Source organism: Salvelinus fontinalis, chromosome 20 (assembly GCF_029448725.1).
Source record: "Salvelinus fontinalis isolate EN_2023a chromosome 20, ASM2944872v1, whole genome shotgun sequence".
NCBI classification, from domain to species: domain Eukaryota; kingdom Metazoa; phylum Chordata; class Actinopteri; order Salmoniformes; family Salmonidae; genus Salvelinus; species Salvelinus fontinalis.
Window position 1 is genome coordinate 18,276,598 of NC_074684.1, and position 72,089 is coordinate 18,348,686.

Here is a 72,089-nt window from a genome sequence, read left to right on the forward strand (position 1 = left end):
TTTGTTCAAGTGCTGTTGTCGTAGCAAGTGGAGAAGTACCAGAAACCTCTCAACAGTAGGTCTGCTTATGAGGGGGAAATCTGGTTAACTATCTGCTATTAACAGTCTGGTTCAATGGGAATGGTCTAGTAACAGCTCTGGTTCAATGGGAATGGTCTAGTAAAAGCTCTGGACAATGAAGTCAAGAGAGAGCCTGTTAAAACTTCCACATATTCAGTACAAAAACAGAGTTTTTCATGACATACTTTGTTTAATGAGGGTGTCACTTATATTTGATGTTCTGTACACCAATGTGATTTTACAGCTTTTTGTTGCAATCATCTCATTTATTCTGTAAAATAATTGAACAGTTAGAAGTGGTCTTTAAATTTCACAAATACATTGAATATCTCCTTTTGTGAAAGTAGTCGCAGTCTCCAATGAGGATTTTATATTCTTCACAATCCATTGCATTCAAGTGCAGGAATATGAAATGTGACATATCAATGTTTGGAGCTAAATCTTTTTCTTTATACTTTTGTAATCCGTAATACTTAAATAAACTCATCACACACTCTTCTTCAAACACAAGCCACTGACGAATGCTTCCATTCTTGAATCTTGACAAAGTACAAGATTAAACTGCATAACTTAAAGTATCTATCTGAACAAAATATAATATCTGTCAGACTGCGTTAGCTACATTCCTCTGACACGTTTTTCAAGCTCCTGTCAGTTCTCGCCTGGGTCTGTAGGCTATTTAAGGGAATTGACTGTAATAAACTTGTTTAAAAAATAGATGTCTTCAAAACACAATCAAAGCGTATGCTACCATCTATGTTTTTTCACTTTTCTATTATTTCTAGCTTAATAATACCACTATTTAAATGGATCATACAGCACAACTGGTCGCTGTAGTAGTGTCTCACGCTTCTCCTGCCATTTGCATGAGGCAATAATAACCAATTACATTCATTTTAGTCCCACGTGTACACACAGACACTTAATTCATGGACAGTATCTATGGCAACTGGCCCAGAATGATTCACTGAACAATACACTGACATTAAACAACAAAAACAACAACCAATAAATAGTAGTACAAAAGTCACAGAAGGCTATAAATGTGTGTGCCTGTGATGTGAGTAGTCTTTATATATGATAGACATATCTGAAGAACGATACAAAGGTATCCATGCAGAATATTACTGTATATAAAACAAGGGCATCTCCATATGCCATAAGTTTTAAAGGCCCAGTGCAGTCAAAAATTTGATTTGTCTGTGTTTTATATATATTTCCACACTATGAGGTTGGAATAATACTGTGAATTCGTAAGAATTATGATGATGCTCTTTCAATGTAAGAGCTGTTTGAAATGGCTGCCTGAAATTTCAGCCTGTTTTGGTGGGATGAAGGTTTGGCCTTCCATGGTGGCATCACCATGCGTTAAAATAGTTAATAGACCAATAAGAAAGAGAGTTCCAAACCTCTCTGCCAATAACAGCTAATTTTCAGTTTTCCTCTCCCTACTCAAACCACTCCCAGACAGTCCTAGCGAAATTCTTGCTTGAGTAATTGCCCTTCGCTAAGAAGCCCTTTTTGTTTCTTTTTGACCATTTTAATGGAAAACTATTACAGTCAGGTACTTAATTGTTTTATTTTTTGTTTTTATCCCATTTTCTCCCCAATTTTCGTGGTAACCAATCGCTAGTAATTACTACCTTGTCTCATCGCTACAACTCCCGTACGGGCTCGGGAGAGACGAAGGTCGAAAGCCATGCGTCCTCCGAAGCATAACCCAACCAGCCGTACTGCTTCTTAACACAGCGCGCCTCCAACCCGGAAGCCAGCCGCACCAATGTGTCGGAGGAAACACCGTGTACCTGGCCCCCCCTTGGTTGGCACGCACTGCGCCTGGCCCGCCACAGGAGTCGCTGGAGCGCGATGAGACAAGGATATCCCTACCGGCCAAACCCTCCCTACCCCGGACGACGCTATGCCAATTGTGTGTCGCCCCACGGACCTCCCGGTCGCGGCCGGCTGCGACAGAGCCTGGGCGCGAACCCAGAGACTCTGGTGGCGCAGTTAGCACTGCGATGCAGTGCCCTAGACCACTGCGCCACCCGGGAGGCCCAGGTACTTAATTGTTACAAAGAAATGATTGATATTGAGATAAAAACGGCTGCATTGGACCTTTAAAAACATACTATTACAATCCTGGCGGGCTTGACAGGCACTGGTACCATCTTCAGTCTACTGAAGTCTACTAGTCATAATAAGAGTGTGGTTCAACAGCTGATAATATACACAGAGGAATAAACTGCACATTTCATTTTTTTCATAAAAACCTCTGAACACTGAATTAGTGCCCCAGACAGGATGGATAGTCCTTAGCACACAGTATAGTATTGTACATACAGTTGGCACATATTCATAATTCATTCTGTTATTTTCTTCACAGAACACTTTGGGCACATGTAGAAAACACCTCGCCATCAATGTTGACGTGCTCCTCATTCTACCACTGAGCTGTGAAGTGGAGCTGCAGCAGCATACGGTACAGTAGGTAGGGTGGGGTTAAGCCTGTGAATATCATCCTGCCTTGGCTCTCCCCCAAGGGGGATGTTGTGTTAGGAGACAACTGTACATCAAGGCTTCACGTTGAGCTGGGCTGGGCCAGCCTTAAACCTGCTGGGGAACCCTCTGATCCCTATAGCCTGGAGGAGAGAGAGGGCGCAGTGAGGTTACACATCACCTGAATAAACTGAGTGCAACAGCCTGGGGTATAAGTGACCCCTGAATAACCTGAGTAAACTGAGTAGGGCATAATGTTTCCAAGTGAAACTTTAAGATATAAGAGAATTACATTTTAATATATACTATTGGAAAATTATTTAGAAAACTCTTCCCAGACATGCAATGCTGAGGCAGAGTCCTGATCTCAGTTGCAGATCCAGAACAGCTCAGAAGCATAGTGTCTTCGCTGATCTGTGACGATACAAGCTGCAAAGCATGCTCGGACTGGGACAGGGCTGAGGACATTCAGGGGACCATTATAATGAGCACGACGGAGGACATCAAACCCAAACAGTGTGAGATACAGCCAGAGGGGAGGTGGTGGAGGCACAGGCACATAGACGGAGATGGAGAGTTGATGGAATAGGAAAAAGCAATGGTGGCAGCGAGTGAGATGAGGCAGCTGTGTAGTACTACGCATGCAGTACCTACCATCAGAAACTTTCATCCATTTAGGAGGAGTAACAGAGAAAAGAAACATGAGAACAATTAATATTTCGACCGTGAGAAGCTGCATGTTACACAGTGGAACAGCATGTTCTAGAAAATGTCCAGAGAAAGATTACTGTAGCAACAAACACTGTTGAAAACAACCCTCTTCGATATGAAAATAAGAGAAGTTAGTTAGAAGACAGGATCCAGAGCTCAGTGGTTCAATTCAATAACAGGATTAATAATAACAACATGAAGACGCTCAACAGTGTTCTGGGAGCAGCTTTTTCCTCTCACGCTCACAGCAATTAATACCACATTGCTATCCTGACAAAGGCCTGCTCTCTGCAAACAATAGCAATTGTCACGATTCAAAGGAATCCATCCCCTTATGTGGCACGGAGAGAGAGAACTCTAATAATGAAATCCAAGGCAATCTGAGAAGCATCAGTGGAACCAATGGGGAGAACTCTGTAGCTATAGAGCATGGTTAATTTGAATGAAACTGCCTCAAGTGATAACATAAAGCAGACACAAGATAGTACAAGCGGAAGAACGGGATCTATATGCCAAGTATCTCATGCACAATGTGAGCCAATATATCTATTCTGGTAATTTCCTCTTAAAGAGATGGAGATATTTTGAAATTCACATTCATAAAAGTGCTTTTAGCAACGCAATTCAATCTGCAGTGAGCGTTGAAGAGAGAGAGAGATAATTACAGCACCCATCAAACCACATGTAAAAACCTGTCTATCTGTTGGGGCTGTGGCTGCAAAGTGTATAGGGAGGATATCATACACAACCCTCTATGAACAGGACCAGGAGCTTTTCCTGGACAGGTCATGTGGTCAAGAAAAACTCCTAACCCTGCCCATGAACATAGATATGATATTATTTACTTTGACTTGGACAATAAGAGTGCTGCTGCTTCCACATAAATACATCAAATCAATTGACGCAACACACAAACAACATCATCATCATACACACCCTCCCCACACACACAAAAATGCATTAGTTCATGTCAGGCAAGTTTTTAAATTAGACAAAGGAATGTTTGTATCTGTTCTGCCTGCATCTAGGCACCGTATAACGCCTCCCTGCTGACATCAGCTGGAACTCTGTGTTTAGTACATGTGTGTTCAGTTCATGTGTGGGGTCCCCATATGACCTTCTGGACCTTTTCTAACCTGTCTTATGATGGTCTCCTGGAAAATGTCCCGTGTAGACCTTTGATACACAATAATAAACTTAATCCACTAGACTTTCTGAAGTTACCTCAATCACGTCGAAATGCATAATACAGAGTGACACATACTTGCCAGGATGACCATGTCCATGCCCCAGAAAATACTCATGATCCAGCCCACCATGACGATGGCTGTGAGGATCTGGATGAAGGCTGCTGCGATGTTCAGCCAGAACACACAGCACATGTGGCGGTCAGGCAGGTCTGTCCGCGCTCCGCACAGCACCGTGAAGGCAGACACGAACGTACCTGCAGAAAGAAGACGCAGAGGCACGAATGCACGCACGCAAACATACACACATATTAGGACTTGGGACAAAGAAAATTCACAAAGACAGGAGATCAAAGAGAAAAGGCAGTTTAAAATACAGTATGAATTCTTACGCAGCAGAGTAACACTACGTAAACTGACTTATGGCCCAACACATTGTTCAGTCAATTAGGCTAAGATTGAATAATAAGCTTGAAGAATATACGGCTGAGACTGCTGCAACTCCTTGTGCCTTTGGGGATCTGAACCAAACCCTCTCTATCGTCCACTCATACAGGTCCTGACCCCCCCCCCCCCCACACACACACACAGCCCTGGATCTAAAGCTAAATTACATATTATTTACAGTTCTAGGCCAGAGGGTTGGGTTGGAGCTGTCTCATGTGACTAGGATAGTGTTTTATTAGCATCAACATATTTTATGGTTGATTTGAATAGGGACCACAGTGTGTGTGTGTGTGCGTGTTTATACTTCTTGTTTGTGCGTGTGTGTGTGGTGTGTGTGTGTGTGTGTGTGTGTGTGTGTGTGTGTGTGTGTGTGTGTGTGTGTGTGTGTGTGTCTGTGTGTGTGTGTGTGTGTGTGTGTGTGTGTGTGTGTGTGTGTGTGTGTGTGTGTGTGTGTGTGTGTGTGTGTGTGTGTGTGTGTGTGTGTGTGTGTGTATAGCTAATGCTAATTTACAACACCCGTCCCTAAATTAGCCTTTAGGAAGGAGAGGAAAAGGAATTCCAAAGATAATGCCCGCTTAACTAGCTTGATTCTGCAGTAGTCACAGTCTACCTTTTTTGGGGGAAATCAAACAGATAATCCCCCCAAAAAATGGATGGATGCAAGGGACATATATTCTCTGTCATTGCTGGGTCATTTGCCAGGAGGAGAACCACAATTAAGAGGAAAATATCAGTGCTTCCACAATATGAACTATTCTCAATCGTCAAATAAATCAGGGCTACTTCCCCTAAATAGGAACTAAAGTAAGTGGACGGATAAATAACCTTCCCCTTTTCCACTATGTTTCATTTTAATCTGGTTTATCAATGAGACATGCCATTAATCATACTCGAGAATCCAACGAGACACATAGAGTACTTAGTGCCAGAGATCTGCCTCGCTTTCCTTTACAACGGGCCAATCAGGCTAAGAATAGCCTTTCTTCCAAACACAGATAAACATCATTTACAGGGAAAGAGCCCAAAAATCTATTGGCAGCAGCAGGGAACTAGCAGTCCTTGTGTTCACTGGTCCTGTGCCAAGTTTGGCTTGTTCAGATGGTGAGCCCATTTAATAATATGATCAGAATGGTAGGTTTACATGGGGGGTCATAGAGAATCAATTCTACACCAAATGTTAGAAGGACCATCATCTTAATCTTTGTAATATGCCAAGTCAACAAACAGATTACCGACCATCTCGAATCCCACCATACCTCCTCCGCTATGCAATCTGGTTTCAGAGCTGGTCATGGGTGCACCTCAGCCACGCTCAAGGTCATAAACGATATCTTAACCGCTATCGATAGGAAACAGTACTGTGCAGCCATATTCATTGACCTGGCCAAGGCTTTTGACTCTGTCAATCACCACATCCTCATCGGCAGACTCGACAGCCTTGGTTTCTCTAATGATTGCCTCGCCTGGTTCACCAACTACTTCTCTGATCGAGTTCAGTGTGTCAAATCGGAGGGTCTGTTGTCCGGACCTCTGGCAGTCTCTATGGGGGTGCCACAGGGTTCAATTCTTGGACCGACTCTCTTCTCTGTATACATCAATGATGTCGCTCTTGCTGCTGGTGAGTCTCTGATCCACCTCTACGCAGACGACACTATTCTGTATACTTCTGGCCCTTCTCTTGACACTGTGTTAACAACCCTCCAGGCGAGCTTCAATGCCATACAACTCTCCTTCCGTGGCCTCCAATTGCTCTTAAATACAAGTAAAACTAAATGCATGCTCTTCAACCTATCGCTGCCTGCACCTGCCCGCCTGTCCAGCATCACTACTCTGGACGGCTCTGACTTAGAATATGTGGACAACTACAAATACCTAGGTGTCTGGTTAGACTGTAAACTCTCCTTCCAGACTCACATCAAGCATCTCCAATCCAAAGTTAAATCTAGAATCGGCTTCCTATTCCGCAACAAAGCATCCTTCGCTCATGCTGCCAAACATACCCTTGTAAAACTGACCATCCTACCAATCCTCGACTTCGGTGATGTCATTTACAAAATAGCCTCCAAAACCCTACTCAATAAATTGGATGCAGTCTATCACAGTGCCATCCGTTTTGTCACCAAAGCCCCATATACTACCCACCACTGCGACCTGTACGCTCTCGTTGGCTGGCCCTCGCTTCACACTCGTCGCCAAACCCACTGGCTCCAGGTCATCTACAAGACCCTGCTAGGTAAAGTCCCCCCTTATCTCAGCTCGCTGGTCACCATAGCAACGCCCACCCGTAGCACGCGCTCCAGCAGGTATATCTCTCTGGTCACCCCCAAAACCAATTCTTCCTTTGGCCGCCTCTCCTTCCAGTTCTCTGCTGCCAATGACTGGAACGAACTACAAAAATCTCTGAAACTGGAAACACTTATCTCCCTCACTAGCTTTAAGCACCAGCTGTCAGAGCAGCTCATAGATTACTGCACCTGTACATAGCCCATCTATAATTTAGCCCAAACAACTACCTCTTTACCTACTGTATTTATTTATTTTGCTCCTTTGCACCCCATTATTTCTATCTCTACTTTGCACCTTCTTCCACTGCAAACCAACCATTCCAGTGTTATTTTTTTTACTTGCTATATTGTATTTACTTCGCCACCATGGCCTTTTTATATATTTATTTATTTATTTATATATATATTTTGTTTGCCTTCACCTCCCTTATCTCACCTCACTTGCTCATATTGTATATAGACTTATTTTCACTGTATTATTGACTGTATGTTTGTTTTACTCCATGTGTAACTATGTGTTGTATGTGTCGAACTGCTTTGCTTTATCTTGGCCAGGTCGCAATTGTAAATGAGAACGTGTTCTCAATTTGCCTACCTGGTTAAATAAAGGTGAAATAAAAAAAAATAAAAAAAATCAATTCTACACCAAATGTTAGAAGGACCATCATCTTAATCTTTGTAATATGCTCTTTAATTGATTGATATTAGGATGTCATCCAAATCATTTAGAGGGTTATGTATGTGAGATTGAACATGGCAGGTCAGTTGATTTCGGACCGACTTAGCATGCTGCTTAATTGCTGTCCTTTTCAAATCAAGACTATATCCTGCTGTAAATTAATCAGTTACAAACCGATCTAGAGATAGTCAGATGAGTGTGATTAAAATCTAAATTATGCCATGGTTCTGGAGAGTAAAAAATATAAATTCATGAGAGATAACAGAAAACAGTCTCCTCCCAGTAATTCTAAATACAACCAGAGCACACACAGGAATGTGAGGGCATCAACTTGACTGCTGACATGCAAAACATTTTAGGACTGTATACAACAGAGGGCTAATGAAAAAAATACAAAAAATATATTTTTTTGGGGGGGGGGGGATTTTTGTTCAAACACTCCAACTGCAGCTATCAAGTACCACCCACAAATGTTATGACTATTGGTACTCACTGCAAAATGCCTAAAACCATTAGTACAGCATCTGGTCACAGATATAAGAGCTTTCTGAAATGTAATTTATAACAACATATATCATTAGAGCTGTCATTAACACAATAAATTAGAAATGCGGGGATTCTTGAAAACCGGGACAATCCTTATCCGGCAGGGAAAACACATTTTTTATTGAAAAAAAAATATTTTGTTGCATTATTTGGGCTTACATTTAGGGGGATTTTATAAGGGGAAATTTGATTTTGGAATTTTATAAATATTTTCAATATTATTAATTAATGTCAGCTCTATGCTCTGAAATGCCCTTGTCCAGAGCAAAGGATCCCAATGTCGAACTCTCCTAAAACAGGCAATAATTAATATTAACTGAAAAAGGGCCTTATGAAGTTTCTTACAATAGTGCTCTCTGAATTTAAATAATATTTCTCTCAAAACTGTGATTCCTAAAGAATATGTTCAGAGATTTGGTCAACTCCGTCAGATTTGTCTAAAATCCTAAATGAATCAGGAATGAGCAGGGTCAACTACAGTGCCTTCGTAAAGTATCAGGAATGAGCAGGGTCAACTACAGTGTCTTTGTAAAGTATCAGGAATGAGCAGGGTCAGCTACAGTGTCTTTGTAAAGTATCAGGAATGAGCAGGGTCAGCTACAGTGTCTTCGTAAAGTATCAGGAATGAGCAGGGTCAGCTACAGTGTCTTCGTAAAGTATCATGAATGAGCAGGGTCAGCTACAGTGTCTTTGTAAAGTATCAGGAATGAGCAGGGTCAGCTACAGTGTCTTCGTAAAGTATCATGAATGAGCAGGGTCAGCTACAGTGTCTTTGTAAAGTATCAGGAATGAGCAGGGTCAGCTACAGTGCCTTCGTAAAGTATCATGAATGAGCAGGGTCAGCTACAGTGTCTTTGTAAAGTATCAGGAATGAGCAGGGTCAGCTACAGTGCCTTCGTAAAGTATCAGGAATGAGCAGGGTCAGCTACAGTGTCTTTGTAAAGTATCAGGAATGAGCAGGGTCAGCTACAGTGCCTTCGTAAAGTATCAGGAATGAGCAGGGTCAGCTACAGTGTCTTCGTAAAGTATCAGGAATGAGCAGGGTCAGCTTCAGTGTCTTCGTAAAGTATCATGAATGAGCAGGGTCAGCTACAGTGTCTTCGTAAAGTATCATGAATGAGCAGGGTCAGTTACAGTGTCTTCGTAAAGTATCAGGAATGAGCAGGGTCAGCTTCAGTGCCTTCGTAAAGTATCAGGAATGAGCAGGGTGAACTACAGTGCCTTCGTAAAGTATCAGGAATGAGCAGGGTCAGCTACAGTAAAGTATTCAGACCCCTTTATTTTTTCTACATTTTGTTACATTACAGCCTTATTCTAAACTGGATGAAATTGTTTGTTTTCCTCATCAATCTACACACAATACCCCGTAATGACAAAGCAAACAAAAACAGGTTTTTAGACATTTTGGCAAATTTTTAAAACTAGAAAATGTAAATATCACATTTACATAAGTATTCAGACCCTTTACTCAGTACTTTGTTGAAGCACCTTTGGCAGAGTTTACAGCCTTGAGTCTTCTTGGGTATGATGCTACAAGCTTGGAACACCTGTATTTGGGGAGTTTCTCTCATTCTTCTCTGCAGATCCTCTCAAGCGCTGTCAGATTGGATGGGGAGCGTCCATACACAGCTAATTTCAGGTCTCTCCAGAGATGTTTGATCGAGTTCAAGTCCGGGCTCTGGCTGGGCCACTCAAGGACATTCAGAGACTTGTCGCGAAGCCACTCCTGCATTGTCTTGGCTGTGTGCTTAGAGTTGTTGTCGTGTTGGAAGGTGAACATTCGCCTCAGTCTGAGGTCCTGAGTGCACTGGAGCAGGTTTTCATAAAGGATCTCTCTGTACTTTGCATCGTTCATATTTCCCTTCATCCTGACTGGTCTCCCAGTCCCTGCCGGTGAAAAACATCCCCACAGCATGATGCTGCCACCACCATGCTTCACCGTAGGGATGGTGCCAGGTTTCCTGCAGTCATGACGCTTGGCATTCAGGCCAAAGAGTTCAAACTTGGTTTCATCAGACCAGAGAATCTTGTTTCTCATGGTCTGAGAGTCTTTAGGTGCCTTTTGGCAAACCTCAAGTGGGCTGACATGTGCCTTTTACTGAGGAGTGGCTTCCATCTGGCCACCCTAACATAAAGGTCTGATTGGAGGAGTGCTGCAGAGATGGTTGTCCTTCTGGAATCTTCTCCCATCTTCACAGAGGAACTCTGGAGCTCTGTCAGAGTGACCATCGGCTTCTTGGTCACCTCTCTGCCCAAGGCCCTTCTCCCCCGATTGCTCCGTTTGGCCAAGTGGCCAGCTCTAGGAAGAGTCTTGGTGGTTCCAAACTTCTTGCAATTAAGAATGATGGAGGTTACTGTGCTCTTGGGGACCTCCAATGCTGCAGAAATGTTTTGCTACCCTTCCCCACATCTGTGCCTCGACACAATCCTGTCTCGGAGCTCTTTGGACAATTCCTTCGACCTCATGGTTTGGTTTTTGCTCTGACATGCACTGTCAACTGTGGGACCTTATATAGACAAGTGTGTGCCTATCCAAATCATATCCAATCAATTGAATTTACCACAGGTGGATTCCAATCAAGTTGTAGAAACATCAAGGATGATCAATGGAAACAGGATGCATCTGAGCAGAATTTCGAGTCTCATAGCAAAGGGTCTGAATACTTATGTAAATAAGGTATTTGAGTCTTTTATATTTAATACATTTGCAAAAAAATTGTCATTATGGGATGTTGTGTGTAGATCGATGAGGATTGTATTTTTTATTTAATCCATTTTAGAATAAGGCTGTAATGTAACAAAATGTGGAAAAAGTCAAGGGTCTAAATACTTTCCTGAATGCACTGTATACCATAAGGACCCCTTATTCATGTCCTCATTACATGTAGTACAACAAGACCGCTCATGGTCTGTAAAGTTCTCTACTTTGATATATTTAAACAAACAATGTTGAAATCACCAATGTCACAACCATAAACGGTCAACTCCAGCTCCCTGATAGATTAAGATAGCATGTGAATTTTGGTTCAAATATGTTTATTTTAATTAGGTTTTAAAGTCATAAAGCAACAGAGGAAAAACGAAATTGCTACTTTGTATACCACTTCAATGAAGATGAAAAATACAATTCCGTAAGATATTTGCCTATAGTCAACTCCATCAGAGTGCTGAAAGATCTGATAGAATGGTTGTTTTTGGGGGGGATATTCAAATGAACCATTTTCTATATTTTACAAATGCTTGCATTAAACTTTTGTTTTCAGAGGCAAAAATATGTCTATTTTGAGTATCTGTTGTCAACTCCGTCACTGATGGCTAACGCCCTTAAGATCCCCCTTTTTTGAAAATATTCCCCTCAAAAAATAAAAAAAATAACATATGCTTAAACTATTTCAGTATTTGCTGTGCTAGATAATGTTTGCTTTTTAAATGTTTTTTTCATGCTCTGAATCTAGAAAAACTAAAATGCTAAGAAAATTTGCCCTGGAGCATTACATAGCACTATAAAATAAAAACATGTTTCGAGACTTGTATTACATATTTTAATAATCTAATGTTATGATTAAACAATCAATACATTTAAAACACTTGTTGAACAATACATTTAAAAATGAAATGCCTTTTATGGTGTCTGACAGAGTTGACATAAATCCAGTTAGTTGCATAATTAGGTTGTTCCTTCGCATTGGTGTGATAGCTGATACAGTACTTTGGTCTATCAAAATATATATTTAAAATGTTATGAATACAAATATTTTGGGGAAAAAATATGAGATCGTCCCATCTTTCAAGAATCCTAAAATGACAAGAAATGCGAACGAAAGTTAAATCTCTTGGTGGAATTTTCATCATAATGATGTCTCTCTGTTTCCGTCTCTCTCTTCTCTTATCCTCTCCCTCCTCCCCTCTATATCTGTGACACTAAGCTGTTAACAGACTGAGAGCATTGTCCACAGTCTGTCTCCAAGGACTTAATAACGCCTTCACACCCAGGCCAATCCTCATTAGCAACATTTCAACCCCCATCAAACCTTCCATCCATCCATCCATCCCTCCCTCCTCCCGCCCACCCGTGCACAGAGTCTGTGTGTGGAGTGAGAGCAAGGAGTATGGTGAGTGTCATCATCGTTATGCATTACGCCACTGATGACTGTAATTTTCTGAAGCATTTGCACTTAGTGCCAACTGAAAATGTGGAAGGTTAATTATCCCCTTTAGTCCTTGTTTTTTTTTGAGAGAGAGAACTTTCACTGCGAGTGGCCTTGGAAAGGACCACTTGGGACAGAATTAAAGGGGAACTCATCTCTCTCTCCCTGCCTGTTTGGGTTTGTTCATGTGTGTGTTTTGTCTCCCCTCCAGTATTGGGAATGCTTCTACTTTCCAGAGAGAAAGAGAGAGAGAAAGAAAGAAAGAGAGAGAGAGAGAGAGAGAGAGAGAGAGAGAGAGAGAGAGAGAGAGAGAGAGAGAGAGAGAGAGAGAGAGAGAGAGAGAGAGTTACTTTGATCTACAGTAAGAGGGGTTTTATTATTTGCAGTCTCCCTATTTAACAACTCAAACTCAGTGTCAACAGTACTGAGCACCAATGGGCCTCGTATGTTGTTCCACACTTCAGTCTAGGTGCTAATGTGTTCGATAACCTAAAAAGCTCGTTCTTCATGATTTGAATGGTACTTTTGCCTGGGCTACTCAAAGCTTAGTTTTTCACATTTATGATTGACCATTGTACATGATGTATTTTTAGAATGATTAAAAAAGGTCAGTTTCCCGCAATATTTAGATGCACTGTCTTTGTAAAGTAAACATACAAAGGCTTGGGCAAAAAATGCATGAGTAAACTGGACCCTTAAGCATTCACAGGCTTGTGCTAACCCATACAGACAGAGACCATTGGATATGCCAGGATGGAATTAGAAAATGACCTCTGCTAAGCATACTTTGGGGGGGTTCTTATTTTTTATTTTTTTAGAAAGACATCTTTATTGCAATAATACCAACAATTCACAACTCAAGATTTCATTTTTCACTCCCCTGCCTCACAACAACCGCACCCTTCCCATCCCTTCTCCACCTCCACTCACTTTAGACCTACATATGCCAGGCAGGTGAGGGTGTTTGTCAACATTACTAGCACACACCCCATCAATCATCCACCCAGGAACCTGCACCCACTCTTACTGGGCCTCCCTGCCTGCCTGGGCTCAACCTCCTCCCAGGTCTGCTCTCTCTCTCTCATTGAGGCAGCATACCACAACATCCATGCCCTAGCAAGCTGGAGAGAGACATAAACATCATTTTGTTATGGTTATATCTTTATGTCCCTTCCTAACATATTGGGACAGCCAACAGAGTATAAAAATACTGGACATTTGGGCTTGCATCAAAGCATGACCCACATACAGTACTCTGTGCCTTGCTGTGTGTTTTTGGTCCCCAGATGCTAACAAACTGTCTGTGACAGCTTGATAACAGTGGGTGTGTGTGTGTGTGTGTGTGTGTGTGTGTGTGTGTGTGTGTGTGTGTGTGTGTGTGTGTGTGTGTGTGTGTGTGTGTGTGTGTGTGTGTGTGTGTGTGTGTGTGTGTGTGTGTGTGTGTGTGTGTGTGTGTGTGTGTGTGTGTGTGTGTGTGTGTGTGTGTGTGTGTGTGCCTGGGAGACATGGTATTAGCCTTGATGTTACATGGCAGATGTGTAGTCTGCTCTGATGGTGCATTTTTCAAAGTCTTCCTGGCGCACCGACCCGAAATGGACAATTCTATGATCATAAATGACCTCAATTTATGATAATAAGCAGGGGCTCAAGCTCCAGGACAAGCGTAGAAGGCACTCTGGGCCTGAGACATCGCCACCAGACACTAACAGGCTGCAGGTGCAACAATTTATGACCTGTCTAATTGTATTAGTTTGAATGGCCAAAATCTAGAACAGAAAGAGATCCAGTATGAATTGAAATATACTAGATTGATTGACTGTGTTATAAAAGAGAGTATCTCATATCAACCCCTATTGATCTGTTGTAATTGTGGTGGGTTGTAGAACATTTCTACATCTAAAGGAGTCAGAAAAACTTGGCAACAGACGCCATTCTCCCACTGGTATTAGACCCCACTTTATCAAGGGCATGACAATGTTAGCTTACAATACAGTCAATTCTAAGGGAGAGACTGGAACAGGATTCTCCTGATAGGGGTCAGCCAAAGATACCAGTGATAAGTCTCCAACAGGTCAACCAACAGTCTTATTTCTAGAGAGGTGGAGCAGAGAAGGACAACATGAGCATTGGTCCAAAGCCTGTAGTTAATCTGAGTAAATGGACTAACAGAGCTCCTCATGGAGTTTTTCATTTAATGCACTCCCACTGTCAAAGATCAATTTGTCAACTCAACCAAGATCACAAATAGCGTAACCTAGTGTCTGCTTGTCTGCATCTGAATAAACCCACAATTGAATCTATTTTCTAACCCAAGACACAAAGCCATGATGGGAGTTCAGTCAACACAATTAGAAACTGGGGGAGCACATCAACATGTCCGCTTGCAGCCGAAGCTCGTGCATCATATGATCTGTACTCTTATGAATCATTTTGTGATGTGTACCCAGACCTCATTTTCCTCTGTTTTCAGTAATGGAAATGTGAATGTGTCCGGATGGAGCTGATTAAGTTGCTTCTAGGAAGGAAGGCTCATGTGTATTTCTTAGAGAAGGCTTGTCATTAATCATTCAGCATGCAGCTGGTACCGTACATACTCTGACACCTCACTTTAACCACTCACCACGGACGGCAAATGTTTTATGGCCCAGTGTATTTACATTTCTAATGGCCACCTGGTTGTTGTACAGTATTAAAGCAGGATGGATGAAGAGAGGGAAGGAGTGTGCCTGACATTATCTTACTCATCTAAATCGTGAAACATAAATATACCCTCTGTGATTCTGTTGGGATGAGGATATGTAAGCCAGGTGTGGTGCCGGACTAAGGACCAAGCGTCTTCATCTCTATGGCATCTCTCTCTCTATCTCACGCTCTCTCTTTCACACTCTCTCTCTCTCGCATTCTCTCTCTCTCTCTCCCTTTCTCTCTCTCTCTCTCATTCTCTCTCTCTCTCTGTCTCACGCTCTCTCTCTTTCACTCTCTCTCTCTCACTCTCTCTCTCACTCTCTCTCTCTCTCTCTCTCTCTCTCTCTCTCTCTCTCTCTCTCACACTCTCTCTCTCTCTCACTTTTATCTCTCTCTCTGTTTCTCACAGTCTTAATAAAGCTAGTTCACTTTTCCATGTGTTGGATGCACCACTATTGTACTGTAAGATACTACATATGCCCTACTGTGTTCAACTCATGTCATGACTCATGTTCTAGAGATGTCAAGGTTACGTTAAGTCTTAGTGCAGCATCTTATTCATCACTGGCGGGGGAGAAGCTTAGACATGCATTTGATGCTTGTGCATGTAGGGGCTCAATCTAAGCATGTCAGTCATGGCTTGTACTCCAAGTTTACTAAAGCCCAGTACTATGTCATTATTCATTTTCAATCACTTCATCTTGGGTTTAAAAATGTGAGTGGTCGTTTCAAGTGTACGCAATTAGCTTTCACTAAAACAGCCCGTAATCTCCCCGTTATGCATCCTACTCCAGAAAGACAGGCACAACCATCCATGGAGACGACCGGTAGGAAAAGCCTTCTGTTCTGGTAGGCTCTAGCTGCTGTCATGGAAACTGCAGCTGTGCCATGGGGAGGGAGTGCAATGGGAGTGGATACAATAGGGGCCATGTAACCATTCAGAAGGCCTTGTGATAAACATAAGCACTAAAAACTGCTATGTAACAGGTTAGGGGCTTCTGTGGTTTTACTTTTAAGAGTCTCTCTGGGCTTTCCAATTGGGTTCCTAAGTTGTTTTTGATGCTGTCTTTTTCATTATGCGAATCCCATTGTAATGGTTTGCTATGGTCAGAATGCCATTATATGACTATCCAACTGTCTCTCTCTCTGTCTTTCTCTCCACAACAGCTTGACATGATGTAAACGATGGGAAGACACAAAGGTAGAGGAAAATGAACTAAAAGAGGAGCCTTTCTTTAATTCTCCATCAAGACCAATCAAATGAACAGTTGATCTAATTGTTTAATCGAATATACTGTATTTACTTTTAGATACCCTTATGCAGCCTACAATAAGGATAGGTCTGTGCTGAACAGTTAAAATAGCAGATACCAAAGTCTAATTTTAACATTCCCATTGGCATATCTTTGAAGGGTATTTCTACGAACAGTCTTTGATCTCGATTGAAGTATGAAAGCTGATAGAGAAACTGAATTCCAATTTGACCAGCCTCGCCAAACAGATAAGGATCACAGGGGATGAAAACTAATGCCATTTCCCTCAGTCAATGAATCCCCATCCCTCTGTCCTCACACTATCTGATCTTCCTCACAGGGCAGCCTAATTAAAAATAAATATGAATATTCCGCTTGGTTATCTCTCTCTGGAAAGCTGCGGGTGACGTACTAACAAACATGCCAGCAGATTTTAATTTATTTAGTCAGTTCAGCAAATATATTTATTTCAATTACAGCCGTATCAAATCCAGTGCCAATTAACAAGATTTTGTTTAACTTAATTTGGTACACAGCACATGCCACTAGCAATTACAGAAAACACAAGGAGAGGGTGTGTTAGATATGGCTCACTGACTCAAGAGGGGAAGAGATGTGTGACATCTCAGCAGCCCAACAGAGACCAGTCTAAATCTGGGCCTCGCAAAGATCAATCCCTCATACTAATAAAAATATAAACTAAGCCCAGCTCCTGTGAATGTGGCTACATGTATTTATTTTATTTCAGTCGTGGGACTTGGAGACATCCCAGTTGACGTGATGGCCTTGCGGTGTTAAGGGAGTGTGAAGATGCTGTAGCCTGTTTAGTATAAACTGGCTGATGAGACAGCAATGCCAGCCAGGGCATGGGTCCAACCACAACAACAAGACTCAGACCAAACCTGAAGTGACACGCTAGTCACAGAGCTGCTGCTGCTGGGTGACGTGGGAACTGGGAATGTGTGTTGGCAGGTGGCAGTCTCAGTCTCAATGCTCATTACAGCCAGTGCTGACTGAGGGGAGGACAGCTCTTTTTCACTGGTGGAACCGACCACCCCATGACATCTGGGCCAGCCAGGCACACAACGACATTACTGGGACGCCACAGATATGTCACATGGGAGACACATTTCTAATGTTACACACTCAGTGCCATTGAATCACCACACAGACAGACTAAGGACGGACATGTCATAACTAGTACCCGGGCCAGAGAGCTCATGGAGTGTCACTTGCTTGACGGTCAATATCTGTGATCAATAACCATGGATACATGTATCTGTAATTAGACTAAGACAGACTGGGTGTAGCCTCCGTCTGGCTCTAGGGAAACAGATACTGAATAGAAAAATGATCAAATAATAACAGTGACTCAGTCAGTGAATGGCCCCGGCAAAGAACAGCGCAGTAGTTCTTTTAACAGGGTCCCGAGCCGCTCCTGTGTCCTCTCCTTTCAGATGTGCCTGATATGAAAGGTATCAGTGGGCCTGGGCTCCACAGCCCTCATTAGGTTCAGTGAAGGATAGTGTGGAGATCAATGTTATGTTGATGCTACGTGGTGCATGCAGTGTGCCATTCCACTGAGAAACTGGAAATCATTACTATACAGATCCCATTACTCTTACTCCAGCTCCTCTAACTCCATGCTCCAGATACGGTACAGTGGCATCGGTACAAAGACAGATGGACCTATTGCCAGCCCAGCACCCCCTCTTGACAATTAGGAGATGAAGAAGAGTTGAAGATTAAGGAGGATTGTGAATAAGGGAAGGATTATAACCCAAATTGCTAAATACAGTGGCTTGCGAAAGTATTCACCCCCTTAGCATTTTTCATATTTTGTTGCCTTACAACCTGGAATAAAAATTTATTTTGGGGGGGTTGTATCATTTGATTTACACAACATGCCTACCACTTTGAAGATGTTAAATATTTTTCATTGTGAAACAAACAAGAAATAAGACTGAATACTTGAGCGTGCATAACTATTCACCCCCCCCCCCCCCCCCCAAAGTCATTACTTTGTAAAGCCACCTTTTGCAGCAATTACAGCTGCAAGTCTCTTGGGGTATGTGTCTATAAGCATGGCACATCTAGTCACTGGGATTTTTGCCCATTCTTCAAGGCAAAACTGCTCCAGCTCCTTCAAGTTGGATGGGTTCTGTTGGTGTACAGCATACCACAGATTCTCAATTGGATTGAGGTCTGGACTTTGACAAGGCCATTTCAAGACATTTAAATGTTTCCCCTTAAACCACTCGAGTGTTGCTTTAGCAGTATGCTTAGGGTCATTGTCCTGCTGGAAGGTGCACCTCCGTCCAATTCTCAAATCTCTGGCAGACTGAAACAGGTTTCCCTCAAGAATTTTCCTTCCAAATTTTTGGGGAGTCTCCCACATGCCTTTTGGCGAACACCAAACGTGTTGAAATGTGAAATGTCTTTCTAAAGTACATTATGTATCATTTTCTTAAACATCTCACACATTTTTTTTTTATAATTATGTCTTAAAAATATTGTTCTAATGATTACCCTTACAAAAATGAATTTGTTGTGGCAAATTTGCTGCAAACTAAATAGTGTGCAACAGAATGTTGCCAGAAGTTTGCAAATGTTTGCCACTCGTGGTGAATTTTTGCCAAACCTGTCAACAATAATATTTATTACCACTAGTGGCAAAAAGTTCGGCAGAGTTTTTTTTCTGAAAGACAATTCTCTCAAGATTCAATTTGAACTTGTGGCAAACCTGTGGCTACAAGTTCAAACACCAGTAACCACTGATGACTAGTGATGGGCATTCCGGCTCTTTTCAGTGAACCGGCTCTTTTGGCTCCCAAACGGCTCTTAAAAAAATATGTTTTGTATTTTCTCAAGTCAAACAGTTTGCGATAGTTTGACTATGATTGGTGTTAAAACAATTCTAATTAAATTATTAAATTAAATCAGTGTCACGATCGTGTGGCGGATTGATGGACCAAAACGCAGCTTTAGGAAAATAAGCCATCTTCTTTTATTTTTTAAAGATGACGAAAAATAAACACGAAACACTTAATACAAACTATACAAAACAACAAACGACCGTGAAGCTAAATAACGTTGTGCACATACACATACAGGCTACAAACGTTCTACATAGACAATTACTCACAACCAATGAGAGCCTATGGCTACCCTAAATAAGGCTCCCAATCAGAGACAACCGAAATCAGCTGTCTCTAATTGGGAACTCATTCAGGTAACCATAGACTCTCCTAGATAACTAAACATACATAGACAACGCTAGACATCTGAACTCAACACAAACCCATATACTACACCCCATAACCCCTTTACCATAGAAACACCCAAAACCAACAAAACATAAACATTCCCCATGTCACACCCTGACCTAACTAAAATAATAAAGAAAACAAAGAATACTAAGGCCAGGGCGTGACAATCAGACTCTACCTTAACCACAATGTATTTAAAAAATGCATTAGTTTATTATGAAAAAAATGCTATTAAACATTTGCAATTAAAGTATAATTTTTTAATGTATATAAACAAAGTGCATATACATCTAACCATTCAAAACTAATACAATCTGAACAGCATAATAGAATATTGCACCATATCAAAGAAAAATAAATAACAATTTGCAAAACTGCAGCATCCCACAAATTGAAATAATTGTAAAAAAGATGGATGCTATTACACACGTGCATTTAAAGTATAACTTTTTTAATGTATATAAACAAAATGCATATAAATGTAACAATTCAAAAAGAATACAATCTGAACAACATAATAATAGAATATTGCACCATATCAAAGAAAAATAAATAACAATGTGCAAAACTGCAGCATCCCACTTAAAACATTAAACTGGTCCCTCTTTTCTCTCTCTTCTTTATTGCCATGTTATAACCAGCAGCACACAGCAATGCTGACCATATTTTGCTTTTATGAGAGATTTTCATTCAGAAATGCAAGCTGCTTCAACTCTTCTCTCAGTAATTATTTGTCCCGTTTACGAGAAGACCCTCTCAGAGGGAACGGATGTGGCCACTATGTAGTCTCCCTGTCATGACTTTAGTGAGCCGTGGGTAGACAGAGGCCTTGTTCTTCCACCAGCTCAGAGGATCTGCAGATCTTTGGAGGAGGGGCTCCTCCAAATAGGATCGGACCTCCATTATGGCATCTGCTGAGGGATTCCTTCGTGCTGCATCGCAAGTTGCTTTCTCGTCAAACAGCAGACGTTTGTGGCACGACTGCTTGTACTTCTGCTCCATCTGCTCCCTCTTCTTCCTGTTACCCTTGTGCCTGAGCCAGCTGACTGCTGTAGCTGTCCCTCCCTGCTGCTGAGGTTATTCTTTGAAGAGCCTCATCAATTGCTCTGGCATCACTGAAGGCTAACTTCTTAAACCTGGTGTCAAGTGCAGCGATTTCTGAAAGCACGTGATTATATTCCATTCTGTGGAATTTTCTGACCATTGATTAACATAGGGTGTCCATCAACTCTGTCACATGTCCTGTGGTTACATTTGCTTCTCTCTGGCAGCTGGCTGTGATTCGCTGCAGACCCTTATACAGGAGTATCATTTTTGAGGCTGTCACATAGCTGAAAAGAGAGAACAGTAACTTATTAGTTCAGGTTCATGTTTTGTCTACTGATACTACATTCTCATCTACTGCTCATATACATATATAATTACTGGATTAAATAATGATGTAGTAATAACTGCTTACTGTATCAGCTCAGGCATCCCCATCTGGCGTTGTGTAGACTTTAGTTTTTCAGCACCTACTGTGCTCCTGTGGAAGTATTCCACAGCTGCTTTCACTTTGTCCACAGTGGGCTTCATCACCTTCAAAGCATCTCTTACAATCAGGTTGATTGTGTGGGCAAGACATGGATGATGGGTCTATTTAAACATTTTCATGGCTTTGGCTATGTTAGCTGCACTGTCGCTAACACAGCAGACCACTTTTCCATCTACTTGCCATTCTCTGTGGCCACTCTCAACAGTTCCTCTACCAGGTTCTCTGAGGTGTGTCTGTCACTGAACTCAAAGCAGTCCAGAAGACATCTAGACATCGAAAAATCTTCAATGAAGTGGCATGTAACTGACATGTAAGAAGTGGTTACCCTTGATGTCCAGCAGTCAGTGGTAAGGCAAACTGCAGTAGCTTTTTGGACTCTTTCCCGCACTGAAGCCTGTGCTCTTGTACAGTTGTGGAATAAGTCATTTTGAAAGGGGTTTCCTGCTTGGAATTGTGTACATTGGATTTGGACTATTGCTATAACATTCTAAAACCTATGTCCTCCACGATCGGAAATAGCTGGATATTGGTGGCAATCATTTTAGCCAATGCAATATCAATTTGGCCTTCTTTTGCTACAGACATAGACTTTGGCATAAACTGGTCAATAGAAGACTGTGTTGCTGTGGGTTGCGGAGTAGGCCTACTTGACCGAGTGGATACATCTCCACGTGTGGATATCAATAGCAGGCCCGCTAGTTTCTTGAAGCTCCGCTACAGCTAGCTTCACAGTTGGGTGTACAGATCGCATATGCCGGTGTAGGTTGTGCGTAGAACCGGCTTTATATGAAATTTTGTTTTGACAAATTCTACACTGTGCTCTAACATTGTCTACATTATTAACTTCTACTTCATCACAATCCCGGATCCGGGAGCACCCCCCATCAGTAAAAAAGCTGACTAGCATAGCCTAGCATAGCGTCACAAGTAAATACTAGCATCTAAATATCATTAAATCACAAGTCCAAGACACCAGATGAAAGATACACATCTTGTGAATCCAGCCATCATTTCTGATTTTTAAAATGTTTTACAGGGAAGACACAATATGTAAATCTATTAGCTAACCACGATAGCAAAAGACACATTTTTTTCCCACCATTTTTTTCCTGCATAGGTAGCTATCGCAATTTCGACCAAATAAAGATATAAATAGCCACTAACCAAGAAACAACTTAAAATGCATCCAAATGCTACTGTGCTTCCGACTAATTTTCCAGCTGTTGTTTTCACAGCTGTCCTTCCTCTCTCTCCTCGGCTGCTAAGTGTGTGACTGTGAGTGAGTTGGCTCGGCACTCCCTCACGTATCTTTGGTTCATTGGTTGACACTGCGTGTCTGATTGACAGGAACAACAGGTGAGGCTGTTAGTCTGAGCAGACAGTCAGAACGAATGTCTGTGCGCTTGAGCATTTAGGCCTATATTATTTTTTTATTTTTTTCGTTCTTTGAATTAGTTAATTCTTTTCATTTAAATCTTTTGATCATTCATATCTTGATTTTTTTATATATTTATAAATAGATTCGGCTCTTCTGATATGCGAGCCAGCTCCCAACGTTCATCTACAAGAGTCGGCTCTTAGAGGGGGATTAGAAATCTGTTGTAAAACGGAAACCAAGCCAATCAAACCAAGCCAACCAAGCCAACCAATCTAGCTTGCTACCTAACAAAGTTGTCCAGTGAGTGTGTAACTTATTAATTAAGCTTCCCAATCAACTTTAACATTTTATTAGCTAAATGATGACTAGTTAGCAATATCATGTTTTATGGGATAGGGTGAAAAACATTTTGTTGATACCAGTTTCAATCTGTCAGTGCCACTGAAATCAAATCAAATGTTATTAGTCACATGCGTCGAATACAACAGGTGAAAACCTTAACGTGAAATGCTTACTTACAAGCCCTTAACCAACAGTGCAGTTTTAAGAAAATAAAAGTTAAGGAAATATTTACAAAATAAATTGAAGGAAAAAAGTAACTCAATAGAATAACAATAACAAGGCTATATACAGGGGGTACTGGTACCAAGCCAATGTGCGGGGGTACAGGTTAGTCGAGGTAATTGAGGTAGTATGTACATGTAGGTAGGGGTGACTATGCATAGATAATAAACAGCGAGTAGCAGCAGCCTAAAAAATAAATAAACATCGTCAATGCAAATAGTCCGGGCAGCCATTTGATTAATTATTCAGCAGTCTTATCGCTTGTGGGTAGAAGCTGTTAAGGAAGCCTTTGGACCTAGACTTGGTGCTCCAGTACCGCTTGCCGTGCAGTAGCAGAGAGAACAGTCTATGACTATGGTGGCTGGATTCTTTGAAATGTTCTAGGTCCTTCCTCTGACACCACCTGGTATAGAGGTCCTGGATGGGAGGAAGCTTGGCCCCGGTGATGTACTGGGCCATACGCACTACCCTCTGTAGCGCCTTACGGTCAGATGCCGAGCAGTTACCATACCAGGCGGTGATGCAACCAGTCATTATGCTCTTGATGGTGCAGCTGTATAACTTTTTGAGGATCTGGGTACCAATGCCAAATCTTTTCGGTCTCCTGAGGGGGACTAGGCGTTGTTGTGCCCTCTTCACGACTGTCCTGGTGTGTTTGGACCATGATAGTTTGTTGGTGATGTGGACACCAAGGAACTTGAAGCTCCTTTGTCCACGATCAGCTCCTTTGTCCTGCTTATGCCGAGGGAGAGGTTGCTGTCCTGGCACCACACTGCCAGGTCTCTGACCTCCACCCTATAGGCTGTCTCATCGTTGTCGGTGATCAGCAACGTTGTGTCGTCAGCAAACTTAATGATGGTGTTGGAGTCGTGCTTGGTCACTCAGTTGTGGGTGAACAGGGAGTACAGGAGGGGACTAATCACGCACCCCCCAGGGGTCCCTGTGTTGAGGATCAGTATAGCAGATGTGTTGGTGCCTACTCTTAACACCTGGGGGTCCAGGATCCAGTTGCAGAGGGTGGTGTATAGTCCCTGGCTCCTTAGCTTAGTGATGAGCTTTGGGGGCACTATGCTGTTGAAAGCTGAGCTGTAATCAATGAACAGAATTCTCACATAGGTGTTCCTTTTGTGCAGGTGGGAAATGGCAGTGTGGAGTGCAATTGAGATTGCGTCATCTGTGGATCTGTTGGGTTGGTATTAGAGTGGGTCTAGGGTTTCTGGGATGATGGTGTTGATGTGAGCTATGACCAGGGTCATGGCTACAGATGTGAGTGCTACGGGGCAGTAGTAATTTAGGCAGGTTACCTTGGTGTTCTTGGACACAGGGACTACGGTGGTCTGCTTGAAATATGTCGGTATTACAGACTCCGTCAGGGAGAGGTTGAAAATGTCAGTGAAGACACTTGCCAGCTGGTCCGCCCATGCTCTGAGTGCATGTTCATGCTGTGAGTACACTTACTAGCTAGCTATCATATCTTTGCACAATTAATGTGATAGGTAGCTAGCTAATTAATGATTTCCCTTAAATCTTATTTTCTTAGGTGAATACATTGCTGTCTTTATACCAATACACATGTCAATATGCTACTGTCATGGTTCAGTTAGCTAGCAGAGCAGCTACGGTAGCTACACCCTGGAAATATGTTTGTGGTGTAATCACTCATAACACCTTTTTGTGATACATTTGTGTATTGTCTTCAAGATTGAGAAGGTAAGCAAATGCATGTATTCTCAAATGTAGCCCATACATTCATTCTTTGTAACAATTAGATCTTTAATTTCTTTAAACTAATAGCAGCTAGCTGATCTTGATCATGTTGTTCCTTCTCTCATTCTAGAAGCAATCAGTTACAAGGCAAAAATACAGATTGAAGCCTTCAATCAAACTGAGGACAGAGAAATGTGTCTGGCAGACTGAAAACTGTGAACGGTAAGTAACAAACGTTACGAATTATGAATTTTATAGTCATTCAGGTTATATAGGTTGTTCTGTCATAATTAGGTAGCTAGCTAATGTTAGCTTGAGCTAGCTAGCCATTTTCTTTGCTAATATCGCTGGCTGTGGTAACGTCTAGTAGCTAGCTCATTAGCCATGGCACAATGCTCATGACACTAGCTTACTGGAGTGTTGTCACGTTAAATACATAGCTAAATGTACGATTTTTGTCTACATTTAGATAGCTAGCTAACTATGCTTGTGTCTGTAATGGTAGCATAGCTAACTACCTTAGCTAGCTAAATCTGACACTTTTTTTGCATCAGACCGAGGCTCTGCATCTGTCCTCGTGCTCCTAGACCATAGTGCTGCCTTTGATATCATCGATCACCACATTCTTTTGGAGAGATTGGAAACCCAAATTGGTCTACACGGACATGTTCTGGCCTGGTTTAGATCTTATCTGTCGGAAAGATATCAGTTTGTCTCTGTGAATGGTTTTGTCCTCTGACAAATCAACTGTACATTTCGGTGTTCCTCAAGGTTCCGTTTTAGGACCACTATTCTTTTCACTATATATTTTACCTCTTGGGGATGTCATTCGAAAACATAATGTTAACTTTCAATACTATGCGGATGACACACAGCTGTACATTTCAATGAAACATGGTGAAGCCCCAAAATTGCCCTCGCTCCAAGCCTGTGTTTCAGACATAAGGAAGTGGATGGCTGCAAACTTTCTACTTTTAAACTCAGACAAAACAGAGATGCTTATTCTAGGTCCCAAGAAACAAAGAGATCTTCTATTGAATCTGACAATTAATCTTGATGGGTGTAAAGTCATCTCAAATAAAACTGTGAAGGACCTCGGCGTTACTCTGGACCCTGATCTCTCTTTTGACGAACACTAAATAAACTTCAGTTAGTGCTAAATACGGCTGCTAGAATCCTGACTGGAACCAAAAGATTTGATCATATTACCCCAGTACTAGCCTCCCTACACTGGCTTCCTGTTAAGACAAGGGCTGCTTTCAAGGTTTTACTGCTAACCTACAAAGCATTACATGGGCTTGCTCCTACCTATCTTTACGATTTGGTCCTGCCGTACATACCTACACGTACGCTACGGTCACAAGACGCAGGCCTCCTAATTGTCCCTAGAATTTCTAAGCAAACTGCTGGAGGCAGGGCTTTCTCCTATAGAGCTCAATTTTTATGGAATGGTCTGCCTACCCATGTGAGAGACGCAGACTCGGTCTCAACTTTTAAGTCTTTATTGAAGACTCATCTCTTCAGTAGGTCCTATGATTGAGTGTAGTCTGGCCCAGGAGTGTGAAGGTGAACGGAAAGGCTCTGGAGCAACGAACCGCCCTTGCTGTCTCTGCCTGGCCGGTTCCCCTCTCTCCACTGGGATTCTCTGCCTCTAACCATATTACAGGGGCTGAGTCACTGGCTTACTGGTGCTCTTTCATGCCGTCCCTAGGAGGGGTGCGTCACTTGAGTGGGTTGAGTCACTGATGTGGTCTTCCTGTCTGGGTTGGCGCCCCCCCTTGGGTTGTGCCGTGTCGGAGATCTTTGTGGGCTATACTCGGCCTTGAATTCAGAATGGTAAGTTGGTGGTTGAAGGTATCCCTCTAGTGGTGTGGGGGCTGTGCTTTGGCAAAATGGGTGGGGTTATATCCTTCCTGTTTGGCCCTGTTCGGGGGTATCATCGGATGGGGCCACAGTGTCTCCTGACCCCTCCTGTCTCAGCCTCCAGTATTTATGCTGCAGTAGTTTATGTGTCGGGGGGCTAGGGTCAGTTTGTTATATCTGGAGTACTTCTCCTGTCTTATCCGGTGTCCTGTGTGAATTTAAGTATGCTCTCTCTAATTCTCTCTTTCTTTCTCTCTCTCTGAGGACATGAGCCCTAGGACCATGCCTCAGGACTACCTGGCATGATGACTCCTTGCTGTCCCCAGTCCACCTGGCTGTGCTGCTGCTCCAGTTTCAACTGTTCTGCCTGCGGCTATCGAACCCTGACCTGTTCACCGGACGTGCTACCTGTCCCAGACCTGCTGTTTTCAACTCTCTAGAGACAGCAGGAGCGGTAGAGATACTCTTAATGATCGGCTATGAAAAGCCAACTGACATAGACTCCTGAGATGCTGACTTGCTGCACCCTCAACAACTACTGTGATTATTATTATTTGACCATGCTGGTCATTTATGAACATTTGAACATCTTGGCCATGTTCTGTTATAATCTCCACCCGGCACAGCCAGAAGAGGACTGGCCACCCCTCATAGCCTGGTTCCTCTCTAGGTTTCTTCCTAGGTTTTTGCCTTTCTAGGGAGTTTTTCCTAGCCACCGTGCTTCTACACCTGCATTGCTTGCTGTTTGGGGTTTTAGGCTGGGTTTCTGTATAGCACTTTGAGATATCAGCTGATGTAAGAAGGGCTATATTAATAAATTTGATTTGATTTCTGGACTGCCGTTCACTGTTTCACTCGTTAGCTAACGTTGGCTAAGTTAGCTGGCTAACTAAGTTACCATAGCTAGATTTAAGTTATTCCCCATCTGCGTTAATTTAGCCAAGCTATTTGGCAGGCTTATCTCATGCTTGCATGGGGATTGATTGAGTTAGCTAGAGTTAGCTAGCGTTAATGTAGCTACTGGTTTTCAATGGTTTCTGACAGTGGCAGCTTTATTCCTGTACTTAAATGCAGAGGTCAAGGCCAATGGACGGCTTTGTAAAGAGTATGATGAATGAGTGTAACATGGCCTCTTTGATTCCAAGGTTTGAGGGTAAGTAAAACTGAAATAGGGGGATAGTCTGGCCTTCATTTTATCATACTTGCTTTATTGGTAATTTGCACAAATATTCTGTCACAGTGCCCAACCTGACACACAACACACATCACAGGCTGGGAACAGCACATGGGCACTTAGGGGTAAAGTGCCTTGCTCAAGGGCACAACAGCAGTAGGTAGTATACAGAGATATTGTAGCTGGTAATGGCTGCCGAATCACTCCCTGCAGATTTTCCCGCATGCAGCTAGGGGTTCGAACCGATAATCTGCCGGTAATCAGCCTGTCTTTCTAACCTCAAAGTTACTGCCGCCCCTGTTCATTTTGCTAAGTCATTCACTTCCTTGCCGTTGTTCAAACATTTGACCTGTCTTATCAACCCTTCACTCCTTAAAGTATGTCATTTAAAAATGTGGGTGAAACTATTCCGTAAAATGTCTCCCATAGTGGTTAAGCCTAGCATTTAAGAGCGTTGGGCCAGTAACCGAAAGGTTGCTGGTTCAAATCCCTGCGGCAGTAAGGTGGAAGAATCTGCTGTTCTGCCCCTTGAGCAGGCAGTTAATCCCCAACAACAACAACTGCTCCCCGGGTGCCGAAGACGTGGTTGTCGATTAAGGCAGCCCCCCCCAACCCCCATCTCTCTTATTCAGAGGGGTTGGGTTAAATGTGGAAGATCCATTTCGGTTAAATGCATTCAGTTGTGCAACTGACTAGGTACCCCCTTTCTCTTTTGCAGCGGAGGAGATAGACCAGGAAACCACAGGAGGTTGGTGGGACCTTAATTGGGGAGGACGGGTTCATGGTAATGACTGGAGTGGAAGAATATGAAAGACTTACACGCAGTGAGTATTCTGTAAATGCCACTTTTTTCATACAAGAGGGAAGGTCCTCGGGACACACGTGAATAGATAGGACTGTGGACAAACCGAGTGACACATAATGCTTTAGCCGGGTCTTGCCAGGTACATGTTGAAAGCATTGTTTATTTTTAAAACTGATTGTTAAAAGGAATTTTTAATTGATTGAATACTTTGTGCTCGAGAGGACAGCCCAGATAGCTAAAGGTTGTTCTTCAACCACTCAGTTAACAAACAAAGTTGCAGATTACATGAAGTAGACTGCGATCCAGTGGGCTCAGAGGACGAGACAGAATGGGGCCAAGACAGTCTAAATAGTTTGAGAGTATGCGTCTGCTGGATACTCCAGGCACGGTGGGTTTAATTGTTTACAAAAGCATTAGACTTGAATATGATTCTGTTTGCTGTGATTTACTAGCCTGGCTGAGGCGACCCACGGGTCTCAGCGTAGGGAGAGGAGGCTGTTTGTTAATGCGCTCATAAATTGTGCGACAGGGTTTGATTGGTTCTCTCAAATGTTTTTTTTTCCTTGGTTTGAGACCTCACATTGTTTGGATTTGAATATCCAACCGTTGTAATACAAGGGGGCAGCGTTCGGGTTTGAGTCTGGCTGTACGTGTGGGTGTTTGAGTGAGAAAGACACAGAGGAGAGCCAACCAGTAAAAGCACAGCCCCCTTCATTATTGTCGCATTGAGACGAAAACATCAGAGCCATTCCAGACTGAAGTCAGGAGGACTTTGAAAGTTAGGTGTTAGCCAGACTAATGATGAACTGCAATGAAAAAGTAATTGCTTCGATGCCTCGGGGAAACTCACTGAGAACTGGATCGCTGTCTTCAAGGACAAAAAAACATTGCAGGCCCAAGATCTTCTCTTTGAAGTGCAGGTATAGTTAGAAATGACCCTGCTGGTGGTGCCTCAGATTCTCATTCATTTTTAGCCTGAAACAATCAAGTTATTCACTAAACATTCTTCTCTCCAGATACACAATGTGACATTGCTTTAAGACTTCTGCAAGTGCTCCTTCCATCACCAGTCTGTAAGTCTGGCAGAAAGACATTCCGACCCACCTTCAAAGAGACCAGAACGTCCTTCATTGACTTGCGGCCTGTACGTTTAAATAGTGGATAGGGAGATAGATGGTGAAATTAGATGATAGCATTTGTAAACCTTGAATGAAAGGAACAGCATTGCAAAATCGGTTAAATGCACACTCCAAGACATTGTTGTGTAATTGAACCTATGAGCCTAAGCCCCAAATGAATAGAAGATGTAGGCATCAAACAGGGATTGGGTGTTTATATTGATGTTGAAGTGTAAATGGCTAAATAGTATATAAAAATAAATGGTGTGAGATGGCATTGTCAGTGTGTCTCCAAGCTTTGCACAAGTCCTCATATTCTAAAATCCAATGATTTCTTTCTAATAGGATGGGACCAACATGGTTGATTAACTGCACCAGGCAGAGGTGACCAGATCCTACCCATTTGTGTTAGCTCTTGGGGATAATTGTCTCTGCTCACAGGTGTTTACAGTCATTAGTGGACAGGCATTGGAGCAAGGTACATTGCTTGGGGCACTGGATGTGTGTTTCAAGTCCTATTATGTGTTTGATATCAACTTTTATACAGACCACAGTATATCAGGAACAGAATCCCCCACAGTTAGACTGTTAAGAGCAGGGGTGGAAGTACAGTCCGGCACGGTACGGCGTCCAGTAAAATAAATATTGGGGGTATACTGTACTGGTGAAACGTGAGCCTATCACAATGAGTACAACATGCCCAAAAAACTAAAGGCCATTAGGCCATTATTTAACATTAATGCATGTCAGCCGCATGAAACATTAGTGAATTGACTGGAAACCGGGTGGTATACGCTCCAAATTGAGTTGTGGTTTGAGGAGAACACTTACATTTTGTCAAGGTGGAGATGAGTGGCAGAGATGCTCTCGACAAGGCAGAGATGAGTGGCCGAGACCGAGGCGCGCGTGGATAACAGTGGATGCATCAATTCAGGCTACAAGTGTAGGCCTAATGACAATTGCAGAATTTCATTACACTACACGTAAGTGTTTTGTAACAGATGTCTCTTTCCATTCATCAAATTGCGGGTGCACAGTTCACTGTTGAGGTTTGGATGCTGAAATTATTTTGTGAGTGAACGAATGTGCGCGAGTAGCCTGCAGGAGCGCCTTTAAGTGATTGTTTGACAATCAGATGAAAACATCATGACTGGTTGTGTTAATGCCACATTAAAAGGTTTCCCTGAAATAAACTGAATTGCTAAAATGATATAGCCTAATTAGCTTACTCTTGTCGATACAGAAATAAATACAATCATTCAAAATAGGCTACTACACCAGAAAGCATGATTTGGCCACAGAGCATCATTAGCTTCTTTAAAAAAACTGGATTGTTTTAAATCCCACAGCCTACAGTCAGATGGGCCAGTGGCGGTTCTAGCTTGTATGGCTCCCTGTGTGAACTCCCCCGCCAAAATAAAAATAAAAATCACCATTCTGCACTAACTGTAATTTTTATTCAGACATTTGGAACAACACAAATTAATAATCATAACAAAGACGAATAGAAACAAAATGTACTATATAAATACAAATAAAAGTTAGAATCAAATTATTACACTATTTCCCTATTGCTAACAAAAAACACATATAAAACTAAATTGCAGGAATCCTATATCACACAAATACACAACTAGAATAACACACTTATAAAGAAGAGAACCTGTGTATTGCACTTCAAACAAGAAACACACAAACTAAATTGCACAACTGCCATCTAAACCCTGACCTTTCTTGCCTTCCTTGATGCAATGTCATCAATTACATCATCATAAGAAATCTGCCCAATAATTGCATGGTTAATACTGATGACAGCAAGGCCACTAAGGTGTTCCTGTGACATGGTGGACCTCAGGTAGAATTTGATGAGCTTAGAAAAGCTCCTTTGCTTCAGCTACGGTCACTAGAAGAGTAAGACAAATTCTGAGAGCAGTCCACAAATTTGGATACATTTCTAAGAGCTCCCTTTCGTGTATAAATATCAGCAGCTCGAGCAGGGTCATGGTCTTCGATGGAAAGTAGTGGTGCAACGGATCACAAAACTCATGGTTCGGATCGGATCACGGTTTTGAGTTACGGATCAGATAATTCAGTGGCCAGAGTTTCAGTGGTGAGATCACTGTATGTCCTCCGGCGCAGGGCAGGGTCTAGGGTCTAGGTGAGACAGGGACTTGAACAGACAGGGACTTGAACCTTGGATCTAGTGCAGTAGATCTATGAAGATAGTCCTGTACATGGGGTTCCTGTCCTCCCTAATGGCAGCCCTGACATCTCTAGTGAGGGTGCGGTCTTCCTCACTTGGGGCCATGGATTGTAGAACCCTTGTTTTCAGAGGTAGAATCCTTGTTTTCAGAGGTAGGATCCTTGTTTTCAGAGGTAGGATCCTTGTTTTCAGAGGTAGGATCCTTGTTTTCAGAGGTAGGATCATGGACACAGACGGTGCAGGTTCAGTGCTCAATAGGGTTGTAACCGTTGATGGGTTTTAGCACCTGGAGTCCCTCCTCTGCCACTTTCACGTCATCAGACAAGGTGACGGTCTTTATATTTTTTCAGGGTCCTGTCTGTCAGTGCAGAGTATACAGCTGCCTGCTGCTCAAGATAGCGCTCCTACATGTGGAGTTCCATCTTGTTGTGACATGGTGTATGAGCTTGTGGGTCGGTAGCTGTAGCATTTCTTGCTTGGTCCTAAGCACATGAGCGGCTGTTGTCCTTCGGTGGAAAAAGAAAACCACCTTCCTGATCCTCCCAAGGAGGCGGTCCTTCTGGTTCACTGGGATTCCCCTTTGGGATGCTAAATGGATCACTTGTGCAAAGCAAGCTATCTGTGGCCCCAGTCCACTGCATTTACTTGGTTCTTGGCATTATCTGTGGTGATTGGGATATTGCTATTGCTATATAGCTTCCACTCTGCTACTGCTCCTAGCAGTACCTGCGCCAGATTTCTGCCTGTGTGACTCTCATAGAGGGGGAGTGTCTGTAGCACCGGACTTCACATATCCCACTCCTCTGTGGTGTATTGAGTCGTCAGTCACGTAGCTTTCCGTTGCCCTGGAAGTCCACCCATGTGTGGTGAGTGCAACATAGGATGTCTTGGATAATTGGTCGACAATTTTGACCTTTTCCTGTTCATAAAGATCTGGCACGATCTTCATACTGAAGTGGGTGAGCGAGGGGATTTCGTAGCATTGCTCAGCACTTACACCATATTTTTAAACCCTTTGTTTTCCACAACAGAGTATGGCCTCATGTCTACAGCGATAAACATCCCAATAGATTTGGTGATGGCTTTAGCCCAATCTGATTCTGCAGCAAAGGGCTTAAATGCCGGGGTGAGAAGTTGTCTCTTGGCTGAGTTGGCTCCCGTCACTGACACACCAGGGTGATGACGCTTTAAATGTGTGGCCATGCTCCATGTATTTCCATGATCATACGGCTTTCTTGTGGCACAATGCCTACACACCATAATGGTGTTGTCCACCACCCTTCTTCCATCATCATATTTGACAGGGAAGCCAAAATGCTCCCATAGATGAGACAAATGAAGCGGGAGGCTTTTCCAGTTCTTCAGATCCTCCACTAGCCATGTCTGTCACTGCTCTTTTTTATTCATTGCAACACGAGCAGGATTGATTCATTGGGATTCAACATGCCCCGTTCACGTGAACAGAACACACAACTGATTTAAAAAATAATCAAGTCAACCTTTAGGCTTCAGAGTAAAACACATATCCGTCTTGTCTTTATCTTTTCACTGCAGCTCTGCATCGAGATTTAGGGAATTATTACTTTATAAAGTAACAGCGGCAGTAAAACTGTATTGCACAATATGATAGTTAAACTTTGCAAATGATCCGCGGTTCACATGTGTGCCGAACCATGGGGGGTGATCAAGGATCAAGGATTAACTACGGTCCGTTACACCACTAATGGCAAGATCTTTGCCATCCAAGTCTGAGTGTTCTTTATAGTGCAGTGTCATACTAAGGGCCTCACATTGTTCTGTCAGCTCCTCATTTGAGAGACTTTGGAAGGTTGACAGCACTCCTAACTTCTCTCTCACATTTTCCAATGTGGAAAATCTTTCCTGAAGGGCTGAGGTTGCAGCATCAACAACGACATTGAAAAATGTCACCTCCAACTTCTTCAGTGCATCACTCAAAGCCTCAACAAATGATTCGTATAAAAAGTGCCGCTTTGTGGACCTCAGCCTTTGTTGTAGAACGGCCTCTACATTCATACCCTCGCAAATATCCTTGGCTGACGTTTGTGCAGTCATAAAGCCTGTCGCCCTGTAGTTGCTGAGACCTCTCTCTGTCTTTCTGAGAAGACTGACTGCAACATCCACATGTATGCTGGGAGACTGCATCAGCTTGATCACATGTTGGATCTGGCTCAAGATGTCATACCACACCACTGTACAGATGCTGAAGCAGTATGATCCCATCTCCTCTGACAAGGACTGGGCCTCAATCTTTATCACAGGGTCTTTGGTTTGATCCCTCACCTCAATCAGTGCCTCTCTCACCACTGCTGTCTGATACCTCAGTGGCTCGACACTCTTGACTTTACTCTCCCACCTTGTCTGTCCACATCTTCAAAGTGATGTCCACATGTTTTTTTCAGGATGGCCCATCGCTGTTTGGAGGCTGAGAACAAGGTGTACAGTTTGTGTAAGATGCCAAAGTAACCTGTGGCATCGACAACTTTTGGTGGCAGCAGCCACAACCAGGTTCAATGTGTGAGCCCCACATGGCACAAATAGAGCTCTTGGATTCATTAAAAGGAGTCTGGTCTGGACACCTTTTTGTTTTTGCCTCTCATGTGACCCATTATGGACCCATTATCATAAGACTGTCCTCTGCAGTCCTCAATGACTTTTTAGCTCATCTTTTGAGAATCAGGGATGCCAAATGTTGGCCCGTGGACTCTGCCTCCAAAGCCCCCATAAAATGTTCCTTTGTGGGGCTCCTCCTTCAGTGACAATTCTAATCACACTGTTCAGTGTGGCTGACATCTGAGGTGCAATCTAGAATGATAGAGAATCATTTTGCCAGCTTGATGTCACTCACAATTATTGAAATGACCTTGCTGCTCAACAAATCAATGAGTTCATTCTATATTTGGTGGCCAAGGTAGCTGGTGGTGTGACTCGAGGTCCCTTTTTGAACACGGTTATGGTGTTCTTTCATGACTGGATCAAATTGTGCCATCAGTTCAACCTCTGAGGAAATTTCCATTTGACGGAGATGACAGTATTTCTGTGTGTCCCCTTAGTGCCAGATTTCTAATTGCCAGAGACTGCACAATAGCAGTCAGACATGTCAACACCTCTGTCCATCTTATCCTCTCAGCCTCCATAAGTGCCATCTCATGCTTATTAATTGTTTCCCCTTTTTTGATCCTCATTGCCAGTTCTTTCCATGTTTTCATGCAGTTTTGGTTTTCTGGGCTGCTGTCGTGGAGTCAGCAAAGAACTTGCAGGTTTCCAGTCTGTCAGTCCAGAGTTTCCTAAATAAATGTCCATCTTAAAGTTTGCAGCAGAAGAGGCTGTTTCTTTCAGAATACACCAACCAATTTTCTAGGGACTTTTTTCACCACTCACCAAGGTCTTCCTGAAATACTGGTGGTGGCAACTTCTTCCATCACTCTCATTCCTTGGGAAAACAAAGTGAGGTGGTACCTCACTTGGTCCTCTGCAAACTAGTTGTGTCTGAATTCTGTCAGTCAAAACTGAAGGCCAGTCAGCAGGGTCTGTAGACAGTGGTTCATCCTCAGCAGCAGGATTTTGGTGGGGATGCCCCTACAGGCATTTCTAATGGAGAGTACATGGGTATTAGTTTACACACGTTATTCACAGCATTCATCGTGGTGGAACATCCCACATACATAATAAAATCATCATTGTCACCTACAATATGGAAACGTACAACTTTGCAAAAGGGAAATTATTATAATTTTTTGTTATGCAGGGATGCACACATGTACGTGTACCCACACACACACACATGCGCACAAACAGACCTGAAGAATCCTGCTGGGGAGAAGTGGAAGCAAATGGTTATTCATCCTCAGGAAACATTTGTGAAGACACCTGTGTGGCTGAGGAGGTGGATGGTTCCTCATCCTGAGGCTCCGAGATAATTTCTGAAGAAGCCTGTGTGGCTGAGGAGGTAGATGGCTTCTCATCCTGGTCAGTGCCAGAGGGTGCTCCAAAATATTTCAGAAGTGCCCCTGAATTTGCATTGGAATACAGTATATGAGTCTGACACCCTAAATCCATTTGTTGCACAATTAAATTGGCATGTCATTATGTACAATTTATCAAACTTTCAGAATAGGAACCAAATGAATCATACAACCTCCTTGGCTAAATTCTAGGCATAAGACCCCCCCAAAAGACGTAATATATAAGAAAAGATACAAGATATCATCATAATATATACGTCTTAAGTTAACCTACAGCATTGGAAATCCCCCTTACTGAGCTCAGGACCTAGTCAATACAAACACACAAAACCTTTATGATGTCACCTCAATGAAAGACAACCAAATCAATGGTGTGCTAGTTAGGTTGTAATCGTTTTGCTGCAGGTTACACACATTATCATGATGAAACTGTGTGAAATTATATCCAATGTTATGTAAGCTAGTTGGACAGAAAACTGAATATTGTTGCCCTATGTGTAATAACATAGCAAGCAACAGACTAACAAACATAAGTGTTATACTAGCCTACTTCATTACATGTATAATATTATACTCATAAAGAGATGACATAGCTGCATACCTTTATCTTTTGCGTTTCTCCTCTTCTTTCCTCTTTTTCCTAAACTGGGCACCTGATGGCTTAGACCTTTTCTTATCCATTTGTGTTGATTTGGCACTCGAGCATCAATACATTACCCATCCCCCAACACTGTCAACCAAGAGTCAAGACTACATTACCCCTCCCCCAACACTGTCAACCAAGAGTCAAAACTAAACCAATTCACCTTGGTAGTGTGCAGACAGGTTTTATATTATTCTTAACGATTTCACACAAACCAGAAAAAAATACAATAATATGTCTGTGAAACTATATATTCACAGTATTATGAATGAATTGTGGTTTATTAGGTAGCATTTCATAGTGTGACTGATTTTACAACAAAAAAATTCCACTGAACAATAGTGGATAAGCATCTGCTCTTGTACGTAGTGTGAGAAGTGACAGGAGGAAGCGCAGCCTTCCGGCTGATGTGTTTGTGTTCCTGTGATTTAACAGATCATTGAATGGATGAGCCATGAGTGTATCTCTGATTCAGAGGGGTTGGGTTAAATGCAGAATGCCTTCAGTTGTGCAACTGACTAGGTATCCCCTTTCTTTTAATATCTTTAAACTGTTGTATGATTAACATATATAATGACATTTTTTGTTCAAGCTGGGCTGAAGCACATTCCTCTACCCTTTCATCCTATCACAAATATCTATTTTAAATAGAAATGTTACATTTTGGAAATTGTGAAAAGTGCTTTATAAGTAATGACAGTCATTAGTCCATGTCCTTAGTAGCGTGACCTTCAAACGTAATATTTTACACTTGTTATCTGTGTAACAATGTTTTGACTCTGCCCAAATATAGAACGTTATATGTATGTGTGTGCTGTCACCTAAGATACTGTAGCTGAAGTGTGTCAGTGAATGAAGATCTATGGATTTGCTCTGGCACAGTCTGACAGACAGATCTGTGTTGATACCACTTAGGACAGTGTAACACGCACACATGCTTTGTTTTGATCAGATTGCAATCTGAGTGTGAACATCAAGTTCAGCTGAGGCTTTAGTCTGATGTTTGGACGGTTTTATTGATGAAATAATATACATACATTTTAAGATTTCATAAGATATGATTGATTGTTATCTTACGAAATAACACATACTTAGACAATAGGGCTTTGTTTCAATGTGCTATTTAAAAAATGTATATATTATTGTACATTGAGGACAATTCTCTGACATGATGTATTTTCTGAAATGCAGGCAAAACAAATGAATGATTTAAAATTCAACACTGTACCTTGATTGTATGTAGGAAATGGAGGGGGTGGGATGGTAGGGAAATCAAAAGTGTGTAAGCAAAATAAAGTAATTGCTTTCAGTGTCCTGATTTTGTTTGTTTTATGTTTTCTGATTGTTTCAGTGCATGCATTCAACAAGCTTTGGACAAAGGACTTCCACCGGGCTGCCATCTCAAGTTCACTAAAAAGGCAATAATTCTGTAATGGGTTTGTTTTTGTTTTTAATTCATAACATTTTGTTAATTGTGTTTTAAACTTCCATTGGTTGAAATATATTGCTCAGTTATCACTTGGCTCATGTAAATAATTATGTAGTTGCCCCTTTAAACATCCTAAGGTCAACATCCCCATAGTTTTCACATTTCTCTCATGTAAATGTTGTAGCTACATAAAAACATTAAACTATTTATTTGAGAAATATCCAGTCTTTGCTCTTTTCTTCATTACCATGCTGATGATTAAAAGTTGTATTAGACAAATGTTTAGTATATTTCCCACATTTAATGTTTTAGTTTTTTTCTCAGAGAACCATCATTATGTGATTTGGTTAATGTAGATAAAACATTGAAATGTTGTTTAACTCACAGTAACCAAAACCGGATCTAATTTGCTTATTCAACGGAGTTTGCAGCAAATTTGCTAAATGTTCTCCACAAGTTTCCCAGAATTGTTTGCCAGTAATTTCGCAAGTTACAACAGTTTGCCACAAAACTAATTTAAATTGTGAAAGTATGAGCATGCAGCAAATCTGTGACAAACTGGCCAAAGGTTTGCCACAACTGTTGCCACAAGCCTGCTTTTTGGGGGGTTTGTATCACTAATGTGTATTTTGCTTTGTTTAAAGCTATAACCTCTCTTGCATCACTGGCAAAGGAGGGAACATCTCACCAGGGGACTGGTTCGCACCATGCTGTCCAAACTCCTGAGGTTGTAAACTTTTCCCAAAAGAGACACTGCTATCAGTTTTACTGTCTCGTTTTCAAAAAATGTTTAGGCTACTCCTAGCGCAAACATTACAACAACGCCAAGTGCATCATGGGTGTAATCATTACGCCGATTCTGTTGCTACAAAACGTTTTGCAACAGAAATCGTTAACGCCAAACGGAAAACGCAAACGAGAGTTTCTATTGGACAAATTCTGGTAAGTCCCTCCCCGTTTCGTTCCGTTTGCTCTGTTTGCATCCATTTGGTTCTTAAACGGTAAACGGTGATGAATACACCCCAGGCGAGCGTAATGGTAAAATACAGGGATAATAAAAACGAAATTCTGATGACAACAAAACGTTTACAAAAATGATGCAAGTATCACATTCTAAACAGTGCCATATGTGATATCACATTCTAAACAGTGCCATATGTGATATCACATTCTAAACAGTGCCATATGTGATATCACATTCTAAACAGTGCCATATGTGCCCACTGTACGTTTTCGACACTGTTACTACAACACATGATGTGATTAAAAAGTAGCAACATCAAAGTGTAAACTCACCTAAACCAGGTACAAAAGTGTTGAGAAATAGGCATAACACAGCTACTGGGAATGGCATGTATGGAATAGCTGCACGCAAAGGTCCTTTCTTCTCTCTTACTTGGACCACAACTCCACTGGTCGAAGAAGTAACTCCCTTCTCATTCATTTCGGTGTCTTTTTGGTCCATGTTGAGCGTAAACAGGCAAAGTGTGAACTATTTATTACTGTTTATTCTCTATCTGTCAAAGACTCCCTTCCGCAACACAGGATGAGCAAACCTCTCCAAAAATGACCAACTGCATGAAGTGGACTGTGTGCACGTAAGCGGCGCGTAAGCACTTGTGATGGGTAGTTCGCAAACGAAAGGCTCGTTTTAAACGGCTCTTTTTGTTGGGAAACGAATCGCATCTGTGAAGGAGCCGTTCATTTGACTCACTGATTTGCATACTGCTACTGCTGCTTTTTGAGCGCGAGACATTACATGTATATATTATAAAAAACATTATCTGAAGATGGTAAATCCTCACTGCGTGAGCAAAAAGTAGTGTTTTTGCAAGCGATTTCATTTCGTCATGTACGTTTTTTATTTTAACTCACATTTCACAATCTGACATAACGGTATGCAACTTTTTAGCCTTTACATTCGAATGTTTATATTTTTCATAATTTTTTAAGCACTGTGCTACTGAACAAAGAGGCGTTCATAAGGTAAACGGAGCCAAAAGATCCGGCTCACTAAAAAGACTGGGAATGCCCATCACTAACAAGCACTGAGCATCTGCTCCCTTGCACAGTTCAACTATTTATTTATTTTTTATTTAACCTTTGTTTAACTCAGCAAGTCAGTTAAGAACACATTCAAATTTACAATGACGGCCTACCAAAAGGCAGAATGCCTCCTGCGTGGATGGGGGCTGGGATTAAAATATTTATATAAATAGGACAACACACACATCCCGACAAGAGAGACAACACAACACTACATTAAGAGAGACCGAAGACAACTAGGCTGGTCTCATAGACTAAACGTAAGATAGTAAACAACATACACGACACTCAAGTTAGCATGATATGTTACCTTTGGTATTGTTACATAAGATAGAAGGTTACTTAAAATGCCCACACCAGTAGAAATCCACTTGTTTGAGCTGAAAGACTATGGCCAGAGTTTACCCATGATGTTGCACAATGATTTAAGTCAATAAGTCATTGTTTTAATCAAAGTATGATATACTTGGGCTTGAAGTTGATTGAAGTGACAAATCCGAACTGCCGACTTTGTGCAAATCCGTGTGAATGCAGTGTCTTTTCCTATAATATGACATACAAATTCTTCAGTATACGTTTTGTTTCAGGACTGGATTTGTTCACTGGCATTGTTTATTAATCAGAAACAGCTGCAAAGCTATTCCATTTTGCCACTTTTTTTACCAGAATATTTTCATAATCTATTGGATAATTTGTCAATTTTCACTTGTTTTTTGCTAGTGTGTATTAGAAATATATACTGTATATCTGACCATTTTATAAATGGTATAATTATCGCTCCAAGATTTATATTTTTTACCACGAAAGTTTTGCTTCACAACACGCTCCACTGCTTTGATTGGTGTAACGTTAGCTAAAAACTGCAAGTGTCTATCCAGATAATGAAAAGGCACCCGAAAATTGAAGGTATTTATAGTTACATGTAGTGTTGCAAAGGATCGGAAACTTTCCGGAAATTTTCCATGGGAAGTTGAGCCCTGGAATTTTGTTAATTTTGCTTAAATTTATCAAAAAAGTTAGCTTATAACAGTGTAACTTTTTTTGATGGGATACACAAGGCAATTCTAGGTCTTGTGACATATTTTGGTTAAACTATCCCAAATTCAATGGAATTGCAACCCTCTGCATGCACGGTGCATTCTTCCATCACATGTGCAGTGCACTCTTCAATCACATGTACAGCTGATTCTCAAGACCTTGCACACTAATGAGATGCTATTGAGCCCACACTACTACACTGTCTGAGCCAAGGACTACATGCTTTCTGGTAAGCTTTGATTACAATACTGGGTGGGGTGAATATATTTTATATGACATACATGATTTTTGTTAACTAGTAAATAGTAGCCTATTGTTTAAATCATTTCTAACTTGTTAACAATTTCTGCTAGTTCGGATACACAATTGATACACTCTACAAGATAGCCAAGGAAATGGTTAGGTATGTGAAGGGTCATCAAGTTATAGCAGCAATCTACCTCACCAAGCAAAGTGAAAAGAATAAGAGGACCACATTGAAACTGCCCAGCAACACTTGTTAGGGTGATGTTGTCATAATGTTTGACAGTCTCCTGGAGGGGAAGGAGTCTCCAAGAAATGGCCATATCACAGTCTGCCGATATGGACAGCCCCATCACGAGGATCTTCCTGGATGATGTATTTTGGGAGAGAGTGGTAAGCAGCCTGAAACTCCTGAAACCTATAGCAGTAGCCATTGCACAGATAGAGGGAGACAATGCCATCTTGTCTGATGTTCAGACTCTGCTTGCAGATGTAAGAGAAGAAATCTGTACTGCCCTGCCTACTTCACTGTTGCTCCAAGCAGAGGAAACTGCAGTTCTGAAATACATCAAAAAGGGTGACGACTTCTGCCTGAAGCCCATACACACAGCAGTGTACATGTTGGAGCCCAAGTATGCTGGCATGAGCATCCTGTCTGGTGCAGAGATCAACAAGGCCTATGGTGTCATCACTACCATGTTTCACCACCTTGGCCTGGATGAGGGCAAGGTTCTTGGCAGTCTGGCGAAGTACACTTTCAAGCAAGGGCTTTGGGATGGAGATGTAATATGGCAGTCATGCCAACATATCTCATCAGCCACCTGGTGGAAGAGTTTGTGGATCTGAGGCTCTTTCCCCTGTTGCCTCCATCATCCTCCAAATTCCACCAACATCAGCCGCCTCAGAGCGCAACTGGTCCTTGTTTGGGAACAAACACACCAAAGAACGCAACAGGGTGACCAATACAAGGTTTAAAAAATTGGTGGCCATCCGGGCACAGTTGAGGCTTTTTGAGCCTGACAACGAGCCATCCTCAACAAGGTCGGAAAGTGACAGTGAAGATGAGGCCACAGAGTCTGATGTTCAAGAGGTGGAAATTGAGGAGGACCAGCGAGAAGACATGGAAGCCTGAGAGGAACACAACCAAAGCTTTAGTTTCGAGACTATAATTTTACAGATGTATGTTGAAAACGTTTTTGGGAGATACGATGAATCATTGGGGATCATTCAATATTCCCTTTCTTTTGTTGTTCAGGGAAATCATCCCATGTGAAGAGTCAACACATTGAATTAAAGTTCAATTTGTAACACATTTACATTTTTTCTATTGAAAGGATTTAACTTGCAATTAGGTCTTCTTATGATTAGGTAAAAGGTTTACAGTGCCTTGCAAAAGTATTCATCCCTCTTGGCGTTTTCCTATTTTGTTGCATAACAAGCTGTAATTTAAATAGATTTTTATTTGGATTTCATGTAATGGACATACACAGAATAGTCCATATTGGTGAAGTGAAAAAAATAATAATACTTGTTTAAAAAGATTTAACAAAAAACCCCTGTAAAAAAGTGGTGCGTGCATATGTATTCACCGCTTTGCTATGAAGCCCCTAAATAAGATCTGGTGCAACCAATTACCTTCAGAAGTCACATAATTAGTTAAATAAAGTTCACCTGTGTGCAATGTAAGTGTCACATGATCTCACTATATATACACCTGTACTGAAAGGCCCAGAGTCTGCAACACCAACAAGCAATCGGCACCATGAAGACCAAGCAGCTCTCCAAACAGGTCAGGGAAAAAGTTGTGGAGAAGTACAGATCAGGGTTGGGTAATAAAAAAATATTAGAAACTTTGAACATCCCACGGAGCACCATTAAATCCATTATTAAAAAATGGAAAGAATATGGCACCATAACAAACCTGCCAAGAGAGGGCCTCCCACCAAAACTCACAGACCAGGCAAGGAGGGCATTAATCAGAGAGGCAACAAAGAGACCAAAGATTACTCTGAAGGAGCTGCAAAGCTTCACAGCAGAGATTGGAGTATCTGTCCATAAGACCACTTTAAGCTGTACACTCCACAGAGCTGGGCTTTACGGAAGAGTGTCCAGAAAAAGCCATTGCTTAAAGAAAAAAATATGCAAACACGTTTGGTGTTCGCCAAAAGGCATGTGGGAGACTCCCCATAGATATTGAAGAAGGTACTCTGGTCAGATGAGACTAAAAATGAGCTTTTTGGCAATCAAGGAAAATGCCATGTCTGGCACAAACCTAACTGTCACGACTTCTGGTGAAGTCAGTGCCTCTCCTTGTTCGGGTGGTGTTCGGCGGTCGACGTCACCGGTCTTCTAGCCATCGCCGATCCATTTTTAATTTTCCATTTGTTTTGTCTTGTTTTCCCACACTCCTGGTTTTCATTCGCTCATTTAGTGTTGTGTATTTAACCCTCTGTTCCCCCCATGTCTTTGTGCGGTATTGTTTGTTGTAAGTGCTTGTGCACATTTGTTTGACTGGTGTGCGTTGGGTTATTGTGCCCATATTTTGTATTTCTTATGCTGTTGGTTTTACTATTAAACTGCTCCGGCTATTACCTAGTTCTGCTCTCCTGCGTCTGACTTCCCTGCCACCAGTTACGCATCCCTTACACTAAGACCTCTCATCACTCCGAGAACACCATCCACACAGGGAAGCATGGTGGTGGCAGCAGCATCATCAACTGGTCAGAATTGAAGGAATGATGGATGGCGCTAAATACAGGGAAATTCTTGAGGGAAACCTGTTTCAGTCTTCCAGAGATTTGAGACTGGGATGGAGGTTCACCTTCCAGCAGGACAATGACCCTAAGCATACTGCTAAAGCAACACTCGAGTGGTTTAAGGGGAAACATTTAAATGTCTTGGAGTGGCCTAGTCAAAGCCCAGACCTAAATTTAATTGAGAATCTGTGGTATGACTTAAATATTGCTGTACACCAGCAGAACCCATCCAACTTGAAGGAGCTGGAGCAGTTTTGCCTTGAAGAATGGGCAAAAATCCCAGTGGCTAGATGTGCCAAGCTTATAGACACATACCCCAAGAGACTTGCAGCTGTAATTGCTGCAAAAGGTGGATCTACAAAGTATTGACTTTAAGGGGGGGTGAATAGTTATGCACACTCAAGTTTTCAGTTTCTTTTGTCTTATTTCTTGTTTGTTTCACAATAAAAAATATTTAGCATCTTCAAAGTGGTAGGCATGTTGTGTAAATCAAAAGATACAAACCCCACAAAAATCAATTTTAATTCCATGTTGTAAGGCAAGAAAATAAGAAAAATGCCAAGGGGGGGGGTGAATACTTTCGCAAGCCACTGTATGTTTCTGTCTCCATATGATACGGTAAATATATCCAATGCAAAAAACATCTACATTTAAATTGGTATTAATATTAATTCCCATTTAGTAGTTAATTCTCATATGTTCCTGTTAATTCCCACGGAAAGTTTCCAACTCTGAATATTCCTCAAAATGTTACGTGTAATTTGCGGTATGCATGATCATGAAAAAAGTCAATGTAGCCTATTATTTCAATTCCCCTGTGAGAACCATGAGCATGGACTGACTTGTTTTTACTGTACCACAGCCAAAGCCTGCCAGCAAGCTACCTACCAAAGGTTGCACCGTGTCCATTACAATGTATAAAAATGCATATCAGCTATTTTTAATAGTTATCCATATTACCGGAGCGTTATCTTATTCTTTCTAACTATTTCTATGGCAGATATCGCAGACGCAATTTATGGAAGATACCAAAACTTTGGAGATAACAGTAGAAGGCAAAGTCAAAGATAGACCAGTTCTTTCTATCTGTGGCAAAGTTTCCCATTAATCAATGCCTATGACAAATCCAGCTCCAGAACCAGCCATGGAGCTAGTTGGCTAAACTTTTGAATACAGTGCATAAAAAACCCCCAGCAACAACAGATAACATTAGCTTGCTAGATAAGGTTAGCAAGATAGCTAGCTGGCTAGATAAGGTTAGAATGGTAGCTGGCTATACTGACAGCTACCAGTGTCCTATTTTATGTACTGTACAAACAAGTCCATGTGGGACAAAAGTGTAGCCTGTAGAGAGAAATAGCAATGGCATATTTTTGTTGGCACTAACTCTGCCATGGTTCGTTGAACAAAGCCTATGGGAAAATGAATGGAGTTTTTGTAGGGTATTTCGATGAACATTGAAAATAAGGTCCGTGGTAAACACATGCTTAGGAGATCTTATATGTTTTGTTCTATCAGGTAAACTTCATCAGCTAACGTCACTTTAGTGAATTTAACCTTAACCCCTAACCCTAAAAAAATGTATGTAATAGAAATTTTAAAAAACACACATAAAGGCTTCAAAATTCATAAAGGTCATGTTAAGTGACTGATATTATCTCATAGAACAAAATGTATACATTCTCATAAGCCTTTGTTAACCTCAGACCTTATTTTCGAGATTTATTCCAAAACCTTATTCTTTCCCCATTCATTTTGCCCATAGGAATAGCTGAATGAAGCAGATGTAAATAATTGACGTTTTTTAGGACTACAAGCTGGCGAGCTCTAATTGTTGATGTTTATCAACTCCATGTGGAAATTCCCACACCCAATTCATGAATATGTATATGTAGCCTTCGTCATTCTTCGAAGGGGAAAACTAAACATGCATTTCCTCTCTAGGACAGAGAATTACATCTAAATAGTGTTTGCAACTTCCTCTGGGGGCATCCTTTAAGGCAAAAACGAAAGGGGGGTGGTTGGTTGGGGTGGACGGGTAGGCATGTAATGCAAACTTCTAGCAAGGTAAAGGTTGCATGTTTAAATCTCATCACAGATAACCTTACCATTTTAGCTAATTAGCAACTTTGCAACTACTTACTACTTTGCAATTACTTAGCATTTTAGCTAACCTTTCCCCTAACCCTCTACCCTTTAACCTAATTCTTAATCCTAAACTTAACCTTAATCTTAACCCTAACCTTAACCCCTAACCCTAAACACTAGCCTAGCTGACATTAGCCACAAATAATTGGAATTCGTAACATATCATACGTATTGCAAATTCAAATCTCTCAAATCAAATTTTATTTGTCACATGCTTCGTAAACAACAGGTGTACACTAACAGTGAAATGCCCTTCTCAACAATGCAGAGAGAAAATATAAATATTAATAATAGAAAAATAATAATACATACACAATGAGTAACGATAACTTGGCTATATACATGGGGTACCAGTACCGAGTCGGTGTGCAGGTTTATGAGGTAATTGAGGTACATAAGTACATATAGGTAGGGAATAAGATAGATAATAAACAGTAGTACCAGTGTATATAATGAGTCAAAAGAGTTAGTGCAAAAAGGGTCAATGCAGATAGTCCGGGGAGCTATTGGTTAACTATTTAACAAACTATTTAGCAGTCTTATGGCTTGGGAGTAGAAGCTATTCTGGGTCTTGTTGGTTCCAGACTTGGTGCATTGGTACCGCTTGCCTTGTGGTAGCAGAGAGAACAGTCTATGACTTGGGTGGCAGGAGTCTTAGACAATATTTAGGGCCTTCCTATGGCACTGCCTGGTATAGAGGTCCTGGATGGCAGGGAGCTTGGCCCCAGCGATATACTCGGCCATACGCACTACCCTCTGTAGTGTCAAATCTTTTCAGCCTCCTGAGGGGGAAGAGGCATTCTCATGCCTTCTTCATGACTGTGTTGATGTGTGTCGACCATGATAATTCCTTAGTAATGTGGACACCGAGGAACTTGAAGCTATCGACCCGCTCCACTACAGCCCCATCGATGTGTCCACGATCAGCTCCTCTGTCATGCTAAAACTGACCTCTCCCTCGTTGGTGCTCATGCCAACCACTGTTGTGTTGTCAGCAAACTTAATGATGGTATTGTGGAGTTGTGCTTGGCCAGTTGTGGTTGAACAGGGAGTACAAGAGAAGACTAAGCAAGCACCCCTGAGGGGACCACGTGTTGACGGTCAGTGTGGCGGATGCGTTGTTGCCTACCCTCACCACCTGGGGGGTGGCCCGTCAGGAAGTCCAGGATCCAGTTGCAGAGGGAGGTGTTCAGTCACATGGTCTTGAGCTTAGTGATGAGCTTGGAGGGCACTGTGGTGTTGAACGCTGAGCTGTAGTCAATGAACAGCATTCCCACGTACGTGTTCCAGGTGGGAGAGGTATTAGAATGGGTGAAGGAGAGGTTAAAAATGTCAATGAAGACACTTGCCAGCTGGTCAGCGCATGTTCTAAGTACGCTTCCTGGTAATACGTCTGGCCCAGCAGCCTTGTGAATGTTAACCTGTTTAAAGGTTTTACTCGCATCTTCTACGGAGAGCGAGATCACACAGTCGTCCGGAACAGCTGGTGCTCTCATGCATGGTTTACAGCCTTAATTTGTTGGGGCATGGACTACAATATTTCGAAAGCGTTCCACAGGGATTCTGGCCTATGCTAACTCCAATGCTTTCCACAGTTAATGTTAAGTTAGCTGGATGTCCTTCGGGTGGTGGACCATTTTTAATACATACAGAAATCTGTTGAGTGTGAAAAAAAACAGCAGCGTTGCAGTTCGTGCCTTGCACCCTTTGGCCATACCCCGTTCAAAGGCACTTAAATATTTTGTGTTGCCCATTCACCCTCTGAATGGCACACATACACAATCCATGTCTCAATAATTAAAAATCCTTCTGTATCCTGTCTTCTCCCCTTCATCTATACTGATTTTAAAGTGGATTTAACAAGTGACATCAATAAGATCATAGCTTTTACCTGGATTCACCTGGTCAGTTTGTCATGGAAAGAGAAGGTGTTCCTAATGTTTTGTACACTCAGTGTAGGTTATATACCGTAGCCTGATAGATTTACAGCAGCAGTACCCTGCTTGCTGTTTCAAAATAGCACCAATTAATGTCACTGAGAGACCTAGAATTAGGCTAAACATATTAATAATAACAATAATAAATAATAAGAATATGGACTACAGAACTAATGGCCTTTGGGTATCAGAGAACACAGAATTTAAAATATATGTTCCTTTAGCTCAGGGATGGGCAAGTCCAGTCCTCGGGGCCAGAATGGTGTTCATATGTATAATAAATAGGCGGGAGGCCATAGCAAGCTGCCTGCTTCAGTTTTCAAGATGATCAATCTCTGTCGGGGGAGGAACTGGTTTTTACATGTGTATATTTATTTATTCTGAACACATTTCCATTTGTTGGCAATGTCACACCCGGATCTGTTTTACCTGTATTTGTGCTTGTCTCCACCCCCCTCCAGATGTCACCCATCCTCCCCATTATCCCGAGTGTATTTATAACTGTGTTCTCTGTTTGTCTATTGTGTCACGATCGTCTTGCTGTGAGAGATTGGACCAAGGCGCAGCGTGTGCAAAATACATCTTCTTTATTTAAAGAAGAGAGAAAAACAAGAAACAAACAACTATACACAAACTAACAAAATAACGACCGTGAAGCTATACAGACAAATAGTGCTGACACAAACACTACACATAGACAATTACCCACAAACAGCTAAAGCCTATGGCTGCCTTAAATATGGCTCCCAATCAGAGACAACAATAACCAGCTGTCTCTGATTGAGAACCAATTCAGGCAACCATAGACTTTCCTAGACACCTATACTAAACACTAACCCATCTACTCTATATAACCCCCTAAACCATACAACACCCTAGACAATACAAAAACACACAAAGACAACCCACCCCAACTCACGCCCTGACCAACTAAATAAATAAAAGAAAAAGGAACAATAGGTCAGGAACGTAACATATTGCCAGTTCGTTTTGTTCGTCAAGCCTACCAGCGTTTTCCCTCTTGTTCTTGTCTGTTTCTAGTTCCTGTTTTCTAGTTTTCCCGGTTTTGACCATTCTACCTGCCCTGACCAAGAGATTGCCTGCCGTTCTGTACCTTTTGGACTCTGATCTGGATTACTGACCTCTGCCTGACCTTGACCTGTCATTTAGCCTGCCCCCTGTTCTAGTAATAAACTTTTGTTACTTCGACACTGTTTGCATCTGGGTCTTCACTAAAACGTGATAGGCAATGTAAATTCTTGATCTTTTTTTTCAAATACTTACTTTTATGTTTGCTAGCTGGACAGGCAAATGTCGCAGAGTATTGTAAACCAATCAAAACTTGTACTATTCATGGTACTATCTCTGCTGACCATGTCTGCCAATCAAGTCATCCGAACCTCAGGTAGTAGACAGCTTGGTGACAGCTCTAGAGAGATCTCCGTCTGACAAACTGCTATCAGGTAAAGTATTTTTTATTATTATTTGTAATGTAAATAGTTATAGAAATGTGATACCATCAATGCAAGCTGTAAAATGACTCCCAACTTAGAACACAGCAACCTTTGTCACGATTGTCTTGTGGTGAATGAGTGGACCAAGGCGCAGCGTGTGAAAAATACATCTTCTTTTATAGGAAGACAAAAGCGAACGAAAACAAAACAACAAACAGACGAACGTGAAGCTATAATAGACTAAGTGCACACATGCAACAGAGAACATAGACAACTACCCACAAAAGCCTACTGCCTATGGCTGCCTTAAATATGGCTCCCAATCAGAGACAATGAATGACAGCTGTCTCTGATTGAGAACCATTCAGGCAACCATAGACATACCTAGACACCTACACTCAAACACAAACCCATCTACTCTACCTAAACCCCCTATACCATACAACCACCCAAGACAAGACAAAAACACACAAACTTCCCCCCTGTCACACCCTGACCTAACCAAACTATTACAGAAAACAAAGATAACAAAGGCCAGAGCGTGACAACCTTAGTAATGCAGATAGCGTACAACATCTAGATCTGTTATTTCTAGCTCACAAACTACATTCCTTTGCTGATTAATTGTATTCATTCTTGTCCCTCACTTTGGTCTCAAGTGGGCAAATTCACTCACCTGTGAGGAGAACTGTCCTATTGCAGTTTGAACTTTCCTTGCCATCACTATTTAAACATTGGGAACACATGCATTTGCCTGTTGTCTTTTCTTTGCGGGTTTTGTCTTACACAGTCTAGTGCATTTTAGAGTTGAAGAACATCCACTACAGATACACATGCTTGTTTGACAGGTGACAAGCGTTTTACTTTACTATTATGCAACGAAGGGGGGTATAATCCTGGATATTGATTGGTTAAAATCGCATTCCAGCCAGTGTCTATTCCACAAGTTACCACCGGCTAAAACTATGACGTTGAAATGCCTATTTACTTGTTCCATCTGACTGCACAATCCACTGTCTCATCAGCCCAGCCAGGAAATGTATGAACTTGATCTCCACTATAAATAGCATGTAGACGTTAGCTCACATTTATTTTAGACTTGCATTTGATTTTCAAAAGTGAATATTTGCATAAACCTTGCCGCCTGTCTCTCCGACATTTGCAACATTGTTTCAATATTCAAATTCGATCTCCAGCTGTCCAATAGTAATCAGTGTGACGGGAGTCGGGATGAGACAGACAGGCAGAAAGCTTTTCTCAGCCAGTCGAAATTATGAATCAGTGTAATTTTTATGGATATATACAAAGAACTATCAATAGAAACAGGTCAAATGAAATGAAGTGCAGATAGTTTGCAGTCTTTCCAGCTTCAGTTTGAAGTGATTGTGTTAGCTGTGTTGTTGGCTAGCTCTCGAACAACAGTGTCCTGACGAGTGAGCACATTTTCTATGCCAGGTAAATTGCGCCTCATTAGTTCACTGTTATGGATGTATCCAAATAAATGTCACTATACAACAGAAACAAATGCAACTACTCTGTTGTTATTCTGGCTGCACTGTTTGACGTGACTAAGTTAGCCATAGTTGGCTAGCTAGCAAGCAAGGGATAAGAACGTTGCCAGCCAGTATGGCAACTGGACCAATAGAACGAACGACCAGCCGGCTTGGGTAGCAAACCTAGATTTGTGTCGAGACTATATCTTGTGGAAGGATGAAATAGAATGAATAAATTCATCAAAATAACATTTTTTATGAAAATATGTCTACCATTATTTGAATATGTTGATAATTGATAGTTGATATTTGAACCCGTTGTATAAAAGCGATAATGCTTCCTCGATGCCGGTGTTTGGAGGATATATTTAAAAATAAAACAAAAAACAGAAATAGCTGATTTACATAAGTATTCAGACCCTTTGCTACGAGACACGAAATTGTGCTCAGGTGTATCCTGTTTCCATTGATCATCCTTGAGATGTTTCTATAACTTGATTGGAGTTCACCTGTGGTAAATTCAATTGATTGGACATGATTTGGAAAGGCAGACACCTGTCTATATAAGGTCCCACAGTTAACAATTCATGTCTGAGCAAAAACCAAGCCATGAGGTCGAAGGTATTGTCTGTAGAACTCCGAGACAGGATTGTGGGGGAAGGGTACAAAAACGTTTCTATAGCATTGAAGGTCCCCAAGAACACAGTAGCCTCCTTCATTCTTAAATGGAAGAAGTTTGGAACCACCACGACTATTCCTGAGCTGGCCGCCCGGCCAAACTGAGCAATCGGGGGAGAAGGGAGGTGACCAAGAACCCGAAGGTCACTTTGACAAAGCTCCAGAGATCCTCTGTGGAGATGGGAGAACCTTCCAGAAGGACAACCATCTCTGCAGCACTCCTCTAATCAGGCCTTTATGGTAGAGTGGCCAGACGGAAGCCACTCCTCAGGAAAAGGCACGACAGCCCGCTTGGAGTTTGCACAAAGGCACCTAAAGACTCTCAGACCATGAGAAACAAGATTCTTTGTTCTGATGAAACCAAGATTGAACTATTTGGCCTGAATACCAAGCATCACATCTGGAGGAAACCTGGCACCATCCCTACGGTGAAGCAAGGTGGCAGCATCATGCTGTGGGGATGTTTTTCATCGGAGGGGACTGGGAGACTAGTCATGATCGATGGAAAGATGAACGGAGCAAAGTACAGAGTGATCCTTGATGAAAACCTGCTCCAGAGCCTCAGGACCTCAGACTGGGGTGAAGGTTCACCTTCTAACATGACAACGACCCTAAGCACACAGCCAAGACTACGCAGGAGTGGTCTCTCAATGTCTTTGAGTGGCCCAGCCAGAGCCCGGACTTGAACCCGATCGAACATCTCTGGAGAGACCTGAAAATAGCAGCAACGCTCCTAATCCAATTGACAGAGCTTTAGAGGATCTGCAGAGAAGAATGGGAGAAACTCCCCAAATACAGGTGTGCCAAGCATGTAGCGTCGCAACCCATGAAGACTCGGCTGTAATAACTGCCAAAGGTGCTTCAACCAAGTACTGAGTAAAGGGTCTGAATATTTATGTAAATTTGATATTTTAGTTCTTTATTTTTAACCCGTTTGCAAAAAAATAAACAATTGAATCAATTGTATAATAAGGCTGTAACAAAATGTGGAAAAAGTTAAGGTGTCTGAATACTTTCCAAATGCACTGTAAATAGATCTAACATTATGTGTGCCCACCATTGTGCTGGTCAGCTACTATTTGAGACCTCATCTGGTTTAGAAATCAAACTCTGGTTATCTTATTGCAGTTGACATTGTACAACTGTTTTAAGTCACTTTAACTCTACCTACATGTACATATTACCTCAATTACCTCGACTAAACTGTGCCCCCGCACATTGACTCTGTACCGGTACCACCTGTATATAAAGCCTCGCTACTTTTATTTTACTGCTGCTCTTTAATTATTTCTTATTTTCCTTTTTTACTTATCTATTTTTTACTAAACACTTATTTTTCTTAAAACTGCATTGTTGGTTAAGGGCTTCTAAGTAAGCATTTCACTTTGTCTACAACTGTTGTATTCGGTGCATGTGACAAACACAATTTCATTTGAAATTTTATTTAAGATAATATTGTTTTGCAAGGTATGCTACGTATATGTGTAGGCTATGCCATATGTATTGGCTAATATACATAGGCATCTGTCATTTTTAAACCTCCATTCTAGCATACATGACACACACATCTTTCTATCTATTTGCTTTTATTTGGGTTTCTATGCAAATTGTATAATTGCATGTTTCTTTAAGTTTGCAGTAAGTTGCTGGAACTGAGACAATCATGACTCAAAATTGAATTCACTGATAGCTAATAAAACACTAGCTTCCTGAGCAGGCGCAATCAATAAATTGTCTAAATGGTCAATGAAGTTACCTCTTCATATGATCAAGACCATTCGTATTGCATGCTGCATACTTCAAGTGCACTCGAAAACAAATATTTATCTTATATCAGTCTTTGGGAGCTAACGTTAGTTCCTCTTAACACACTGACAGCAGATCACGATTTCATGTGAGGGTGTGTTTACGTTTTTGATAGAAGCAGCACGGGAGTTCTGATTGGTTCCAAGTTTAGCATTTTGCCAGAGCGAACAGTATTAAAATATACTTTTTCTGAGAAAGATTTGAAGGTGCCAACTAGTTTTACGGTAATCAGAAGAATATTTCATTGTCATATACAAAAAATCCTATACAAAAAAAAATGTCATAGACAAAAAAATCATATACAAGAAATGCTCCTCCCTTGATATATCAACTTCACTGTTTTTTGGCGTTGGTCCAACACCTAAAAGTATTGATGAATGTTGAATACGTCATGGGCTATTAAACTATTAAATCCAATTTTTAGATGCTACAGGTACATTTATTGGACCATGAGTAATCTCAACTCGAACGTAGCTGTAATGGAATGCCCTTATACCTCGTCTCATTACTTAATTAAATATTAGGCTAAGTGAAAGAAAGAGAGAGAAAACAGAGAGTGAGAAAAAGGCGAGACAGCTTGACATGTTATAGATTAAGGCTTTCCTGAGCCTTTTAAACTGGTCTCCTAACCCTGCTCCTGCTCCCTGGCTGCTGCTGTGCCATCATACCTGATGTCTCCAGTGGGCCCACAGATCAGAACTGACATCACTCGGACTCTAAATCACAGAGTTATCCTATCAGAGCTCCTCGTAGCACCTTGGGTTTACACTATAATTCATCAGAGGACACTCTCAAAAGGGCGGTCCAAATCAAGGGCACCGTCCCAGAGATACACAAGGACAGTCATTACATTTACATTTAAGTCATTTAGCAGACGCTCTTATCCAGAGCGACTTACAAGTACATACATTCATACTTTTTTTTGTACTGGCCCCCCGTGGGAATCGAACCCACAACCCTGGCGTTGTAAGCACCATGCTCTACCAACTGAGCCACACGGGAGGTCCTCCTGTCATTAGATATGACAGGAGGACCTTTTACTCTGACCTTAGTACAGTGCCCCTCTGCCTTATTGGAAGTCACCACTTAGACATTTCTCTCTGATCGGCTGGTTTATTGAACATGATCCTCTATGTTCATGTTGTAAGAGGGTTATAATACCAAGTAGATTGCCTGAAGTGTTTATTTTCTTTAGGGTTGGTGTGATTTGGTTCCTTCCTCCATGCGCAGGCCTAATTATGTTGGCCTTGTCTTGTGAACATGAATTCTTTGTAACGCCTTTTTATGACAGAAATAAGAAATCCCCTAATATGAATTTGAGAAATTTTCTCTGACAATCTAAATTTGATTCTTCCAGTAAAGTACCAGTGGTATTATTCCATTATGGTACTGTATAACATGCTGTATACTAATTGTGGATTTTGAAGAATTTAAACCATTTGTGAGTGTAGAATTGTTGGCAGAAATGTGACCTTGATACTGTGTGGTGAGACGGTAGAGGTCAAACAGATAGTGTTTCACAAGGAGTGGACGGGGAAATGTAATTGTCAATAAATATTCCTAACCTAACCCTCCAAACATTAAGTCACTCTTCATCACAACGAGGTCGCCTAGCAACAGTGAAAACTGTAGATAGAAGGGGGCATATTGCATCTAGGGGATTTCTTGTCTTGCATCCTGTCCTGTATGAGGGATTTGTGTCATTAAAACTATAATAAGGGAATATGCTGAAATCCCTGCAACACAGCCCTAAAGCATTTCAAAGATGCATTGCATCCATTTAAGAGGCGCTAATTTGGACTTTATGGTTAGAAATAATTATATTTCTATGGGTCTCAATTTATAAAATCTCCTTGAGGCATGTCTAAATAATGAACATGCCATAACAACTTTATAAACCAGTAAAGAACTAGCATTATACGTTACAGGTGACATATAGTAGCAATATGCTAAGCTGATTTATTATGCCTATTTATGGTATTTTTTTTCAATTTCAATTCACTGGTCAATTTATTATATTTATACATATTTACTGTTTCATGTTTCCGTGGAAACAACTTCACATTGGAGAAAGCTTTTGATTTTAACAATGTCATATCCCATAAAGGAGCGATTCTCAACTGGCGGGTCACAACCCAAAGGTTTTGAATGGGTCTCAAGTGTCTAAGAAATATGGAATTATTGACAATGAAAACGGTGGAACATGCACTGGAACAGTAATTTTCTTGGTGAAGACCTTAGTCGAAAGCTTTATTGTGCCCAGGTAGCAGCCTAAGCAGAGAGCTCCTGTAAATATGCAAATTTTTTATTATTTGTAAGTGGTTTTTTTAATTGTGTTTTTTAATCATGTATTTTGTTGTTGATTACATTTAGTTTTATTGCATATTTCTGGTGGTTTTGACATACAGATTTGCAGATGGACTGGCTTGGCTAGTTAGCTAGATAGCTGGGTAATTGTTTTTGTTTGAATGATTGTCACGTTCCTGACCTATTTCTGTTAGGTTGTTGTATGTGTTAGTTGGTCAGGACGTGAGTTTGGGTGGGCATTCTATGTTTTCTGTTTCTATGTTGGTTTATGGGTTGCCTGGTATGGCTCTTAATTAGAGGCAGGTGTTTGGCGTTCCTCTAATTAAGAGTCATATTTAGGTAGGTGTTTTCACAGTGTTCGTTGTGGGTGGTTGTCTCCTGTGTCTGTGTATGTCGTTGCGCCACACGGGACTGTTTTCGGTTTGTTTGTTTTTCGGTTTATGTAGTCTGTTCCTGTTTCATGCGTTCTTCGTTATATGTAAGTTCTTATGTTCAGGTGCGTCTACGTCGTTTGTTGTTTTGTTAGTGTATAGTCGAGTTCGTGTTTTCTTTAATAAATATGTCTTCAAACTCCGCTGCATATTGGTTCAATCCCTGCTCCTCCTCTTCTGATGAAGAGGAAGAGGAAAGCCGTTACAATGATGCATCTGGACCCTGTACCAGCTTTTTTGTTTCACCTGGCAGCTATTTCCTGATCTTTTGAAAACATCAATTGAAGAGTCACCTGAAGCTTGAGAGGAATGGGAGATGCAGTAAAGGAATGCAGTGCTGAGGCAGAGGACTCATAGTGAGGACGACTGGCTACCACTCTGAACTGTGTGTGGTGAGATTTATGGCGCCCAGAACTGCTGAGGCATCACCCAAGTGGTGATACACAGATTGAAGGAGGAGAGGTCCAGTAGCTACACAACAGGCTGGTTCCCAGAGTAGCCCTCTACATGATCGCCACTAGACTTTTCCCCAACCATCTCCCAGACCACCTTCCTCTGATTAAGCCATGAACTGTCCCTCTTCATCTTTGGAGGATGCATGCACTCAAAGACTTGGCCTCTATTGGTTGACCTAACTATAGTTAGTTAGGTCTAGCTATAGTCAGGTCTATAGTCAGGTTGTTTGTTTTTTGCTTTGAAGTGCTTTGAGATTCTTATGAAAAGCGCTATAGAAATGTAATAAGTTATTATTTATTATTGTTATTATTATCGTTATTATTATTATTAGGGAGCAGTCAAAATGTACACCATTTTAAAATAGGGGAGGGTCATGCTTTTTCAATTTCAGTCAGCATGACGGTTTACTATTTTTTATTCAGTCCAGTGTGTCACGGATTCCCCCGGTACTGCTGCTCTTTCTGTGCACCAGTCCTGGAGGTCTACGTCACCGGCCTTTAGGCGTCACTGAACTGTCTCATTACGCACAGCTGATTCCCATTCCCCCTGATTAGTATGTGTATAATTGTGCCCTCTGTTCCCCATTGTCCTGGTCGTTCATTGTTCCCATGTCCGTTGGTCTTGTGAGTACCTGTGCTTTGTTGTTTCGGCTTTCGTGCTGCGTATATTGTGCACTTGTTATTACGGATCTCGTCCCATGTATTGTTGTGCACTAGTTATTTCGGTTCTCGTCCCGTGTATTGTCATTACGGGTCTCGTCCTGTGTATTTATTAGAGGTTTAACCTCACTCTTTTGTTTGGGTTACATCCCTGTGTTTTGTATACGTGTTTGTATTGGGCTTCGTCCCCGTGCCTTTTCATGACATGTTATAATCTGGGTGGAGTATTAAACCTCCCTATTATGTATTTTTGCACCTGTCTCCAATCAGTTATACGACGTGACACAGTGGAGGGTCATATAATTTGTAATCAATTAAATATCAATTTGCTCAGTGTTTGAGAATTAGTTGTTTATTCTATCTCGACGTGCCTGATGCTGGCCCTCATCCCGGATTCTCTGCTGGGCTTGTAATAGTGCGCCTAGTGTGGTCTCAATAAAATGATCCATAGCCTATACTATAGGCTAAAGGCCTAGGCTATATGAAGAACATGCTCTGAATGGCACAGGGAAAAGTTATATTTCTAATAAAATTAGCTTACTTCCCGAGGTTTTGTGCTGCTGAGATTGTGTATATAAAACTAGGCTACACTGCATTACACACTGAAATAGATAGGCTATCCTAATCAGAGGCCCTGGCCTGCCCTGCTCTTGCTGAGGTGAACCCTTTTGTGCTGCCTAACCAATGACTGTGCTGTGTACGGTGGCACTTTAGGAGGCGAGTCAAAGTCTTCTAATGAATTTGTTTCATTGCCGGGGTTTCTTTTTGTATTGAACACAGATCATCCCGTCTTCAAATTGATCGATTATTAACGTTTAAAAATACCTAACGTTGTATGACAAAAGTAGTTTGAAATGTTTTGGTAAATTTACATGTAACCTTTGATATATTTTGTAGTGACTTGGCGAAAGTTGGAAGCTGTGTTTTTCTGGATGAAACGGTCCAAATAAATTGACATTTTGGTTATATATCGACGGAATTAATCGAACAAAAGGACCATTTGTGATGTTTATGGGACATATTGGAGTACCAACAAAAGAATTTCGTCAAAGGTAAGGCATGATTTATATTTTATTTCTGCATTTTGTGTCGTGCTTGCAGTGTTGAAATATGCTACTCTGTTTGTTTACTGATGTGCTATCATCAGATAATATCATCTTATGCTTTCGCCGAAAAGCTTTTTTGAAATCTGACATGTTGGCTGGATTCACAACGAGTGTAGCTTTAATTTGGTATCTTACATGTGTGATTTAATGAAAGTTTGATTTTTTAATTTTTTTTATTCATTTTATCCCCTTTTCTCCCCAATTTTTCGTGGTATCCAATCGCTAGTAATTACTATCTTGTCTCATCGCTACAACAACCGTACGGGCTCAGGAGAGACGGCTGCGACAGAGCCTGGGGGGAACCCAGAGACTGGTGGCGCAGTTAGCACTGCGATGCAGTGCCCTAGACCACTGCGTCACCCGGGAGGCCCGAAAGTTTGATTTTTATATCATGTTATTTGAATATGGCGCGCTGTATTTTCCCTGGCTATTGGCTGGTGGGACGTTCCCACCTGCCCCAGAGAAGTTAAGTTAAAACCAGGGATCGAATTGAGTGGGTATGTGAGGGTATTGAAGGTTTTGTTAATGACTAAAAGCATTGTCTTACCTCTTGTTAGCTTAACATCAAAAATGGACCGGATTATAGTCCGCAATGCTAGAAATAAGGTGTAAGACGCCGGGGAAAGACATGACTCCGATGCATATGGGATATATTTGGTTTGTCAAATCAAAGTTTATTTGTCACGTGCGCCGAATACAACAGTGAAATGCTTACTTGCAGGTTCTAACCAATAGTGCAAAAAAAGGTATTAGGTGAACAATAGGCAGGTCAAGAAATAAAACAACAGTAAAAATACAGGCTATATACAGTAGCGAGGCTATATAAGTAGCGAGGCTACATACAGACACCGGTTAGTCAGGCTGATTGAGGTAGTATGTACATGTAGATATGGTTAAAGTGACTATGCATATATGATAAACAGAGAGTAGCAGCAGCGTAAAAAGAGAAACTATCTGGGAAACTATCATTTTCTCTGTAGTGCCTTGTAGCTACCTACCCTCACCACCTGGGGGCGGCTCATCAGGAAGTCCAGGATCCAGTTGCAGAGGGAGGTGTTAAGTCCCAGGATCCTTAGCTTAGTGATGAGCTTTGAAGGTACTATGGTGTTGAACGCTGAGCTGTAGTCAATGAATAGCATTCTCACCTTTTGTCCAGATGGGAAAGGGCAGTGTGGAGTGCAATAGAGATTGCATCATCTGTGGATCTGTTTGGGCGGTATGCAAAATGGAGTGGGTCTAGGGTTTCTGGGATAATGGTGTTGATGTGGGCCATTGTCTCAATGACATTCAGAGGCTACAACCTTCTACAGCCGAGAAGACAAAAAATGTACTTTGCTTGGGAAGTAATGTGTGAGTCTGTCACTATTAATTGACGTTCAACATTTCAAGCATTGCAAGCCAGGTAGCCTGAGAAATAAATTAAAATAGATTATTTAGGCTATATTATTATTATTTCAAGGCTATAGCCTGCCATTTAAGATGCTATTATATTCCCATGCCCTAGTTATAGTCAACACAAATCTGTTTTGTAACAACGATATCATGTAATAAAATAGAATAAATTAGAAAATGATAGTTTCCCAAATGAACAAAAAGTTATAATTGCATGCAGGCCTACCTGATTATATGTGGCTGCTGTGTTAAAAAAACAAATGACTTTTTCTCTAATTCATTGATGATCAGATGATCAGTTGTAACTGGTTCTGTTGCGCTAAATTTGTACAGTTGACAGACAACTCTAGCACTCTTCCAGGTTATGCAGCATTCGCTCATTCGTGGTCATGCTCTGTTGCGAAATTAAAAAAGATTCCACTTGCCTCCAGTCATGTAAAATGACGTAGAATTGCATGAAATGCATTTATAAAATAAACAAAAAAATCTCAGGGGGCTAATAAGATAATAGATTGATACACTGCTTTATTATAATGGAGATCTTTTCACACCTACCCTTGTCTGCGAATCACAACCTTCTGAATGCTTCTATAAAAAAAGAACCGCTTAACTAAGGCTCTGGTCTCTCCTATGAGTGAGGGTAAATGGTAGGCATGTTCTCTGCTATCTACTTATACAGTTGAAGTCTGAGGCCTCACCTCCTGGTTACACTAGTGACCATATCCCCCGCACATCCCGCAAAGGCGGAGGTGTTGCTAACATGTATGATACCAAATTTAAATTTACAAAAAAAACAAAACGTTTTCATCTTTTGAGCTTCTAGTCATGAAATCTATGCAGCCTACTCAATCACTTTTTATAGATACTGTTTACAGGCCCCCTAGCCCATATACAGCGTTCCTCACTGAGTTCCCTGAATTCCTATCGGACCTTGTAGTCATAGCAGATAATATTCTAATTTTTGGTTACTTTAATATTCACATGGAAAAGTCCACAGACCCACTCCAAAAGGCTTTCGGAGCCATCATCGACTCAGTGGGTTTTGTCCAACATGTCTCCGGACCTACTCACTGCCCCAGTCATACTCTGGACCTAGTTTTGTCCCGTCGAATAAATGTTGTGGATCTTAAAGTTTTTCCTCATAATCCTGGACTATCGGACCACCATTTTATTACGTTTGCAATCGCAACAAATAATCTGCTCAGACCCCAACCAAGGATCATCAAAAGTCGTGCTATAAATTCTCGAACAACCCAAAGATTCCTAGATGCCCTTCCAGACTCCCTCCGCCTACCCAAGGACGTTAGAGAACAAAAATCAGTTCACCACCTAACTGAGGAACTCAATTTAACCTTGCGTAATACCCTAGATGCAGTCGCACCCATAAAAACCAAAAACATTTGTCATAAGAAACTAGCTCCCTGGTATACAGAAAATACCCATGCTCTGAAGCAAGCTTCCAGAAAATTGGAACGGAAATGGCGCCACAACAAACTGGAAGTCTTCTGACTAGCTTGGAAAGACGGTACCACGCACTGCTGCTTCATCATCCTATTTTTCGAACTTAATTGAGGAAAATAAGAACAATCCAAAATGTATTTTTGATACTGTCGCAAAGCTAACTAAAAAGCAGCATTCTCCAAGAGGATGGCTTTCACTTCAGCAGTGATAAATTCCTGATCTTCTTTGAGGAAAAGATCATGATCATTAGAAGCAAATTACAGACTCTTTAAATCTGTGTATTCCTCCAAAGCTCAGTTGTCCTGAGTCTGCACAACTCTGCCAGGACCTAGGATCAAGGGAGACACTCAAGTGTTTTAGCATTATATCTCTTGACACAATGATGAAAAACAGGGAATTTTTACGAGGATTAGATGTCAGGAATTGTAAAAAACTGAATTTAAATATATTTGGCTAAAGTGTATGTAAACTTCCGACATCAAGGGGAGGGTCACTTTTTTTTCAATCATTCAGTTAGGGTTGGGTAAAAATATATTTTACTAAAGGGAGGGCCATCCATTTTCATTTAAGAGAGGTCAGATTTTCTCCTGGTGTCCCTCATTATAAATAACGTGCAGTCCCTTGCCGCTGCAAGTACTGATACTCCTCCTCAGTTGTAAGCCTACTGTAGTTTTGCATTGAGCCATCCACACCAAGTAAATATCCTCACAAGTAATCTACTGGCGGCCAATTCTTCATGTCATCCTTCCAATTACTTACAATGAACACAAATATAAATGCATGTAAAGTGTTGGTCCCATGTTTCATGACCTGAAATAAAAGACCCCAGAAATGTTCCATATGCACAAAAAAGCTTATTTATCTGAAAATGTTGTGCGATTTTGTTTAAATCCATCCACCTGACAAATCCATCCACCAGCATGATCCTTACACAGGTACACCTTGTGCTGGGAACAATAAAAGATATGCAATTTTGTCACACAACACAATGCTACAGATGTCACAAGTTTAGGGAGTATGCAATTGGCCTGCTGACTGCAGGACTGTCCACCAGTGCTGTTGCCAGAGAATTGAATGTTCAATGATCCAAAGTAATTTTAGAGAATTTGGCAGTACGTCCAACCGGCCTCACAACCGCAGACCACGTGTAACCAAACCAGCCCAGGATCTCCACATCCGGCTTCTTCACCTGCGGGATCGTCTGAGACCTGCCACCGGGACAGCTGATGAAACTGTGGGTTTGCAGAACTGAGAGAATCTCTGTGCAAACCGTCAGAAACCGTCCCAGGGAAGCTCATCTGCATGCTCGTCATCCTCACGGGGTCTTGACCTGACTGCAGTTCGGCGTCGTAACCGACTTGGCCACTGGCACGCTGGAGAAGTGTGAATCCCAGTTTCAACTTTACCAGGCAGACGGCAGACAGCGTGTATGGTGTTGTGTAGGTGATGTTTGCGGATGTCAACAGAGTGTCCTATGGTGGCAGTGGGGTTATGGTATGGGCAGGCATAAGCTACAGTCAATGAACACAATTGCATTTTATTGATGGCAATTTGAATGCACAGAGATACCGTACACAAGATCCTGAGGCCCATTGTCGTGCCATTCATCTGCCGCCATAACCTCATGTTTCAGCATGATAATGCACAGCCCAATATTGCAAGGATCTGTACACAATTCCTGGAAGCTGAAAAAGTCCCAGTTATTCCATGGCCTGCACACTCACCAGACATTTCACACATTGAGCATGTTTGAGATGCTCTGGATCAAAGGTGTATGACAGCGTGTTCCAGTTCGCACCAATATCCAGCAACTTCACACAAACATTGAAGAGGAGTGGAACAACATTCCACAGACCCCAATCAACAGCATATCTGTATTCCCAGTCATGTGAAATCCATAGATTAGGGGCTACTGAATTTATTTCAATTGACTGATTTCCTTATGTGAACTGTAACTCAGTAAAATATTTGAAATTGTTGCATGTTGTGTTTATATTTTTGTTCAGTGTACTTTGCAAAGTTTGCTAGGATGTGAGATGTATTTCCCATTTCCAAAATTATGTTTTGAGATAGTAACATGTTATGTGTTTTCTAGTAAGCCTCAATGCTAGCTAGTGTATCAGGCAGATTAAGGGGGGCGCTATTTCCACTTTGGAAAAAATCGTGCCCAATTTAAACAGCCTCGTACTCTATTCTAGATCGTACAATATGCATATTATTATTACTATTGGATAGAAAACACTCAAGTTTCTAAAACTGTTTGAATTATATCTGTGAGTAAAACAGAACTCATTTTGCAGCAAACTTCCTGACAGGAAGTGAAAAATCTGAAAGTGAGGCTCTGTTCCAGGGCCTTTCTATTCAATTGCCTGAAATCTATGGATATACATGCACTTCATACGCCTTCCACTAGATGTCAACAGGCAGTGGGAGGTGGAATGGGGTGTCTAGCTTGATCTGAGGTCGAACAAGAGCTCTTGGAATGACGTGACCACAATTTCCTTTGTCTACCAAGGCACGGGAAGGACATCAGCATTGGCTTCTGAAAAGCATTCGGTATTGACGGTGGATGTCTCCGGCTCTGATTTTATTTGATAGATGTGATAAAAACATCAAAAAGTTGTTTTTTTCAACCGAGTTGTATCAGTTTATTCAACGTTTATTGCGAGTTTTGGAATTTTCCTTTCTTTGCGTCAGGAGAATTTGGGCATGTTCGCGCCACATGGCTAGCTAATGTTGCTAATTCGACAGGAGAAGAGGACATTCTAAAACCAAACAACAATTTATTCTGGACAAAGGACTCCTTGTACAAGATTCTGATGGAAGCCCAGCAAAAGTAAGAACCATTTATGATGTTATTTCGTATTTCTGTAGAAAATGTTTAGTCCTTTTTTCCTTCCTTTTTGCGGGCGCTGTCTCGCTATAACGTAAACTGTTTGTTATGGTAAAGTTATTTTTAAAAATCTGACACGCCGATTGCATTAAGAACTAGTGTATCTTTCATTTGCTGTCCAACATGTATTTTTTAGTAAAGTTTATGATGAGTTCTTTGATTAGATTAGGTGACTGTCCAAAATATCTCCGGAGAATTTTGTGCATTTTGGCTACGTATTCACAATGTAAAACCAAGATTTGTACCTCTAAATATGCACATTTTCGAACAAAACATATATGTATTGTGTAACACGATGTTATAAGACTGTCATCTGATGAAGTTGGTCAAGGTTAGTGATTAATTTTATATCTTTTGCTGGTTTTTGCGAATGCTATCTTTGCGGTGAATAAATGCGGTTGTGTGTTTGGCTATTGTGGTAAGCTAATATAATGCTATATTGTGTTTTCGCTGTAAAACACTTTAAAAAATCGGAAATATTGGCTGGATTCACAAGATGTTTATCTTTCATTTGCTGTACACCATGCATTTTTCATAAATGTTTTATGATGAGAAATTAGGTATTTCACGTTGCTCTCTGTAATTATTCTGGCTGCTTTGGTGATATTTTTGATGGTAGCTGCAATGTAAAACTATGATTTATACCTCAAATATGCACATTTTCGAACAAAACATAGATTTATTGTATAACATGTTATAAGACTGTCATCTGATGAAGTTGTTTCTTGGTTAGTGACTAATTATATCTCTATTTGGTCGGTTTTGTGATAGCTACCTATGCGGTAAAAGAATGGTGAAAATATGCGGTTGAGTCTTTTGCTGTTGTGGTTAGCTAATAGAAATACATAATGTGTTTTCATTTTAAACGCGGGGGAAAGATGTTTATCTTTCATTTGCTGTATTGGACTTGTGATTTCATGAAAATTATGTTATATGATATCCCTGTCACGTTAGGCTAGGCTATGCTGGTCAGCTTTTTTGATGGGGGGGATCCCGGATCCGGGGGGGATCCCGGATCCGGGAGAGAGAAGCGGTAGAGGTTTTAAACCGGATGACACGCATTAAAACGATGTTAGTGTTCACCATTAATGCGAAACCAATAAATATATTTACTCATGAAAATAATATTTTTCTAATTATCTTTCTCAAAAATGTTTGTATATTATCCCATACAATAATCTGAACTCTTAATTCTTTGTTTGTAATTATTATTATATATATATATTCGCGACCCCACTGCAGTTCCCCTGCGTCCCACTAAGGGTTGCGACCCCGACGTTGAAAACCACTGATCCAGAGTCTGATTTTACAGTACTGAATAAGAGGACCTGACTTGATGTAGCATTTCACACAGAATAACTATATCTGACTTTGAAAAATACATGAGGTGTACGGGAGGAAACTTCAGCCTTTCAAAGCCTTTCAAAGCACAACCTGATCGGTGAGAATCTCTCTTCTCACAGGGCAATGCCATTTGCTTAATAACATGGTTAGATAATAGATGAACAGTGGTTCATTAGCCTTCCCATTCTGCCTCCGTGTGAGAGGAGTAAGAACAACCCTTCTAATGTAATAAAGACTATCTTATTCCATTGAATGTGTCTCGTCACCTCAGGAGAGCATAACACTCCCTTTGAAGTAGCTCGCTATTCAGCAGTGTGACTTTATTCACAAAGGCTCATTGCATCAAGGAGATGCACAATCAATTAATTGTATATTTCATTTGAGTCTCTCAATGAGCACAGCAGTGTTGATTATTCTCTCATATTTTCTACAGTATGTGAGACTTCCGAGATAGCAGCTCCTCCTATTCAGGCTGTTGTTGGGCTGCTCTGTTTCCTCGCTGTTCGTGTCAGAGTGACCTTTCAATGAAGGGTCTTTATCGGCACGACTGAGGGAAAAGCTTTTCTCTACGCTCCACTGTATTCTCTATACCCCCTGTTCTGAGCAGTGGTGGACTTACCATTAGACAATTCAGGCAATTAGCTGGGGCCTCACATCATCAGGGGCCTCGTGAACTTGGCATAATTTTGTTTAATAATATATAATTTCTCTGATGTGTACTGAAGTCACTCCTCCAATGCGTGCTATATAGCGGTTGTGACCGTCTCAGGTTGTGACAAATGGAGCGATTTTTGTTTTCTTTCTCTGAATTTGTTTTCTTTCTCTGAATCTTTTGTTTTTCTACACTCACAAGTATTACCTGATGATGTTTCCTGATGTTTTCCCGAACTTTACAATGTCTTATGCATTACTCACTTTTTGATTCAGTTTTTATTGAGTAATACACCTTTCCCATATTCAAGTCATATTACATATTTTCAAATTACCCTTATGAACATAGAAACTTGGTTGCAGTTTATCTCTGTGCTAGAATGGTTAAAGCCCATAAAATAAAAATATATATAGCTGATATACAGTATATACACAGCTTCCTCTTCCTAGGATCCTGATGGCTAATGTCAAATTTGCTGGAAAATAAACTTTTGGAGCAAGGCTTCAATTGCAGGCGGACATCAGGCAATGCTGTGTCTTTGTTTATATTCACTTGACTCTGCTATTCAACCAGACGGCTTTTCCATTTTCCGTATGTACTGAACTGCGGCTTCTACTAAGAGTTCCTGTTCACCTGAACTGGAGTTTCTGATGCTAAAATGCCGACCTCACTACATGTCGAGGAAATTCACGTGGGTTATTATCACAGCTCTGTTCATACTTTCACAAGCAAATATCAAGGCAGCACTCAGCATACTGTACAAGAACATTAGCCAGAAATAATCCTCTCACCCGGAAGCAGTCTTTATTGTCGTGGGAGATTTTAACCAAGCAATTTCAAAAACAAATTCTTCCAAAGTATCACCAACATGTATCCTGCCCCACGAGAGAGGGAACAACGTGCTAGACCATGTGTATACAAACATCCGTGACACATACAAAGCCATCCCCCGCTGTCACTTCGGCCAATCAGATCATGTCTCTCTGTTCCTACTCCCCACCTACAAGCAGAAACTCGAGGGAGCCACCAACACAGAGAATAGTGAGGCGTTGGACAGAGGAGGCCGACTCAATGCTGCAGGACTCTTTTAAGAATACTGATGAAAATATTTCCACTCATCCATCAACATTGAGGAATATACAGTGCATTCGGAAAGTATTCACACCCCTGGACGTTTACCCCAAAAAATGTTGTTACAGCCTTATTTGAAAATTGATGAAAGTATTTGTTTGATTCATGAATCTACACACAATACCCCATAATGACTAAGTGAACACAGGTTTTTAGAAATGTTTGCACATTTATTTAAAAAAACAGAAATTCCTTATTGATAAAAGTATTCAGACCCTTTGCTATGAATCTAGAAACTGCTCAGGTGCATCATATTTCCATTGATCATCCTTGAGATGTTTCTACAACTTGATTGGAGTCCACCTGTGGTAAATTCAATTGATTGGACACGATTTTGGAAAGGCACACACCTGTCTATAGAAGTTCCCAGAGTTGACAGTGAATGTCAGTGCAAAACCCAAGCCACGAGGTCTAAGAAATTGTCCATAGAGCCCTGAGACACGATTGTGTCGAGGCACAGATCTGGGGAAGGGGACCAAAACATTTCTGCAGCATTGAAGGTCCCCAAGAACACAGTGGTCTCCATCATTCTTAAATGGAAGAAGTATGGAACCACCAAGAAACTTCCTAGAGCTGGCCGCCCGGCCAAACGGAGAAATCAGGGAAGAAGGGACAAGAACCCGATGGTCACGCTGACAGGGCTCCAGAGTTCCTTGGTGGAGATGGGAGAACCTTCCAGAAGGACAACTATCTCTGTAGCACTCTTCCAATCAGGCCTTTATGTTAGGGTGGCCAGATGGAAGCCACTCCTCAGTAAAAGGCACATGACAATCTGCTTGGAATTTGCCAAAAGGCACCTAAAGACTCTCAGAACATGAGAAACAAGATTCTCTGATCTGAATGCCAAGCGTCATGTCTGCAGGAAACCTGGTACCATCCCTACGGTGAAGCATGGTGGTGGCAGCATCATGATGTGGGGATGTTTTTCAGCGACGGGGAGTGGGAGACTAGTCAAGATGGAGGGAAAGATGAACGGCGCAAAGTACAGCGAGATCCTTGATGAAAACCTGCTCCAGAGTGCTCAGGACCTCAGACTGGGGAGAAGGTTCACCTTCCAAAAGGACAACGACCTTAAGGACACAGCCAAGACAACGCAGGAGTGGCTTCGGGACAAGTCTCTGAATGTCCTTGAGTGGCCCAGCCAGAACCCGGACTTGAACCCGATCGAACATCTCTGGACAGACCTGAAAATAGCTGTGCAGCTTGCCAGGATCTCCAGAGAAGAATGGTAGAAACTCCCCAAATACAGGTGTGCCAAGCTTGTAGCGTCATACCCAAGAAGACTTGAGGCAGTAATCGTTACTAAAGGTGCTTCAACAAAGTGCCGAGTAAACTTTCTGAATACTTACGTAAATGTGATGTTCCAGTTTACATTTTTTTATACATTTGCCAAAAAAAATACAAAAATGTTTTAGCTTTTTTTGGTTGTGGTGTATTGTGTGGAGAAAAAAAACAATTTCATCCATTTAAAAAAAGACTAACATAACAAAATGTGGAAAAAGTCAAGAGGTCTGAATACTTTTCGAATGCACTGTATATACAGTAGAGTACCAGTCAAAAGTTTGGACACACCTACTCATCCAAGGGTTTTTCTTTATTTGTACTATTTTCTACGTTGTACAATAATAGCGAAGACTTCAAAACCATGAAATAGCACATGGAATCAAGTAGTAACCATAAAAGTGTTAAACAAATAAAAATATATTTTATATTTGACATTCTTCAAAGTAGCCACCCTTTGCCTTGATGACAGCTTTGCACACTCTTGACATTCTCTCAACCAGCTTCACGAGGTAGTCACCTGGAATGCATTTCAATTAACAGGTGTGCCTTGTTAAAAGTTCATTTGTGGAATTTCTTTCCTTCTTAATGCATTTGAACCAATCAGTTGTGCTGTGACAAGGTAGGATGGGATACAGAAGACAGCCCTATTTGGTAAAATATCCTATTATGGCAAGAACAGCTTTAAAAAGCAAAGAGAAACGACAGTCTATCTTTACTTGAAGACACGAAGGTCAGCTAATCCGGACAATTTCAAGAACTTTGAAAGTTTCTTCAAGTGCAGCCTCAAAAACCATCAAGCACTATGATTAAACTGGCTCTCATGAGGACCGCCACAGGAAAGGAAGCCCCAGAGTTACCGCTGCTGCAGAGGTTAAGTTCATTTGAGTTACCACCCTCAGAAATTGCAGCCCAAATAAATGCTTCACAGTTCAAGTAACAGACACATCTCAACATCAACTGTTCAGAAGAGACTGCGTGAATCAGGCCTTCGTGGTCAAATTGCTGCAGAGAAACCATTATAAAGGACATCAATAATAAGAAGAGACTTGCTTGGGCTAAGTAGCATGAGCAATGGACATTAGACCGGTGGAAATCTGTCCTTTGGTCTGGAGTCCAAATTGGAGATTTTTGGTTCTTACCGCCGTGTCTTTGTGAGATGCAGAGTAGGTGAACGGATGATCTCTGCATGCGTGGTTCCCACTGTGAAGCATGGAGGAGGAGGTGTGATGGTGCTTGCTGGTGACACTGTCTGTGATTTATTTAGAATTCAAGGCACATTTAACCAGCATGGCTACCACAGCATTCTGCAGTGATACACCATCCCATCTGGTTTGCAGTTAGTCCCACTATCATTTACCTTTCAACAGGACAATGACCCAACACACCTTACACCGCTGTGTACGGGCTATTTGGGGCTTCAAGTTAGTGGTTAGAGCATTGGGCCAGTAACCGAAAGGTTGCTGGATCGAATCCCTGAGCTGACAAGGTAAAGATCTGTCATTCTGCCCCTGAACAAGACACTTAACACACTGTTCTCCGGTAGGCCGTCATTGTAAATAAGAATTTGCTCTTAAATAAAATATATATATACATATATTTGACCAAGAAGGAGAGTGATGGAGTGCTGAATCAGATGACCTCGCCTCCACAATCATCCGACCTCAACCCAATTGAGATGCTTTAGGATGAGTTGGACCGCAGAGTGAAGGAAAAGCAGCCAATAAGTGCTCAGCATATGTGGGAACTCCTTCAAGACTGTTGGAAAAGCATTCCAGGTGAAGCTGTTTGAGAGAATGCCAAGAGTGTGCAAAACTGTCATCAAGGCAAAGAATCTAAAATATTTAACACTTTTTTGGTTACTACATGATTCCATATGTGCTATTTCATAGTTTTGATGTCTTCACTACTATTCTACAATGTAGAAAATAGTAAAATAAAGAAAAACCTTTGAATGAGTAGGTGTTTCCAAAATGTTGACTGGTACTGTGTAGTACCTTGAGAAAGTATTCACACAGGACTTTTTCCACATTTTGTTGTTTTACAAAGTGGGATTAAAATGGATGTAATTGCCATTTATTGTCAACGATCTACACAAATTACTCTGCAATGTCAAAGTGGAAGAGCAATTCTCACATTTGTAAAAAATATTCATGACAAATAAAACATCAATATATCTTGATTAGATAAGTATTCAATACATGTCAGAATCAGCTTTGGCAGTAATTACAGCTGTAAGTCTTTCTGGGTAAGTCTCAAACAGCTTTCCACAACTGGATTGTGCAACATTTGCCCATTATTCTTTTCAAAATTCTTCAAGCTCTGTCAAGTTTGTTGTTGATCGTTGCTACACAGCCATTTTCAGGTCTTGCCATAGATTTTCAAGCCAATTTTAGTCAAACTGTAACATTCACTGTAGGTAGCCTAGTGGTTAGAGCGTTTGGCCTGTAACCGAATGGTTGCTGCATTGAATCCCTAAACTGACAAGGTAAAAATCTGTCATTCTGCCCCTGAGCAAGGCAGTTTACCCACTGTTCCCTGGGCGCTGAAGACGTGGATGTCGATTAAGGCAAACCCCCTCACCTCTCTGATTCAGAGGGGTTGGGTTAAATGTGGAAGACACATTTCAGTTGAAGGCATTCAGTTGTACAACTGACTAGGTATCTTTCCTTTCCCTTTCTTAGTAAGCAACTCCTGTGTAGATTTGGCCTTGTTTTTAAATTATTGTCTTGCTGAAAGGTGAATTAATCTCAGACTCAACCAAGTTTTCCTCTAGGATTTTGCCTGTGCTTAGCACCATTCCGTTTTTTTTTTAAATTGTGAAAAACTCCCTTAACAATTACAAGAATACCCATAACATGATGCAGCCACCACTATGCTTGAAAATATGGAAATTTGTACTCAGTAATGTGTTGTATTGGAATTGCCCCAACATAACACTTTGTATTCAGGACAAAAAGTGAATTGCTTTGCCACATTTTTTGAAGTATTACTTTAGTGCCTTGTTGCAAACAAGGAAACTTCCCTTCCTGGTCTTCCTGGTCTTTGTGGTTGAATCTGTGTTTGAAATGCACTGCTCGACTCAGGGTCCTCAAACATTTTCAGCTAGATGCCCGTCAAAATTGCACTGATAAAGGATGGGGAATTGTAGCCTACTTGTCCTTCTGCAGCTTGCCTACCATTTTTTAAAACATTTTTTTTATTTAACTA

At 41.4% G+C, this 72,089-nt stretch overlaps 1 protein-coding gene and 1 non-coding gene across 2 annotated transcripts; both read right to left on the reverse strand.

Moving 5' to 3' along the window:
* Positions 1 to 230: 230 nt before the first annotated feature.
* LOC129817439 (protein stum homolog) lies at positions 231 to 39,848 on the reverse strand. Its single transcript, XM_055872688.1, has 3 exons — positions 39,464 to 39,848; positions 3,211 to 4,711; positions 231 to 2,699 (listed from the first exon to the last, which is right to left on the reverse strand). Exons 1-2 carry the CDS (start codon positions 39,630 to 39,632, stop codon positions 4,497 to 4,499), a joined length of 384 nt encoding a protein of 127 aa, XP_055728663.1. The 5' UTR covers positions 39,633 to 39,848; the 3' UTR covers positions 231 to 2,699; positions 3,211 to 4,496.
* Positions 39,849 to 54,695: 14,847 nt separating this feature from the next.
* Positions 54,696 to 54,771, reverse strand: trnav-uac (transfer RNA valine (anticodon UAC)). The gene has a single exon. It is a non-coding gene; the product is annotated as a tRNA-Val (tRNA).
* Positions 54,772 to 72,089: the final 17,318 nt, after the last annotated feature.

Coding starts and splice junctions, on each gene's coding strand:
- LOC129817439 (XM_055872688.1), bottom strand. CDS start 39,632: ATGGACCAAAAAGACACCGAAATGAATGAGAAGGGAGTTACTTCTTCG. Junction 4,712..39,463: donor CACTTTTGTACCTGGTTTAG/GTGAGTTTACAC, acceptor TTCTTTCTGCAG/GTACGTTCGTGTCTGCCTTC.